The 64,113-nt window shown below is 42.3% G+C and overlaps 2 protein-coding genes across 2 annotated transcripts; both read right to left on the reverse strand.

The window, feature by feature from the left end:
- Positions 1–1,945: 1,945 nt before the first annotated feature.
- On the reverse strand, positions 1,946–12,452 carry HTATSF1 (HIV-1 Tat specific factor 1; the record flags this gene model as incomplete). The annotated part of the gene is made up of 9 exons (XM_079541835.1): positions 1,946–2,230; positions 2,624–2,761; positions 3,301–3,390; positions 3,875–3,970; positions 5,621–5,788; positions 6,870–7,024; positions 7,667–7,714; positions 8,043–8,247; positions 12,285–12,452. 9 exons carry the CDS (start codon positions 12,450–12,452, stop codon positions 1,946–1,948), a joined length of 1,353 nt encoding a protein of 450 aa, XP_079397961.1.
- A 6,217-nt stretch (positions 12,453–18,669) lies between these two features.
- BRS3 (bombesin receptor subtype 3) lies at positions 18,670–22,975 on the reverse strand (the record flags this gene model as incomplete). Its single annotated transcript, XM_079541873.1, has 3 exons — positions 18,670–19,077; positions 19,682–20,033; positions 22,545–22,975. 3 exons carry the CDS (start codon positions 22,973–22,975, stop codon positions 18,670–18,672), a joined length of 1,191 nt encoding a protein of 396 aa, XP_079397999.1.
- Between the last annotated feature and the right edge of the window lie 41,138 nt (positions 22,976–64,113).

Genomic DNA, 64,113 nt, shown 5'->3' on the forward strand with positions numbered 1-64,113 from the left:
TGGAAGATAAAAGGAGCACTGAAAGCAATACTACGTTTAATTACACTCTTCTTGTGTAAAGCTTGTGACAAAGCATTGAGCCCTCAGAGGTCTGCAGTGCTACCAACCAAAATCCCACACAGAACCAACACAACCCAGAGATGCAATGGCAATATGCCACCAGTGGGCAGCTGCACACCAAGCAGTATTTCAGATTCCCTGAACTGTCCAAACTCTTTTTGTTTAAACCCATCATTCACACCTTGGTGAATATGAGAAAGTGGCCTTATTTAGATGGCAAGTTACTGCCATTACAGCTTTACAGTGCAACTCATTAAAATTGGAAATCCGTCATGCCAGCTTGTAATGAGCTTCTGGATTTTTAAACCTGGAACTCAAATCATCAGACTTGTTCAAATAACAGGTATTTTGTCACAAAAGGATGTAACAGAATCAATGACCAGTGTTACACGTCAGATGGCTTGGCTGCTGTAACTACCCACACATACTGGTTACATACAGAATCCTCAGGGTACCATGAACACTTCTGGAAAAGATAGAGATGGCAATCTCAGAGCACAAAGCTTGAAAATACCAACTTTCAGACTATTCTGAATACTTCTGGATGGAAATACACCTAAAATTAACATCTATGGTTTCTCGCAATCCAATATGAATTAAAAAATACACTTTTTAAAGAGCTTCCTTACAAACGTGCACCAGCAGCCACCCCTATGAACAACGTGCTATGAATTTAGCACCAATATTTTAAGCATTTAGTGCCTGGATCTGTATGCTTGTATTCTTAGGAATCAAAATAATGGGATTTCAAATGAAAAATGACTGTGATCAAAATGGCTCCCTCAGGGTTATTTTTCAAGCCTCCTGCTTATTAAGGTATCTAAAGATAAAAGGCCTAAATCTTTGTTTTTGGAAATATTTCTAACAGAGCTAGCACTACGTTTGCTTTTTTTCCCCATGGAAAACAGTATTATTCTTTGAAAGCATGTTCAAGTAGTCTAACACGTACACAACCAATCGTAGTTCAAGTTGCCAAAAGCCTTTAGGTTTTATGAAATAGAGGAGAACTCCCCACCACCCTCTGAAGGGCAACTGAAGGCTAAATGCTGAAGAGAAGTCATTCTAACAGAGTTAAAAGAAAACCTCTTCTCTAACACCAAAACAAAAATTAAAGCCAAATCAACAAACAAAAGCCTATTACTGTATACAGACCATGGGAGTTTAAAGTCAGTTCTACTTCATTACAATCTAGAATGCGTGTGCTCATGCATGCAGTCTCCTTAATTCCAGCCCCTAAAGAAAATCAAAGCATCAAAGATATAAACAAGGGAAAAATAATTTACTGAATACTGTGATTTAACTATCTTCACTAGTTTGCTCATCACTGAAATAGAAATCTTGTTTGTTCTCCACTTCAAGTTCGCAGATCAACAACAGTCCATTATTTACTTCTTAATGTACAGCAACATATCTGATGCATTCACCCTGTAGTTATCACAGCATCCATTCCATAGAATGATGAGAAGTATTCAGGACAAGAATAATTTTAAGGATAAGATACCAAGTTCCAAGGAAAAATAATGACAAAATCCACAAAACTTGCAATAGCTTTGCATTTTTCAAGTTACATATAGTTACATAAACTTAAGGGTTGGAACATATTTCACACATAATGAAACATTGATGAGCATAAATAGAACAAAAGAAGCCTGATGAGTTTGCTGTTATTCTTGGCAACTTGAGTTACTTTACCTGAACAGCCAATTAATACAGACTTTTAGAACCTCATTAAATACTGCTTTTAATGAAAACTTCAAAGCACACAGTTGATGACATTTCTAATAATGCATATATTCACATGAACGTTGTCTGCAGTAACTCTGAAAGAAAGGGATAAACTCAAACATCACCCTAAAAACCATGCTTTCACAAAGCAACGGAAACGTTATGTATCTGCTTCAGCATCACTGCCCGCAAGGCTGCTGTCTGTGGATGGAGCACCATCTTCATTAATGCCCTCACCATTATTCTCCTTCTTATGGCCTTCATCATTTACATCCTCCTTGGCTGTATCATTAACTTTGGAAGGTTGGCTGCTCTCAGGGATTTTAACGCTACTCGTTGTGGAATCCGAATCAGACGTGGTTTGCTGTTCCTTTGCATCAGGATCCTCTAAAAACGATCCCCAGACCTTCAGCCTTTCTTCCCTTTCTCTTGCAGTCTCCTCCACCTATCAAAGACATGTTTAAACCTGTCACTCTGAAGCTGCACATGTAAAGTGAATACGTTAATACAGAGAAAGTTATGTGCACTTTATACCACAGTAACACCACAAGACTTCTGTAGGACCTGTAAACTAATTATCTGTGCATCCAGTGAATAATCCTCTATGTTTGCATCTCTAATCCACATTTTTTTAAGAACAAACAAGTCCTTTACCTTTTTTTTTTTTTTTTTTTTTTTTTCCAAATTGAATATTTAAGGATGTAGCAGTTTTTGTGCAGAAGCAAGATGGTACAAGGGAGGGGCATGAGGAAGGGGACGGGGAGGGGGATAACAAGTATTTGCTCACATTAATAGATACAGAATAAGAATTTCAGGAAGTAGAACTGTGAAAGACTACCTGATAATCTGTTACACCATCCCACGTTTCAGCACTGAGCTGACGGCCACCAAACCACCTCCCATTTAGAGTCAGTTTGCACAGATCAGCTTCTGTTGCTTCCTTAAATGACACAGAAGCGACGCCGTCAGGGTGCCTCTGTAAAGAGAAAAGCTTTGTTTAACAGTACTCTAAATACAGTGTATCTATTCTATCATCTTTTAGCTTGCCTTACAAAAAAAGTCAAGATATTGCTTGAAGAACTTCTGTGCAACTCTTAGCATTTAATCTCAACATATATCATCTTGTTTTTTAAAACAAGTTGCAAGATTTGCACATTTTGTTCTACTGCTTAAGACTCTATTTTTTTTTTTTCTTACACAGAGTAGAATTTTTGAACATAGCAAACAAATGTTTCAGCTAGTTTAGCTATAAAGGAATTTATTTATAAACTTTCAAACTTGTGGCATGCATCCAAGTTATCAGGAAAAGCTAGACTGTCAACTTCAATCAGCGTGGAGAAAAGTGATTACAAATTCATTTCTGAAACAGCTAATACTGAAAGATGAGGTCAACTTTTCACGAAATAAATCCATGAAAACATGACAGTGCTTCACTCACACTGCAATAATCCTATGTACTTCGTACATTTACACATTACATCAATTCTGCCAACGCAGCCATCTAGAAATACCTACATCAAATATGAGAACCTTCTTTACTTGACCAAACTTTTCACATTCTGTCCGTAGATCTTCCCTGATCTCATTTAGCACTAAGGGATCCTCCTGCAAGGATTAATTTAACACGGATTAATTTATGCAACTTTTGCATAACCACCAACAGAATTAATCTATCAATCTATTACATGTTCATAAATCAAACACTACACTTTATTTTCAAAGCCACTATAAGTTCACAGCTCTCATTTGAGTACAATTACTCAAAGTAAGCTTATTGATAAGGTTATTTTGTACTGGCTTCTTCACCCTTCACATAATTACTGTGGACTCTTCTTTTCATCCCAGAAAGAAATATTGGCAGCATACACTCTGTGAAAAAGACTGATTTGCAAAACTTATTCTTATCAATACCTCTGCATTTGGCTTTTTGGAAACAGCTCCCTGAATTTTAAGCAAATGCTTGTAACAAGCAGAATCCCACCCAAGTGGTAAGTTTCATTGGTTTCCCATTTACTTTGAAAAAACATGGCATGAAGTTCAGCATTAGCTATAACAGCATAATCTACAGGAGCAAATTGCTTCTTTGTACCTCAAAGTCCTTTGGGTGAAACATATTCCTGATAATAACGATGCGTTCGTGTCGCATTCGAGCTGCACCATCTTTCTTCTCAGGCCTCCAATCCAGCTGTCTAATGAAATGAAGCAACAGTAAGAAGATATTGTTGCGGCTCTCTTCAGTTTCTACAAGTATTTGTTGAAAAAAAATCATTAATTTGGCATTTCTTACAATACATCCAGAAAAACATTTTGACAAAGTTAAATTTTTCTTAAGGAAACGCAGTTAAGAATCCAATGTTACCATTTCTCCTACAAAGCAGTTAAGGGCTTAAGGTACTTAAACACCCACAGAGATGTAAGTTACTTTAAGAAAAAGATTCAAAGCACTTTTCTAAACAGAAAAAAAAACATAATATTTAATTCCTCCTTCATATCAACTCAGATTCAGAAACCACCCATCACCAATAAAAACATCAGTATCTTTTCTAACAGAAGACTTATTTTGTAAAAAAGGAAATCCACTTTTCCCCTTGGTAAAATTTTGGTGCTCATATTTATACAAACATGCAAGAATTCCTTGGGTCTCACAGAGAGATTGCTATGAGATGTATTTTGTTCCACAGCATATAGAGACTGTGACCCTGAATTGCACTGCTAGGTTTGTGTATCTTTTCTATGACTTTGCTTTCTGATAAAAATAAGCTTTTCTTCAAGAATTTGTATTTCGTATCCTACTACCAAAGGAAAAAAGAAAAATTTATTTGCAATTCTAAATCTCAGAATTTTATATTTAAGGGGAAAAAAAAAATCTTCAAATTGCTCCTTTTATCTGCTACGCGAGCTGAAGAAAACTTGGATTTCCAAAGCAAGTTGCTTTGAAAGTAAATTATGTTCCTCAACCCAAAAGGAGTATCGTCTGAAGTCAGTTCGTGTAAGACAGAATCAAAACAGCTGAATGAGTAAAGAACCCAAATTGTTTTTTCATCCAAATTGCTGTCAAATGCTGTTTTCATAGTTCTCCCCTCTCAACACTGGAGACAACTTAAAACAAGAGCTGCCAATGTAGCTGAGGCACAAACATTTCAAACTGCTTTTATTCTTAACTGGTCAGACGTCAAGGAGACTTTGCTCACTTTAACTGTGATAACATATACTGGCATTACTATTCAAAATGTTTAGTGGAATGCTGCTTACATTAAAATAAGAGTCCTATGCATTCAAAACCTTTTTCTTCTTTTTAATTCTCACCTTCTTTCAAAATGCAAAAAAACAATTATTAAAAGATAAGCCCAATGCATCCGTGTACGATTAAAAAAATGCAAAATGGCACCAACCATAAAGCTGTGGGAATCTACAGAGACATGTTAACACTTGCTGCTAGGAAAGCCAGCATCTCTCACCATCTGCAGTGAGTAAAACACCATACCAACAGTATATGTATGTAGAATTGTTACCTTATGAAGTAAGCTTAGGACCACAGAACTCACCCACTCTCACACTCTGGGAAAAAAAGAAGTCTTAACTCCCCTGAGATGTAATGTTTTCTTGTATAACTGAAAGAAACTTGGTTTCCTATGTATTATTTTAATTCGGTAGTCATGAAGCTTATAAAGTCAACAATTAACACAGAAACTCCTTCCCTTCAAATGTATGTCATTTGCACTGTTTCACTGCCAGGTGAACTTCTGCGCAACTCTTAGCATTTAATCTGAACAAAGCAACACTTTAATAGCGCTATGGATTCAAGCAGTAATTTACAGAAAGAAAAAAATAATACAAACTTCTGCTGTTGAGACAACTTCTTCTTGTAGTCTTTACATTTCTTCTTCTTCTTGCTTGCATCATACTCCCCCTTGAGTTGAAATTTTGCAACTTCAACATGCAATTTATAGCCTCTAATTTCGGCCTCATCCAGAAGCCTCAAAGCAAGTTGAACTGATTCTCTCTATGTGAAAACAGAAACAGAGCACAAGCTTAAAAATCACACTGCAAAGGCAATTAATCCAGTGAGATATAATTAAGAATGCTGTGCTAAGAATCAATTCCCTGATACTGAAAGCCATAATGCCAGACCTCTTCTTTAGTCTTAACTAAAAAAAGCCACCACTGAAACACACAGAACTGTGTATTTTAAATTAAAGTAAATCAAGTACTTCCTCACCAGTCGTAGCAGATGAATGCTCTGAAAAGCAACTGCTTATATTTCAATTAAGTGTCATTAAAACTACTCCCAACACTCGTGCAAACTGATGAAAGAAAGGGAAAAAAAAAAAAACAGGTGCTTGGCTTTCTGTATATATTGTAGCACTTCTCCAAGAACAGCTGACATTTAGGCTGTTCAGCCATTTGAAACGTTTTCCTAGAAGTTAATCACAGCAGACACTGTATTCAAACTTGTGCACTAAGCAGCTCTAACTACTCAATCATAGAGCTAGCCTGCAGATCACAAGGCAGCTGCTCAGTACTGCCTGGTGCTTCTTGCAGAGTTAAAGCAGACTGTAGTGGCATACACTAACTTTCCAAATGATTCACAGCTAAAAAACATGAAGGAAATATGACTGCAACCCAAACTTTTATAGATGAATATAGGGAACAAGAGCAGTTCTGAAATCCAGGTCTGAACTTAAAACAGTTCTCAGTTAAGGGCTGTAAATACACAGCTACACCACAGTCCTTTTCATCTCCTAGTTTTCGTTCCCAGCCACACGGACACAAGTTTTTCTAGTGGAACATGAAGAGGTTCCCTGTTTCACACCATAATCACTGACAACTGAGACAGCAATACTTCCGAGTATGTTCAGGTATTAATGGACATTTTCATTAGGGAGCTGGATAAGAGGAAAACAAATGAGATGCACGGACAGCGATTCCAGAACTACCCACATATCAGCACATACCCACAAACAGACATGTATGTTCTAACTTGTATACTTCAGATATTTCAAGAATCTTTTGAAATCAATTTGAAACTGTGGCCACAAGTACTTTCAGCAGGAAGGAATAGAGCATTTCAGTGCACCACTGACCTTTAGATAGCAGCAGAGGCCGTCTCCTTTGAGATTTCCTTCCTTATCTTTGTAAAGTTTGATTTTGTGCTCCTCTGTCTGAGGATCTCGCATAATGATCCCACCTTTCGACATGACTTGGACAAATTCATCTTTTGTAATGTCTGGTGGTAAACCTGTCAGGTACATTAAAATAGAAGGATTGAGTACATCTCACTCAACTTTCTGTTTTTTATTTTTAAATCTCACGAGTGAAGAAAAAACAGCGTTTCTTTAAAGGAAAGATAGGAAACTTGGCAAAACTTTACATACAAAATAATAAATCAATGCCTTTGGAATCAATATTTTTGCTATTACCTTACAAGCATTATTCCACTGACATTTTTATTTCTAAATAAATTGAGTATATCTGGGGGGTTGGACTCAATGATCTCTGGAGGTCCCTTCCAACCCCAACGATTCTGTGATACAGTGACATCTATGTGCTCCCTAATCTCTAGTATGTTCTTTTTATCCTATTCCTTGTGACTTTGGAGTTGTTTTTCTTACTAAAAACAATTAAAAAAAAAAGAATGAAAGAAAGAATGACAGTTTAGGGACTTGGCTGCTACATCTCACAGAATATCACATTTAAAAGATAAATGCACTTAGATTACTTTCCAAAAAATGCAATTGAAAAGGTCACAAAGGTATTATGAAGTCAGAAACAAGGTTAAGCAATTGCAAATGGCAGACTGAGCATAATATTAGAAGTCAGTGGGACAAACAGTTTTCCTTATAAGATTTATTTGCTTTGATCTAAATGTGGTAATACTTACCAGTCACATAAACATTTGTGTTTCTGTCTTCTTCAACATGAAACCATCCTAAAAAACAAAAAGAGGAAAACAACAGTTTGAATTCAGTCACACCAATATGTTAAACATGGAATCACATAATATATTTCTGATGTTCACGCTCCCTCAGATTTATAAGAGAGAAGGAGAAGCCCCAAACATACTTGAATTTTCTTTTTCACCTTATATACAGCCTTAGAGAGATACCTATCAAGCACCATGCTTGATTGAAATCACTTGCAAGAACTTCAGAATGACAGATACGTTTGCTTTTCGTGGTAATACCGAACAACTGTCAGTTTCCACTTAGTACTATGCAGGATTAAGCCTACAGAGACAGAAACTCTTCATCACTTACCCGGCTCAAGTTTCCGTTTTTCTGTTTTTTGTTTTGGTTCTGTTTGTTTTGGTCCCTTCTCGTTTGCTGATGGTTGTGATTCTGATGTCTTAGAACTCAGTGGTAGCTTGTTTTCAGTTGCTGTGCCAGAAGCAGATGAACTATCCGTTTCGTCTGCATTGAAGCCATAGTTAGCGTGATACGTAGCCAGGAAATCTTCTGTTATCTGAAATTAAATGAGAAAATTAAAACCCCAAATTCTAAGAATTACAAATTAACGTTTGGAAGTATTTTAGTGTTAACATTTTGGAAATTATCTTCTTAGTTGTGGTCATTTTTCAACCCATCACCGCAGAAAATAATGAGTCATCTTTGTAAAAAGCCACATGGACAGCAAGAACTGTGAATTCAGGTATTTCCTCAACCACATTCACCCATTAATGCACAGCACAAAGTTTTCAAACAAACATTTCGCAAGTTCTGCCTTTTTCAAGCAAAGCTTTCTGCTTTCAGCTTAAACTGGAATTGCTTCAAGGACAGAAAGCAAGCACTCCTTACCACACTGAAGAGATAAAGTGACACTGACAGTAAGCCAACAGCTTACCCAAAGATGATGGATGACCAACATTTGTAGGCATCTGTTTTTTCACAGAAACATTTACAGAGATGAAATATATTTGTGGTGACAGGCCATCAATATTGCACTTGAACAGAGCTGTATACTGACACACTGCTTATCAGGCTGTATATTCTACTTCACGTTCTGCTAATAGATGAATAATTAGCTTACTTTTTTCTAGAAAAAGACTCTAATTGTGTAAGATCAGCTAATGTCTATCTTTTAAAGACAGGGAACAAATGAACTACAAACGATACCAGTACTTTCAGCCAAGTAAATTTTAGAACTAGTCACTAGCAAAAACATGCAAAGAGATCAGCACAGAACCACGGAATGGCTTGAGTTAGAAGTGACCTCAAAGATGATCTAGCTCCAACTCTCCTGCCATGCACAGGGTTGCCAACCACTAAATCAGGCACTAGATCGGGTTGCCCTGGGCCCCAACCAACCAGGTTGGGACCAACCCAAGGATGGGGCATCTGCAACTTCTCTAAGCAGCCTGTGCTAGCACCTCACCCTCCTCCCAGATCCCAGTGAAAAATCTCTTTTTCAGTTAAAAACCATTCCCCCTCGTCCTGTCATTATCTACACATGCAGAAAGTTGATTTTTCTCCCGCTGAAAAGTTCCCTTCATGTACTGGCAGGCTGCTAACAGGTCTCCCCAGAGACTCCTGCAGGCTGAACGAGCCCGGCTCCCTCAACCTGTCTTCATAGTAGAGGTCCTCCAGCCCTCCGATCGTCCTCGTGTCTCCACATCTCTCCTGAGCTGGGGGTCCCAAACCTGGACACAGTACTTCTGACGGGGTCTCACGAGCACAGAGCAGAGGAGGACAATCAATCAGCTCCCTCACCCTGCTGCCACCCCTATTCTGATGTAGCCCAGGTTGCTGGTGGCCTTCTGGGCTGCAAGCACACACTGCTGGTTCCCGTTAAGTTTTTCATCTGCAGGGACCCCTCGACAGAGCTGCTCTCAAGGAATTCTCCTCACAGTCCATACATATACCTGGAATAGCCCCAGTACACTCAGAGATAATATATCACAGCTGATTTCATGAGCACCACTGCACAGTAAGGTACTTTCTGAAGGTACACACTGAAATGTTGTTTCCTGAGTCTTTGACCTGTACTGCACTTGCTTCATCTGTATTCAAATGGAACAAAACTCCACTCCAACAAGCTACTGTAACAGAGTGACACAATGGACAGCAGCAAGGGTCAGCAATGATAATGCACTCTCATACCTTCCACAGTGATTTGAAGCTCAATGTTTCAAGCCTTTATTTTTGACAAAAATACACTGAGTTGACAATAACAGGCTTGCCATGAATAATGCAAAATGCCACAGAGCTCCACATTACTTAGAAGTGTAGCATGACAGCTTCTGCACTGGCAGCACACCTCTGCTAGGAGCACCAGCAGCTGCTCTTACAGCATGGCATAACATAGTGTCAGTAACAAGGAGTACAATGATCACTAGAGGACAAAAAAAAAAAGTGTTCAAATAAGGGTTGCTTGTGTCAAATGCAACCTGAGCATTCTTAGTTTCACACTTGGTGAAATCCAGAGAATTAAAAAGCTGTTATGTTATTTGGTGAACAGCATTGCTCATTTTCATCAGAGAAGTTAGTGATAAAACCTCCAGCAACGAGCCACTTCTATCCAGCAATACCATTTCCAACTTTGGGGGACCCACATTCTTATGTAAAGCTAGATTTATTCTTAGTATATGACCTACTATGCACCAGACTGTCATGTTTTAGCAGTCAATATCAAAGATCATTTTTCCATTACATGTGATCACACTACTGCTTACACCATTACAACTATTTCACTTTTAAATATCTTCTTGCAAGCATAAACAAATTAAGTACAACATCTAAACATGCTCAAGAAGTGTTCAGATGTTGTACTAAGGGATGTGATTCAGTGGGGAGATGTTGGTGGTGGGTGGATGGCTGGACTGGATGACCTCGGAGCTCCTTTCCAGTCCTGGTGATTCTATGATTCTATACAGGTTTGGGGCTTCAGCCCAGTTCTGGGGGCAAACAGCAGGAATAAGAGATCAGTTCTACATCTATGCCCACTGTTGTACAGTTTGGGGCACTTAAGCTTATAAGAAAAGAAACACAATACTGCAGGACATGCTACCATATAATTAACTACTAATTACACTGAAGTGGAAAGGAATTAATTATCCAAATGAAGAACAGATACTTTAGGCTTACAGAAAACATCCCACATCTGTTTTTTCATAGGAAGCATGGACAGCTGATGAATTCAATAAAAGGCTTTGTGCTGTGTCCATCCATCAAAGGGTGGTACCTACTGATATAGTGCCACTGAAAGAAAAAAATCATTAAATAATAGAAGCAACTGCATCTTTCCAATTTTTTTCTGAGGAACTCTTTCAGCTAATATCGACTCCAGGCACTGCTTTGAAACACGTAGTAGTGAAGTCCCCAAAGTGGAGAAGCACTCACCATACTAGCCTACAGATCTTTAACCAAACAAAGTAACCTGAGACATGATAACATCTAGCTCACTGACCTACCTATAACACAGAGCTGCACTGGGATTATTTATTAACTTCTGCTGTGAACCATACTTATTAATGAATTTTTCTGTTCTTACATCATTTCTCCTGAAATTTGAGAGAAGGAACTCGTAAGCTAAGATATGCCTCACATCAGAAACCAGTATAGACCTTAATTCAGATTAGCAGAAGCTCAAGTTAAATATTCACAGCCATCAGCTGGATCAAGCTTCTCAAAGCACAATCAACCCCCCAATCTATAACATGAGATAAGAAAGGCATTTTAGGAAAGATTAACGCTCCTGAGAGAAAAAGACAGATAAAATACGTGAGAAAGAAGGAAAGAAACAGGAGCGAGGGGAGAAGAACTCTTTCAGAATGCACTGTGCTGACTGAATGCATCCCTCCCCAGGGAGCCAGGGATACCCACTTGTTTGCTGCTCCACTTTGGCAGCCCAGATTTTTTCACATGGTTTTAGCCCTCCGCAAGTCATGTGCAGCACGGACACACTGCTAGGTTTATACACACACAAGCATCATAATTGATTTCATTCTCACTCAGATTCACAAATTCATGGCCACAAACACAAACTGGCACAGCAGGTTTACAAAATACACATTATAAAGCAGTTCAATACTTGTAAGTGAAGTAGTTACCTCTCGCTGTTACAGAGGAACAACAGCATTCTACCTGCAGATCAGCAGACTGGCTGACCACATTAAACTGATATAATCTCTAAATTCATCAAATATTCTGAATATTTGAAAAAATATTTTTAAAAAAAAAAAAAAAAAAAAGGAAACTGTGATGTTTCTGCTCTGTACAAAATCTCTGTGGTCAAATATGCTTAATTTTCAAGTGCAAGATCTCAGGAAAGGGAAGATATTTTTACATTTGCATAGTTTTCAGATAATAATAAAAGAGAAAACGAATGCATTTCGTTATTTTTCATCTGAGCCTTTATAACGGCCATTCCACTGCTCCACTTCGACCAGCAAGACAAGGATTGCCGCAGATACCACAAGAATTGAAAGTAACACTAAATCAGAAGCATCAAAGGCCGCTCCATTCAGAGCCGCCGCCCCGCACGGCCACGGCAGGGGGACGCACCTTGGGGAACCAGGCCTTCTTCTCCCGGTCCCACTCGTAGGCGGCCCCGTCGGCAGGGTCCACGTAGGTGAAGGGGTCGGCCTCGCCCTCGCCGCCGCGCTCGGCCTCGTACTGCTGCTGGAGCTGCAGCTGCCGGTAGAACTCCTCGTTGCCATCCTCGCCGCTCATCCTGGCCCGGTCGGCGGGCCTCGGCGCTGAGAGAGAAGGCAGAACGGCCGCTCCGGGCCTACGTACCAGGGCCTACTCGCCCGCGCTGCCGACTGAGACGCTGCTCGCCCCGCCCCTCAGAGCGGCGGGGCCGGGAGCGCGCGGGGACCGCGGGCACGCGCGGGCGACAGAGGCGGGCACGCACCGCCCGCTCAGCCCCGCGCCGCCGGTGACCGACCCCGGGCCTTGCAGCGCGCAGGAGCGGAAGTAGCCCCCAGCCCGCGCGAGGAACTCCTTCCTTCATCTCAGCCAATGAGACGCGGGATGGCAGGTCACGAGGAGATCCGCGGAGCTAATGGGGAGGCAGCGTGGTCCTACCCTGGTCGGAGCGGCGGGCGCGCGCAGAAGAGGCGGGGTTTGGTTGTGGGGGCGGGCGGAGTGCAGCAGTAATGGCGTCTCAGGCGGTGCTTGAGCGGGACGGCGGCGTTCCCTAGAGCCGCTGTAGGGAGCAGCGGTGTCTGAGCAGGCCTGGCGTGGGAGCTGCGGCCGTTTTATTCACGGGATGAAATAAAGTCTGCCGTGGGTGAAGCGCCGTGGCACCTCGTGCCCTCGGCACCGCGGCCGACTTGAATCGATTCTCATAACGGGGCTTACCTTGGTGCCATCTACAGGTTTTCACTGCAATCTGGATAGATCTACACCAATAGCAAATTTACTTGCTAAGGGGTATATTTAGAGGTGTATATTTGGAGGGTGAAGAAGCCTGCTGCTTATGTTTCATTAAGCAGAGCTTAACCTGGAGCTGTAAAGTGCAGGCGTTGGGGCAGTGCAGGTGGGTTTGGTGGCAGTGTCACTGCTCTGTGGAAGCTGCAGGGCAGGCTGCCGGGTGACACAGTGGCAAAGCAGTCTTTTCACTCAGAAAAACGACGCTCTGTGCAGAAATGTTCTGGAAATGAGTATTCCATGGATAAATATATCCGTGCTGTCAGACAGACTGGAATGATAATAAAATCAAAGACACAATTCTGAGTGTCTGAAGCTCAGTAGGGATTGACCGACGTAGCTAACTGGCTGGTCAACAGACAGCCAGATAAAATTGCTTTGGATATAAATAGAGACTTTTAGTAACCTTTGGCTGTTACACAAAGAACACCCAGCCTAGTTAATGGCTTCTTTCATGCTTCAAGAATTTTCTCTTGGCAGGGCTATTCCGATAATCATCCAAAAGTTGTTGTATTATCGCTTATGATCTGACAGCTTAAGAGACATTTCTATCGGCTCTGAAATAGCTCATTTTTAGTGGGGTACATGGGAGGCTTGTTGTCAGCTGTGCTTACTTGAAAAATGAAATTGATCTAAATGTAGGTCAGATTACTGTCCTTTGTATGTTCCCGACACCAGTAAGATCAGAGCAGCCTGTATTGATGTTTGGGGGAAAAAATAATCAGTGAGTCAGCTGCTGAGGTTTGATGCCCACTCGCTCCTTTTCCACTCTTAGGCGGTAACATGAAGAGAAAGGTTTTAATAGGCCTAAGTATTTATTTGCAAGGTTTAAATTGGAATATATTTGGTAGCATGATAATCACAGTCTTAAATGCTCTAAGAGCTCTACAATTTAAGTCTTAGACCACTAATCTGATATTTGCAGAGTTTTTCACATTTACAGCCTGGGTAAATGTAGTGAACTCTGTGTCCACATGTTACAGATTTCCCAAGTGTTTTGCATTTCACTTTAACAAATGCTTGATCTGATGTCCTTGGACCAAAAAGCCAGAGTGCTAGTATATAAGCTCCTTTTTTTCCCTGCTTGAGTGCTTAACAGTAAACTCAAAAATTCAGATTCCTTCTTTTGGTGTGCAAGAGGTATCTTACAGATTGGCATGGCTGTGGCAGGAGGATTGGAGAGCACTTTCACTGTAGCTGTGCCTAAAACAAGTCATCCAAGCACTATTTTGGGGAGTGGGACATCCAAATTTAATCCTCACAAACTGCTAGAATTAAGAGCGTGCTTGCTTGCAGCAGGGTTATCCAGCTACCGAACATCAGTTCCTTCATGGTAAGTCTGGCCTGTATACTTCTGCTGCAGATATGAGGACAAACTACCTCAGAATCCTTTGCACTTCCCACAGAGAACACCATGCATGAAGGCAGCTACTGCAGAACAGCTGACATCCAGTAGCTTCTTACCTTGTCACTGCCATCTGTTCTCTTCATTTTAAGTAACAACCATACAGTAAGCCAGCTCAGGGAGCTAATTCAGCTGAAAACCAATAATTTTTCTTACTCTCTTTTTTTTTTTAAATTGAGACAGCCTCAATCACACTCTTGGAATAACTGAATTCATAGCTGCACAAGCACGGCTGCTGCAGCAGGAGAAGGATGAGCTGCAGGTTCTGGGGACAGAATGTCAGGAAATGACATTTTAAATGACAAAATATCTCAAAGCAAACAGTAAAAGGAGGCATTAGCATGTAATCTAGTTATGATCTTGTATCTGTGTTTGACTTTTCTAAGTGATAAAGGAAATCCTGATTCATCAGAACTGGATGTTGTTCCAGAGATACCACCTACTAAAAGTACCAAAACCTTGGCTTAATAAAGCATTCTGATATTTGTTAAAGCAGAACCAGCAGTTCACTAGCTGACAGGTAAACATGTAACACTTCATTTCTTAAGATGCTTTACTATGCCGTGTCAGGGAGGCGTTAAATACTGATTCATTACAGAGAGGTTATTCCTGTGTGCTTTCTATGGGGCTGGGGCCTGCAGCTCTGACACACAGGCTAGCGAGAGTGACTGTGAAAACGCTGCTGGATGTAGGTGTGCTAGAAATTAAATACTGCCTCCTGTGTTGACAGTGGAAATTCCTCAGAATAGTTCACCTTTCACTGAGGGGACCAGCCTTGGCAGAAGCCATAACTAAATACCAATTAGAGCCTGTACTTTTTTTTTTTTTAATTCTAAGTATCCTTGATTGAAATGTGCAAGTCCTGTAGCTGTGAGTAAATTTAGCCTCTTATTTAATTGCAGTATTCTTAGCAGAAACACATGACCATCAGTAGGCAGCCCGTATTTAACTGTAAAACAAAATGATGCTTTCTATGGAAACAAGAGGGCGAGCTATAAAGTGGTTACAGTTGCACAAAGTGACTTTAACAGTCAGTGCGGTTTGCTGGAGATGCACTCTGTTTTACAGCATCCATGCTTTGACATTCTTTTGTTAATTTTTTTTGTGGAAAATATCCTTCTGAAGCCAATCCAATATCTTACATTGAAAGCACAAATTGGAGCACTCATACTTGACCTGTTGCTAACAAAAACATTCTCTGTTACGTCTGAACCTGAAATCTGGCAATGTGTACATATAAAACAAACTGCAAAAAGGCAAACCCTAAAATAGTATTTACTTACCCAGTAAAACTCCGTATGAACAAGTCTTTTCAGTCTTGCCTTTCTGTATTTTGTACCTTTCTGCTACATATTATTTCATTGTGAGTATAAATAGTAAAATTCTAATTCTTCATGCCATTTTTTTGCTAAGTGACATCGAATATTTCTGTAAATAGTCATCCTTCCCCTATTCTTTTGTAGAATTACACCTGTACTACTTAGGGCTGAGAGAGCTGTTTTTCAGCACTGAGAAAATACACTGAAAGAAGCAACCCTTTCCCCTGAGCCCAGTTATGGCAACACAAAGATGTTTTATGGATATTTATATTGAATAAATAGATGCAATGAGAAATATCAGATCGTTCAGATAAAAATATTGTCCAATATATCACTGCAATTCAACATCTCATGAAGATTTGAAAGTATGGAATTAAAGCATAAGGTACATGGAGTACTTAAATTATGGCTTGAAAGATGTGCAGCATATAGTAAAAACATCAATTTGCTAGTACAGTGTGTGAGCAATAGATAGACCATCCAGCTGGAGGAGTCATTACACAAGCAAAAAGTATCTGCATGCAGAGCAAATGAAGTGGTGAATTAGGAAACAGTGATATTTAAGGCCTACTGTAGAGCAAGGATTTTGCAGTGGGAAATATGCTCTCAGACAGAGACAAACTGTGAGGTCCAGAAACATGTGGCAGATTATTTGCTAAAGGCTTTAATAAGCTAGAATCAAGAGTGGTGTAAGGAAGTGCAGTGTTTGTTGATCTTTCTTTTATTTAGAATTCTCTTTAGTAAGATCTAGGAAGAGAAAAGGAGGGTCTTAAATGTGTAGGCTTATTTACCCATCTGCATCTCACTGTGCAGTTCCACTAAATAGAATGAGAATGGGAGAATATCAACGCAATATGTACATACTCGTATGTACCTCAGTACCAAGGAATGTGTTCTGTTCAGACAAAGAGCAAAATTAACATCTCTGGAGTCTGCTTTCCCATAAATTGCATTTCTGTGCTGTTATGTTTCCATTTACTGCAGTGGTCCTATTGTGGCGTACAGTTGATACAATAAAATGGAGACAGCATTTGAATAATTAGTGCTTATCGCCTTGCAGCGAGTGATGTGAAGAGAGAAGTAAAACAAGGCCAGGCTTGATGGCATTAAAATGGGCTATCGTTAAACTGGTTTAAGAGGACTATAGAGGTTGTATTCCAACACCTTGGGATTTCTAGCGTGGTTTTATTATTCTGATGAGGGCAGTCAGAAGAGAGAGACTGCAAAGAGATTTTCTGCTTCATATAAAGAACTCAAATAACAGTGCGTGGATGGATGGATTTCCATCCTGGTGAAGGGCTGTGTGCAGCTGGAGGAGCATTATGTCTTGAGGGGTGAGGTAGCCTGTCAAATGAGACATGCAATTCAAACTTCTGTGACCAGGAGCACCGTTCCGTGTGATTCATACATTGCGGCCTCTCTTCAATAATGTAACGCATGTATTCTTTTTTTGAGATGGAATCCCTTACTTTATGCAGTGGAAAATCCATTGTGGTTTTTTTAACCACCAACTCCCACAGAACAAAATTTTGGTTCAGGGTACACAGCTTAATAAAAACAAGTGTCATTCAACACTTTTGTAAGGTGGGGTCAGTAGATTTGCTTTCCTGTTATTTCCTGACAAGCTGCTGAGCTTTTTGGGGATATAGAGGCTGCCCGTGATAGGCTATCACTGACTTGTGTTATCAGAACGAGTGGATGTGAGATGGGAAAGCTAATCTCATAAAAGCTAGTACAATGGAAAAATCCAGCCCTCCCTGCATGCTTAGAAATGTGCAGGTGGTTTAGAAATGGCCACTTGACCAAGCAATACACAGCAGTAGGGGAGGGTCTGTGGAGAGAAATGGTTATCCTGGCACTCATGCACTACGCTTTTGGGGGCTGTCAGCTCCAGTCTGGTCCCATGTGTGAACAGTTTCCTCCAGAAGAAATACTGCTTGTGCACTCAAGGCTGCTCTGGGAGACAGAGCAAAGTACGGCAGGTGGGGATGTCTGAGCAGTTAGCTTTGGAAGTGCACTGTGAATCCAAACTGCAACTCTTGATGTAAAATCACTGTAGCAGTGAAGAACAAAGCTCTTGTTGATGTGTTGACCCATAGATCGAATGGAATTTTACAAATTTGGTAAAGATGATTATCGCTGACCAGAACAATGACCTGCTGGTTCGTTTGATGTAGAGAGAGCATCCCTGTCACTGCAGTCAGCTCTGTAGTCAGAATTTCAAAGTCACTGGTGGAGCAAAGGGCAATGTGGATCTGGCAATAATGCTTTTTCTTTTTTATCACACCATGCTACAAGCTTTACCTTTCTCTCATCTTAGCTTATTTCCCAATGCATGTATCAATTTCCAGTATTTGGGACAAGAAAGGAAATGAACCAAACACCTGCCAGGCTGATGTTTAGATCAGTATGCATGCTTTAGATGCAGGTACTTGACAGAAGGGAGCTTCCAGTCACAAAAGAAAGAAAAAAATCACTGAGAACAAAGCAATCCCCATGGCCAGTTCTCACAGCAACGTTGCAGTCTCCCGTCCAGCACACGAACCTCAGCCAAGGGTGCGTGTTCATGCTTGGGCACGTGAGCAATTCCTCTGAGCTTACACTGAAAATTTCAGCTGCTTTAGCTTCTTCTCACACGCGCTTTGCTTTCTTTGTTGTGTGTTTTACAAATGTTAGGAACTCCTGATGAAAATCCTTTCAGAGGCAGAGCAAGACATGGCACCTCCTTCATGACACAGGCAGTAGTGACTTGACTGCAAACGCTCGTTTTCTGTCCTTCCCCACAAACAAACTACACACTTTCCTCTTCTTTTGTGATGCTGTAGTCTGTCAGCAGCGTAATGCTGATTTCTGAGCCGTGTGTGCTGCCTGTGACTGACAGAGCTCTGGGGGGTGAATTGCTGTGGGGAGCGCTGGGAGGCTTTGTGCGAAGCTTGGCCTTGCAGCACGAGACTTGCTTCTTAAAATGTTGGCGGAAACTTTTACTCAGCCAATAAAGAGCAAAAGGATTGACACAGGAATTGCTGAAGGCCAAGGCACGGGAAAAAATAGTAACTATCAGATGAAAGGTAGAAGCATCTACAGAAGCATGGTATGTAAAAGAGCGGTATAGGTAGAGGATGTGGTTGGGCAACCAGCAAAAGGCAAACAAAGCAACAAGCACCAGCACTGTTTTTGCAACTCTCTTGCGGGATTCAATCTACAAGAAAATAATGCATATCTGGTATTAATGGCAATTAATTACAGTTACTTAGTTGGTGCTGATTTTCAGAAGAGTTTAAATGCATTAGTGACCAAAAAAGCAAAACAGCAGAGGAAAAAAAGGGGAAAAAAAAAAAAAAAAAGGAAGAAAAAGAAGAAAAAAAGAAAATAAATATATTTTATTATTTTTAAAGGAAGTCTTTCCAGTGTGGAGCACATTCCCTTTCCGTTATAAAGCACATGGGAATCTTATCTAATGTAGGGTTTGAAAGCACAATGCTTGACGTGTCAGGTAACAAGGATGAGGTCTTACAGCTTAGAATTCAACATCATTAACTCCTGAGTTTTATAGGATCATAATAAAGCAAAGCAAACTCTATTTCTCGTTAGGAAGCCATGTACACTCACAATTGAGTTTATGAGTCATAAGCGTGTGCGTAAGCACACAGCTGAATTTGAATTGCTAATATGGGTTTATGGAGAATTTTACTCATCTGTTTGTGCATGCTATCAGGAAAAGGCTTTGCACTTAGGAATGAAGAGTTCAATCAGCGTGTTAGATTCCGGAAAAACGGACACTTTAGTGCTTGATCATAACTTACCTGCTTACGGGCATGACCGTGTTCTTCTGCTGGCATGTTGAATGTACTTTTGTATAAAGTTCTGGCGATAAGAAAATAATAGACAGAAATAACAGCCAGTGGCACAATGTAGAACACAAGGAAGCAAATCAAGGAATGCACTTCCTGCAGTATCTTCTCAGATACAGGATAGGGAGCACATGCCTCAAAAGTTACATTTTTCTCCGGATTGCTGAAAGAGTACAAATCTGAAAAAACAGCCTCGGGGATAGCAAATACCATGGAGACAATCCACACACAGCCAGCTTTACAGCAGGTCTTCAGGAGCGCGTCCGAGGTCTGCAGCTCCAGGGGCTTAACAATGGCTCTGTACCTAGAAGCAACCAACGCCGTTGTCAGAGTACAGTAGTAGTGCCAGCTCCGATCATGCACACTCACTGCAGATAACAGCATCTCTGTTTCGGCTGAAGAATCGTCTTGGAAATGGAACATGATGATTCAGATGGAAATGCAAAGGTTGATTTCGAATGTGTTATTTTAATGAGTTGGCTGGCAGAACTCGTCATCAAAGCCTTCCTTAGTAAAGGTGCCTTCTACTGTTCAGATTAGAATCAGTAAAAGGAATCCTCTGTCCTATTTTCACGATCATCTCTCCTATTTTCGTGGCACTGCACCGAAAGTTAAATGAGGGAACTAGTTTGAGAACCAGTTTATAAATACTTGAAACCAAGCACGTGTGCTGTTGTTCTCCTCGGTGTTCATAAGAAAGACCCCAGTGAGTGTAGTGATCTTACTCAAAGCAATGCTCAGGTGTTCATTCACATTTATAAAGCATGAGCAAATACTGCTGGTGATACACGGCCTGTGATTCAGCCACATGTGGACTGAGTCACACATTTGAGGAACTTTGGGTGAATCTACGGATGTGTGAAAGTCAGTGTGGAAAGGAAGACAGAAGACAGAAAGAGAAGACAGAAGACAGAGGGGGCCTTACAGGGGGCCAGCAGATGGCATGAAAGGAGATATGAAAAAGATCCAGAGAGCAAGACAGCATAGTTGTACCATTTTGCACAAGCTGAAGCTGATTTTCTCTTTCTCCTCTAGGCAAGTTTAAACAGAAAACTGCATGCTGGACTGTCATTTATCATATAAACATAATTTTTATTGAACTTAAGGTCTTTTAGCCTACTGGAACCTGATCATGTACAGGATTCATGTTCTGAACTAAGTAAGTTTTCCGTATAGTTATCCTGTGGAAACATTTGTGGAGTACTTTCACAACAGCTACTATGAAGAATCAAATATGGAAGTGAGGGCCCTGGTAATGGATACCAAGCTGACTTCGTGCGGGATTAAGACCTTGGAACTGTGATAGATAGTTCAGTGAAAACATCAGCTTGATATTCATCTAAATGTTAGGAACTGTTAGGAAAGCAATGGCAAGAAAAAAAGAGATATTGTGCAGTTCCCTGTATCTCTGGTTCAGGCAACTCATGGATACCGTTTGCTGTTCTGCACACCTTATCTCAGAAAAACATACTAAGGATGGAACATAAAATGGATGGCCTGGAGAGGACTGATAATGAGTTGTTGAGTCTTTCAGAACAAGAGTCGGGGCTATCAAGTGAAGCCACATTAAAAACAAAACAAAACAAAAACAAAAAGAGAGAATGAAAGGGTCAGTGCAAAGCATTGCTAAACAAGTTCAGGAAGACACTGAGCAAGGGCAAAGAAGAGACGTCCATTGAGGTTACAAAGCAGACAAACTACATCTGCTCTGGAGGTCATCTGAAGGCCTAGGGAATTGGTGCAGTGCTGTATCATCACCATGTTCTCACTCTCCCTGTCTTTTCTTGTCCTTGTATTCCACTGCTGGACTCTGAGTACTGGCCCACATGACCCTTAGTCTGTCCCAATACAGCCAGTGTTACGTTGGCTGATTTTGTTGTCAGAGCACAATAGCAGTAGCATTGCTTGGGATTTAATGTCTGCACACGTGAGCTACTTGCTGTTACATACAATACTCTACTGCTGGCACACAAAATGAGAATCTTTTCTTTGCTAATACTGAAATACTGAATACTTAATATTAACTGATAAAATAATCAGCTCGTGCTCATTGGACTGAAATCTCGTCATAGTATTGTTCGTTCAGAAAGGAGGTGCACTTTAAACAGATTATTCAGCATGTCCTGACACAAGTCATATGGGAGCACCGGTCCCTACCAACAGTGCTTCATTTGTAACCTGAATTTAACTTCAGAACATCTGTGCTGAAGTATGTAAAGGAAGAAATATAAAAGCTGTGAGCACACAGCAGAGAAAACACTTGAGTTGTGGCGTGTTATCTCACACTAAGCGCTCACCATGCTGAAAATTACTGTAGCATTGCTGTAGCCATGAAGTCAGGAGAGTCAGGAAAGTAGTTTGTCTCACAGTCTGCAGTGAGTTTCCTTCTGGCTTTCTGTGCCACACGTCAGACCTTTCAGCTGTAAGAGTTTAGAGCCTCACTGACTGCAGACAGTAAGACAAAGGATTTCCACTCCATTTTTTCAGATCAGTTTTTCATTTTCATTGACTACTTTAGAGCACCACTAGATAGCACCAATATACAGTCTTTTCCCTGCCTTAAACAATTTACTTCTTCCGTGCAACAGAGAAAAAAAAATCATACTGTACTTCAAGCTAATAAAAGGTCAGAAGACTTATGGACTTTTTCTCACTTCACTCCATTAAAAAGAACTGCTCCAATTTTTCTAACACATTTTTTAAGTTAAATGGGAGAGTCACAATATGCCACTTAATACTGAGCAAAACAATCATTTCTGCTCTTTTATTCATTCCTAACTTCACACCTGAGGCAAATCAGATGCATCAGACCCACCTGTCAGCACTGAGAACAGTCAGTGTGAACACTGACACTCCAACTGATGTTAACTGGATGAAAGACAGCAGCTTGCACCCGATTCTCCCGAAGATCCAGGTATCCACAATGTACCGCGTTGCATCTACAGGCACGCAAGTTAATAAAAGCAGCAGGTCTCCAAATGCCAAGCTGGTGATGAAGATATTTGGAACCGTCTGCATTGATTTAATCTTGAAAAAGACTTTGATGAGTATAGCATTTCCAAGGAGACCCACTGAAATGATCACAGCATATGTAACATAAATTGTGCACAGTATTTCTAATCCTGGAAAGGAATCTTCGGTCCATTTTTCATTTGTTGTTTCATTCTCTATGATTGATTTCAGTTCTGTACCATTTGTAGCTGCACACAATGTCTGATTAGGTGGATGCAAGTATACTTGAGACATTTCTTTAACCATCTCTTCTTCTCAGGCTGGACTTAATTTGAACAAAAAATTGTCTAATATTTAGCTTGCAGCATATCAGCAAAGTCAGCACAAAGGTAGAGGTTAGTGCCTGAAGTGAAGATTCCCATTGCACGTTAACTACCTTCATCCCCTTCTGGGTCTCCAAACGTGCCTAGGATAAATGCACACAGATCTTCTTCTGAACTGTGTAGGAGGTGGAGAATTTTTTTATTGGCTTTTCAGCTAGTGAAGCAGGGAGGGAGGAGGAAAGAAGAGTAAGAGGGTTTCTTTAAAGATCCCAGCAGAAATTGTGTCTTTTTCTGGGAGGTACCTGGCAAATAAGTATTGTATTACAGTTACTGTATCTAACATGCAGAAGGATTCAGAAAGTGCCTGGCAAATCTTTACTCATATTTTTCAAAATGTTCTGGAAAGGAAATAAAATGAAAACTTGACATAGTTTTCTGAATCGTACAGGTAAGCACAGAATATATTGATTTAACATAAAGCTCTACAGTCTCCTGATGGCAGATAAAGAAATATCTCAAATTATAGATAGGATTTGTTTAAAAAAGCCTTAGAGACAGCCCATGCCTGTCTGTGCTCTGATGGTGTTTCCATCACTGAAATGCAGTGACTTTCCAAAAGGCAATATCCGTAACCCTGCTGGCACTTACACGAAAGTTCATGTTTGTCCCTTGAAACTGCCTAGTTGACAACAAAGCCATGATTTACGCTGCTGTTTGAGCAGGCTTACAGACAGCTGCAGTGCAGAAGCCTGCTACTATCTTGCGGTAGTCGTCGTATTTAGAGGCTTTGAATGGTACAACTGATGATTCAAGTCTGTTGAGAGAAAAATCACTTTTCATGCTGCTGTCTCACACTTGTTAGTATGATTTATCTTTAAATAAATCAACAGTCAAATCTGAAACTGCTCTGTGACAAACCTCTGCTTAACTATACTGTAAACTAAGGGAACGGAATGGGACCTCTTGGATTAAATCTCCAGAAATTAAGAAGGCTTATTTCTAAATAATGTAATAGGAAAGGATGTCAACGGGCTGAGTTTTATGTCTTGAAGATGAAGATCAGTAGCTTGTTTTAGGAGTGTTTTTTCCTCCAGACTGTTCTTCAGCTGAGACGTTGGAGTGGAGAACATCATCTGTTCAAATCAGTAAAGCAGTCTTATGGCCCTTTATCTTTAGCTACACACACACGCAAATTAAGCTTGTTTCATTTAGAGAAAAAAAAAATTCCTCTAATTTCCATTCTCCTAATCCCATAGCAATGCTGTGCAGATGCTGTGGAAAGCAGACCCATGCTATGGCCAGGTGGAAGAAGGAGTCACTGATACAGAAGGGATGTGGGGGTTAAAGATCCCAAGTATGTTTTTGCAAGTGCTTTTAGAAGAGGAGTTCTTGTCACGATCAACCATAATACGTCCCTTTATACAGGCACAGTACGTAGGTTGCTCACAGATTTAGGTGCCTTTGAAGATGTCTGATTATGTTGTCCACCTACACCAGCATAGTACTGTGCATTATATTTAATACAGAGTTCAGCATCTAAAGCAGATTGTGACAGCTTAGTGTCAGATACTTATATAAAATGTTTAGGTTTCCTGTGTAGGTGAAGCAGAGTATCAGCAAACATTAGGAACTAATTGCTATCCACCAAGTGTTGAGCTCTCAAGGGCAGCATCTGAGTGAGACATCAGGTTTTTAGCTAAAGCTGGGATTGAGCTGAAAGAAACTCCATACTTGTCTTGCTTTGCACAAGGGGTTGGTTGGTGCAAGAAAGCTCAGTTGGCAGCATAGATCCCAACCTTGGGCAGTCCTAGGGCTCTCAGATCCATCAAATATGGGCTGACAACATGGGATCTGAGATTCAGTTGAATCTGTTCTTTCATTTTGTACAGGAAAGCAATCCCAGAAAGGAGCAAGGGCTTAAAATCCTGCTTACTGCTGGTACTTTGTGCACTGCTTATCCAGAACTGGACCTGAATTAAATATGTGAACCTATATTAATTATATATACTATATGAACTATGTGCTCAGGCTGGTGCTTCACACTGTGTGAGCCTGTCCTACCTGGGAGCACATTTTCCTGCCCTCTCTATCAGGGCACAATACCTATTTCTCACCAACTTCCCAGCAGTGAGAAATTCTGCTTGGCTTTCCTTTCTGTTGAAAGATTGTATTTTCCCCAACTTACTTCCTTCTTGATGGAATATGGCAGACAGAAGCTCTTTTCTTTCTGACAGTTCTTCCTACAGAGCTGATAGTACTGTGGGATTTTGCTGGGGCCAGGTTCTTTTTATAGAGTGTGAGATGTTCCTTAGTTGATTGTTAGGAGGTGCAAAATATTACTTTGAAACACACACAAAATAATGTTCTTTGGACCGAAGGAAATCCAGGAAAGTGGAAGGGTGGGCAATAAGCATTAAATACACAGTCTATGATGGGAGAACTTCAGTGTTTATTTCATGAATTTCTGTGTGCTTTCATTGGTTTCATGGGTGCAAACCAGGCAGGGGGAAACACACTGCATTCTTAGCTCAGATTCCAGTGGCTTTCAGATTTGAATTGAATATCCATCTAGAAAGGAAAAGAATGGCATTGTTATTACAAAGAGTAAACAACTCCAAGGTGTTACGTTGGAGCTCTGTGTAAAGAGAAAAGCAAGTGGGGTAATTCGGAGCACTGTTTGAAGTGCAGTACTTCACAGAGCAGGATTGCTCCTCCTGAACTCTGTGCTGCAAAATTGTGCGAATAAAGCACTCAAGAGTGCATCATTCAGCTATACTTTTTAATGCAAATTTTCTGTTTTAATGCAGTGTGACTGCTGACTTAAAGTCATTACCATGTGCTGTGTAGTGTCACCCACTCAGAAAAACCTCTTTCAGAATCATTTGCTCTGCACCATCCCAAAATACGGAGAACGCAGCCAAAATCTTAACTCCTATTAAATAAATTGACTTGCTAACGTTGTAATTATCCCGTGCAGCACATTTTCATTATTTCAGCATGCACTGGTCGCGCAGAGTTGATTGTTATTTACTCAAATATGTCAAACTGCTTCGTAGCTGGAGCAGTAGGAATTCAGGATTGATACAGAGAAGACTACAGCTCCATCAGCCAACCTCTTCTGTTTTATTTGTATCACTGCTGCATAGAACTATTGTCTGTCCTGGCATGTGGAGCCAGTCTTCAGTTTTGGTAGACTGCTGTGACATCCTTTCTTAAAAAGGTGTATCTCAGATTAAGAGCTCTATTACAGATGAGAGTGATTGCCAGCCACTTGTCCATCCTTAGCAGTGCCCAGCTCCATCTACATCTATTCCCTCCAGTTCTGCATCTCTCAATAACCTTTCTGCATCTCTCAATAACCTTTCTTGCAGTTTGCCTGCTGTTGACATAAATGAGGAGTTTTTCTCCTCCATCAGCAGCTCCAGCAATGAAGCCAGAATCTGCAGCTGTAACCAGAGTTATCTGAAATATAGTTTTCTTCCATCGTGTTTTGCTGTTGCTTTCACAGAGAACAGTGTCAATCTGACTGAAGAGCAATGCAATACTTTCATGACCTTAACTCCTCATCCTCTCGTTTTGAGCATCACCTGTGTGTTGGGAAAGGAGCACCTGCTATAGGAACAGCAGTCTGGCAGGGATGGGAATGTGCTTTGTTTGTGAACTGAACCTTCGGTACCTTCTCTTCAAATATAGAAATTGTCAATAGCATGCCACGTAATGGCAAGTTGAGGAGACAAAGAGTCTCACAGCTGAGGTCAATGAAGTTTGTATCCAATAGTAATTTCACAGGCAGTGTGACTTCTTCAATCCATTTTTCCATTTTCAGGAAGACAAGTATTTAGTGGGAAGGAGTGAAAGCACACCCAGATGAGCTCTGCTGTCAGAGACAGTCATCCACATTTAGAGTAAATTACCAGCAAATCCAGGGCCCTTCCCAGCTCTGTTCTGTCTGGAATGAATCATTTCCATGTGCTACCTCTGAATCCCTCCTTAAACATAGAGAACATTTTCTCCCCTTTTCTTCAGACATTGATTTCTGAGCTACCAAGTATCAGGAAATGGGGAGGGATGATGCAGAAGGCACTGCTTGTGCTGTATTTCTTCAGTCGTGAGCACAGGAGCTTGGTTTCAATATCTGTCAATCTGATATTATTCACCAATATACGGGTCATTGACTTCAGTGGTATCTTGTTGGTGAAAACCTAAGAAAATAGCTTCCAATTTTGTTACAAAGTCTAAATCCAGAGTGTTCAGCACAGTGGGACTCAGCCTGACTATGATGCGATGCCGCTGATCAATGGTTCCAAACAGCTTCCATCCCATTCTCCCCACTCTTGCATCCCATTCCAAGAGTTTCCTCTATCAGCTTCAGCGTGAGAATGATTGGTGAAATACTGCTGTCATTTATCAGGCAAGAGAGAAAAAGAAAAATTAAGATGTATCCTTGAATTTCTTCTGTGATGGAAACATCCAGGAATGAAATAATACAGCAAGTGTAGTTCTGTTGGGCATCCTTGAAACATTCAGTGATACACGTGATCTAAAACCATCAGAGTGCCATTACACGTGGAATACTTTCCGATAGTTAAAAGCACAGAGTATTATGCAGTGGGTAATTATCTTCCTGGTATTTTGACTTCTAATCTCAGTTCCTTTCCTGTAATGACAATTCTTACAGTGTCCTCATAATAATAACCACCTTCTAAATTTAGGAAGAGTTTTACATTTTGAGCATAAATGTACCTGAGATGCCAGTCATTACTGTATGTGATTTATAAACTGCCAGAAGAAAATGTAAACAACTTTACTGACCCTTAACTGTCACCCTGTGTGATATTTATCGATCTGATGGTTATCAGATGCTGTAAATGCACTGAGGCAGAAGGCAGCTTTGGGCAGCTGTCCTTGGCTGAGCTGTATGGTGGGGTTTGCGGTGTTCTAAACAGGAGTAAGGCTTTCTGAAGGTTTTACTATCATTTTTTGTTTGCTTTACCCACAACAGCATTGTCTAACCCACTGTTAGCAGCCCACTGAGATCTGACACCAAATAATTGCTTTTGCGCATAGGTAAACTTTCAGATCTTTCATCAGCTTAAAATAGAGCAGACGTTTTGCATTTTCTGGTGCACCTATGGCTCAAAATAAGCAATTTAGGAATAACTGAGAATGACTTAGACATGAAAGGAGTTTTCAGATTGTTGCTTTCCTGGATAGTGAGCAGAGAGCACCGGCACCGTCGGAATGGCAACGCAGTGCACACCAGCAGCTCCTCTCCCATCCAGAGCTGTGGGAGCATTCCTGTCACCTGAAATCCTCAGGATGTGAATCAGAAGCGCAGGGCAATTTCCCATCAGATTTGCCTTTGTACATGTCCTCTCTCTGCAAAAAACATCAGCGCACAATTCTGTGACAGAATGTCAGCATTGATACTTTGGAGAAGAGCGAATGTAATGGTGACAGTGCAGAAGATATTATTTCAGCCCAGCGAAAATTATACATCTCCATTCTGGCTGACAACCTAAACAATGCCATGCTTGAAACATAAATGATATCCTGTTTAGTTGGAAAAGCTATTAGGCACATGATGGAGAGTGGAAGTGAGCTAACCGCCCTCCTAGAACAAACAGCGCTCTGCATTTCCCATGAGCGAGTTGACAGGTTTTTAAAAATTTACTTCCAGATTTCACTTTTCAAATAGAAAAGAGAAAATCAACAGTGCCAGCTGAGAACTGAGCCAGCTCTGTGCCGCACTGCTTGCTCCTCTTCCCACCAGCACAGCTCCACAGGAAGCCTCACCAATCCACCAGCATTCCCAGCAATGTCCCAAGGACCCCAGCCAATGTTGAGCAAAAGCTTTAGAAAATGAAAGAAAGCAGTGATAGTTATGCAGACAAGGCCAGACTCACATTGTTTTCACATAGATTCTCTTTGGCTGCCATTTTATTTTAAGTCAGAATGACTGAAAGCAGAGTTAGCAGGACCTTCTGCAGCTCTTCCAGTCTGTCTTTTGCTCTAAGGCAAAATCAAGCCTGCTTTCACCAGCTCTGGCAGATACTTGACTTAGGACCGTACTGTATGTGCTTTTAAGACCTGCAATGATGGCAATTTCATGTGCTCTCTAAACTACTTATCCCAGACTTACTGGTCCTTAAAATTAGAAATCATTACCTAATGTCTCATCCAAATTTAAGCCTATTCTGTTCTGTCCTATGAAGTATATACGAGAAGAATTAGCTGCACAGAGGAGAACAGTGAGGGTGGTAGAGAAAGGAACAGGGTCAGGCTGTCCATTCCCATCAGGCTTGGGGATACCACCACAAAGGCAGGTTAACATGTGGGGGCTTGGGAAGGGCTGAAGCTCCCGTTCCCCTGAGATCCACCCACCATAACCCTCACTGGCCAGCCCATGGTGGCACATGTATTGCGATCAGCAGCGGGCTGTGGAGCAGTGAGTTTGCAGAGGATCGCAGTTCAATTGACCAGCATCTTCAACTGTATTTCATTCTAATTTTCTAATTTTTTTTTTTTCCTCATTGGAAACAATTTTAAGTGACAAACAAGTGGGTGCTAGGTGGAACTGATTTGCCTGTTTTTAATGCCAACATTTCTCCGGAAAGCCAAGGATCTGAAAGTGGTCTTTCTGATTTCAAGTGGGTTGGCTGTAGCTGCTGTACATTGAAATATTCATCTTTTCCACTAATTGCTGTGTGGGAGCTATTCACAGAATGAAAGAACCTTTTGTTTTTGCTGTCATACATATCAGCTCTGAGATGTTGTTCCATTATGCTTTTTCTTCTCTGCCACTGGTACCTGTTAGTATTTTACTATATTAACAATTATAAAAAATAAAATCTTCACTTGAATGATAGGGAGAAGGGCATTCAAAACTCAAACTGGGATTTGGTTATGCAGGAAATTAGTGCTTCAGGCACACTCATTGAAATAAAGACCTTCTTCAGCAAGAGGGGAGAGCCCAGGCCTCAGGATGGTGTATTTCTTCTTTCTACTGCTGTGATCATCTTTCATGACCACAGACCTGACCCAGCTCCTACTGCAGGTACTGAAGGGACTCTGCAGAGATGTGTGAGCTGCACTTGGGTCACAAACAAAGGCAGAAGTCGATACCAGGAGTAAATGCCAAGCAGTTTTGTTCCAGTCTGTAGCACTGCACTGTTGTGGTGTTATGAAATAGACTTTACCTCCTGCTGGATTCAGGAGGCTCTTATTGTTTGGATTTTATTTTTTTGCAGGAGAGGTAATTGGATACCTTTATCATGCACATGAATGCCCATTACAAGTAGGAATTTCTGATGTTCTCGATTCCAGATTCCATTTGAAGGTACAAGGCAATGCTGTCAAACCAGTAAGCAGGCATCTAATCATCTTTGAGAGTTCTAAATCCCAGGTGGCAGTGCCAGCACTGCTGAAAACAAAGACATACAGTTGACAGGAACACCTTGGAAAACCAAGTGCAGTTTCTTAATGCAGAAGTTGATTAAAATCCATTTTGAAGAAGTAAGGAAAGATACTGCTTGAGGAGCCTAACCATCTGTTCCAGAGACAGCCAGCTAATGGGCTCATAAATATGACTTGAAACTCAATATGCTGGGTATTAGATTCTGAGGATGAAGGGAGCAGAGGGATGATAGGATCGTGTACAACGTAATAGAAAAGGACAAGCCATGAGGAGTGATAATAACAAATAAAAGAGAATTGTCAGTCTTTGTACCATGATGGCCAATCTCAGAAGCACAGGGGGACCAAACTCTATGCAGTCAGTAGTGCCACCCCAATGAAGCTTACACTGTTAGATCATGAGAAGGTTTAGCTCTGTAATTGTGCTCAGAGTGATTTAAAGTACACACATTAAGTAATTATTTAAATTGGTGTTTATTTCTATGTGCCACAAAGGACAACCACCATCAGATAATCAGAAGAAAACAAACTCAGCATCAATGAAAAAATCTTGCTTTCTGTGGGTAGCGCAGCTCTGCATCCATGGGTGATATTCTTTGGGAATAAGGACGTCTGGCTTCATCATCTTCTGGAGTTACAGCACTTGGGTTGTAATGAACTTCAGCTAGGGAAAATAATGGGGGAAATTTTTCAGTGATGATAATTTGGTTTCACTTATTTAGAAAGAAACCTGACTGTGCACAACGGAATGAACATGCCTATGCTTTGACTTTGGGAAGCTAACAGAAATCAGCAGGTACCTAAAACCAGCTGGGAATGTTTGGCGCTTAGGGCAGAATTCCTATGAAGGAACCTTGCATTCAGAATTTGACCCTGCACCAATTTCTCCATCTCGGAAGGCAAAATCTTCTACTGGGATCTTTCTGGACTTAATAGGCTTGCAGCAGGTCCCGTAATCCCCAGTGTCTTTGCTCTTTTGGGAATGCATGAGACAGAATAGACTATAGTAACTCCCTAACAGGAAACAGGTGTAGTGGGAACAAAAGCCTGCTGGCATAGGGTGGAGCATCTCTTAGGTGCCTCAGTTGGAAGCTAAGCTGAGAGTTCCTCTCCTTTTGGAGAAAAGCCATACCGGGATCTTAAGGGCTTTCTGACTTTCCTTCCATATAGTAAAGGCATCTGTAACACAGCCATTGACCTCAAATTGAAGTCTGGTGTAGAAAAAACAATCAAAGTATTCCCATTTATTTCCATTGGTTGGGAAGTCACCGTATGGAACCTACTGCATCTTAGTCTGTTTTCTTACCAATCCTAAAATTTCTATCCAGCGAAGTCCCAGGGAGGATATCCGAACTGAAAGTTGAGCTTGTTCCATTAGAATTTGGATTCCACAGAACTGGGGATGGGGATCTGTGGTTTAAAGATCTTGGTGTAGATGTGGGAGTCGTACCTGATCCATTCCAGCCTGAAAACAAAGATTCAAATTCTGTATGGGAAATTCTTCCTGGTGTGTTACACCTCAAACTGCCAGAGAGGAGAAAGTTCAGGGCCTGCTTCTTGTACCTTCCTTGTACAGAGTTAGTGACTAAGCAGAAATCTCTTTCAGGAATCTACATTTTTAATTGCATACTGACACATCGTGATCCTATCATATAAGCAGTTCATGGAAGATTATCCATTGCAATGCAGAAATAGTAGGAAACTATAGAAGGGAATCCCATGCTCCTTACTGTAGGACAACTGTAACATGAGTGAAGCTAGTGAAAACCACTTAATGCTTACCAGAATAATTATTCTGTTGAAATCTCCCACAGCAAAAGTGTATTCGGCACTGCTTCACCACATCTTCCTTCATTAGGCAGTGAAACACAAAAATAAAGAACCCTAAAGAAGCAAGTAGATAAATCACAGGTTTGGGGCTTGATTCTCCAGCCTGCTCTCCCTTTTCTGATGTATTTATACGCCACTGAGTTACCAGCAAGTTACGGATGGGCAGAGAGGTGAACCCTGAACCAGCATCACATTGATCCAGAATAGCATTGAAAGTCATTGGTGCCTATGAAAGGGTATCAGGAAGAGCTTCCTGCAGATTTGGTATAAGAGTAATCTGACAATCACTGGAGATTCTCACCAAGCATTTTTGTGTCCAGACAGAAAGGACTGTGCCAGCTCCTGAAAATACGTGCTCATTGGGACCCACATTTCAGATGTGTGCCTTCATGTACCTGATGGCAATACCTGTCATTGCTATGCTGTCTAACAGCACTGTCATTTCACTTCAGTTGTGCTTTCCTAATAAAATAGCAAAACAGTGTAACTCAAGACCTGTATGACCTCTCCACTTCCCCCATGCTTTAATTGTATGATTCTATACATGTATTTCTATTCCACAGTCCTAAACTGTTGCATTTATAGCTGTACTCCATTCAAAAATTACCTTGCAGAGTGTTAAAGATGCTGAAGAGATACAAGAAAAATATCCTCACTGCTCCCCAGGCAAAAAAGGCAAAGCTCCAAGTTAAGCCCAAGAGGAACATCAAGCTGAAAGCACTTCTGAGGTCCTGGAGAAATAAACGTTTCCAGAATCTGGATCTCATTTGTGTCCTTGATTTCACTGAGTGGATTTGGAGCAGAACAGTGATGAACATGGCTGTGTTCGTCAGAAACACCAAGAAGATGTAGGCCACAACAGAGATGTAGAACACCACGTTGTCTTGAATCCAGCAACTACAAGGAAGGGAAATATGAGGAGTTCTGTGGCCAGGGAAGCTAAAGAAGCCTGGTTTCCAAAATAATCCTCCCATGTGGTTCTGTGATACCAAGCAATGGCATTCCTAACACCCATGGCTTTCCCCCAGTTCTGACACTCACAGAATCTCTATTTTTTGCCTTTTTCATGGATGTTATAGAGATGTAATATCTTGGAGTCTTCTGTCAAATTCAGATAAATCTGATAATTGTTTCACAAATTGACAACGTACTCAGACAGTGATACACTACCTTAGGAAAATTAATTTAAATATGACTTAATTAGGAGTCTGATTAACACTTTTTTCTCTGAGATGTCATGAGTGCGTTGGCCCTCCGACATTCAAATATTTGAGGTAATTTTCACCAACATGTGATCAGATTGTGCTAAATAGAAAGCAGGGGGAAAAAAAAATCCACCAACAAAAATGAAGCAATGCATTCCTTGCTATAAAATCCTTTTGAAAAGGAGGAAAGAAAGAAGTATTTTCCCACTGGAGAAGAGAGAATGTGCAGGGAGCATATACTCATGTCATCTCAAACTGAGTTGCTGTTGTGTAAAAGAAGAGATTATCCAAAGAGGAAAATAGAGCTGACACACACAGTGGCAACGAATGTCGGGCATTAAGCTGGAAGAATCCCTGCCCATCCTCACGTCCAGTGCACTGAGTGAGAGTTTCTCCACATAGCTGTCTTATGGCCCAAAAGGATCCACTGAAACAGAGCCACTGAAAGGAGAGAGCTGGGATAGGGAAGGAAAGACAGAATCAAGAGAGCAGTTGTTGCCTTCTGATTGTTTCTTCTATCTTTAAGATACTCTGAAGACCATCAAAAAGCTTGGAATATTGTACTTACAAATTGCTGAATGGACTGTTCTCACTTTGTGATCCATTACCATAGAAGTCTTTATTTATAATGAGCACGATAATGGTTACAATTGCTGGTATTCCTAATGTGGAAAGCAAGAGAAGATGAGATATTCCAACAAAAAAGATAAAATGAAGAATATGGGAAGATGTCAGATAATTTCTGATGACTAATTACTGCAGACATGTACTTCTTGGGATCAAATTGTACTCCCAAAGCTCCTTCTGAAATGAGTGTAATTAAATATGTGGCACTGCAGGATTAATCTTCTTATTTATGTAAATTACAAATGAGTAGGCAGAAAATATCTGTGTTTGCAAAATGTTTGTGAATGTTCAAACATCTCCAGAAGGGATCCAATCTGGTAAAATAAAACCAAATGATTATTATAAAAGGTAGTGTGTTAAAAGAGAAGCAGACTGCAGCATTTTGCATGAAGATCTGACAGAGACAGACATTTTCCAGCCAGTGTTTGATCAGTCTTCCCTTCCATTCATTTCCTGTTTGGCATATTTCTTTCAGTTCTGCCTTTTCTGTTCAGAACAACTGCTGCCAGCAGTGCCATTACTTATGGCTGCCCTTGAGAGCAATTATATGCAACATTAAATCTAAGGATAGAGACGATTACATGCTACCCTCTATTCAAAAACGTTCAAAAAAGGCATTAAAACAGCCTCTAATGGCTACAAAAACAATGCACACCAAACTGTTCTCTAGGTCACTGGCTCTGATAACACCTTCTCTAACAACTGAGCCATCACATGGGCTTCTTTTTTGCCTGCGTGCACCACACTGCTGCAAGCTCCACCTTAGAGAAGGTAGGAAGCACAGAAGTCGAGAGGAATTTTGCTTACTTACCCCACCCAGCAACGCAGCATTTTAGGATGTACTTTGGGATGTAAACGTTGAAAACTTTGACGAGAGCCAAGTAGAGGTGGACAGACTCCATGCACATCCAGGTGAAAGCTGCCAGCAGGAAATAGTGCAGGAGTGCAGCCACGGCAATGCAAAGAGCAGGCAGGTTGTAGGAGGACAGCCAGGGGTTGACCAAGAAGATCACGTTCAACATCAGCAACGCGGCACAGAGGTTCAGCAGGATTTTTGCAGGATTGTCTCTCCGCAGCTTTCTAAATAGGAGTGGAAAGTAACAAGGATGTCATTGCACAGATTGTGCCGGGTCCACTCTACAGTCGCCTAAGTGTGGAGCCCCGCTGTGCCAGGAGCTACTGGTGTATCCAGTGTGAAACGAAACCCATCCAACAGCACAAACACATCAGGGCGACCAACAGCAAAAGAACAGGAACGTAAGCATCTCTATTTTACTGTTCCTAACATCCAACGTGCAGTTTGTGTGGAGGGAATATTGCTGATTCTTGGCATGAAGTCTTACCTATATCCACAAAATATCCATTCGTGAAATGGAAAAAAATCAGGAAATCAGAAGTTGCTGAACAATTTGGTGCATGTCTCAAAGCATAAGGATTTGAATCCCAATTTCACCACAAGTCACAGGTCAAAGTAAAGCAATATTTACTCCTTCAGATCTCACTCCTGCCCCTTGTGAATCACATCAACGAATATTACTGAACATTCTGCTAGATTCTGAAAAGTTATTGCTGAGAAAGCATGAAGAAGTGTTACAAGAAAAAAGATCGGACTTACTCAAGGGCTAGGTATGTCACCAGTGTTATAGCCAAAAAAAGGGAAGAAGCACCACATCCTGTATAGCTTATCAGAGTCAATACACGATCGTTTGTAGCATCTATCTCTGCCCGGGACAAGTCCTAGATACAAGGTAAAGAGTCACAGTTGTTTGCCAGATGAAGAAAATTGCTTTCCACATTTACACATCGGTAAGAAAAAGAATTTCTATTTCTATGTGCTTTTTACTATAGAGCCCTGCAGAATATTCAGGCTAGTGCAGCCGGTTCAGACATTCAGCATTTCAGACATCCAGTACTTCCTTGTGAACCTGGCAGTGCTGTACTATGGAAATTCAGCAAGGATCCCAGTATCACACCAAGATTATTCAACTTGCTTTGTAGGAGAAACTCCAGTTTTAATGTTTCAGCAGCAGTTGCCATGCTGGGAACTACACAAATTTGCTGAATGTCTGGAGCGCACATCCAGAGAGCATCACCTTGAAATGCCATGTGGGAGGCCGGGCCCTGCTTCTCCCAGCTGCTACCAGGAGTGAGGCTGATGGATTTTGGTTGTTTCCTGCCATGTTTTCTCTGTCATTTGGTGAAACACTGAATGTCAAACTAGTCACCTACACCTCTGGCGCACAATGGACTTGGTGATGTCAGCTGCCTGTATCTATTCTTGTATCTAAGTGGAAGCGCAAAAGAGGAGTGATCTGAAAATGAGACAGAATTCCAACTGCTTGAATAGAAACTTCAGCACAAGTTGTCCACAACCTGTAAGACCTTCCTTCCTTCCTGCCGGAGTCCCATTTTTGCTACCGGAGGGCGCTTTGGTGCCTCTCCTTGAGCAGGACAATGCTGACCCCTAGAGGACGTTGGGCGAGACCTGGCCGGGGGGGGACAGCCCTGTCCCTCACTGGTTGAGCTCTACAGGCAACAGACAATTCTGAGTTCAGTTCTTGCCCATCTCTGCGTTTGTTGCCACCTTTTCTCAGGCAATCATCTCTGCATTCTCTTTTTTTTTTTTTTTTTTTTTGACATTTGAATTTTTAGGCAGTTTTCTATTTATTAAAACACCGACTGCCTTCTCTGCCAGGAGGTGATAGTCAATGAAAAAGCCCATATTTATACTCAACTTCCCTTCCTGTTGGAGGGTGGGCAAAGCTATCATATTATTAATTGCCAACTGGCAGGTGATAAATTAAACGGTATTTTGTATTTTGGATAGCACCTGAACATTGATTAAGTCACTTTGCAAAGAGGTTCAAACTACATCCATAAAATGAATCTATCCTGCGGCAAGGAACATTTAGAGGACTTTATGCCATGGTAATTATTATAATTGCTCTGTTTGTTGCTATTGATTTTGGCAAAATGGCAGATATCTAACAGCTGGGATGGATGTGAATCTCCCATCTTTCCCCAAAACCAAAAAGTGATGAAGTTATCTGGTGCCATGGGACTCTTTTGGAGGTGATTCATGGAGTACTTACCAGCAAGACTCCAAAATGGGTAAGATGGTTACAAAAACAGATTGTGTAATTCATATCTGTATATTCCGTTTCACACCCCGTTGTATTCCAACCACCCAGTCCATCTGTGTAATATAGAAAAAGAGATTTTCAAGCAGAGTTAGTCATGCTCAGTCATTTATAGCTCTGCAGCATGCAGGATGTGTGAATATGAGCTCAAGTTAGTACAGATTGCAGGGTCATTTAGCAGCATACAAATGATATTTCACACAGGAACACATCTCACATAGTTGCCTGAGAACCTCAAAACTTGGACGAAAGCCTTTGGTGGAAGGAAGAAATATTTAAAGTCATTTACATCCCTGCACACAGAGAAAGCAAGAAGGTAAGGAAGAGTCAGCTTGACGAGGTTGCACTGCAGGGCGTGGAAATAGAGAAGGAAAGAAATATTTACAGGGCAGAGGAACTGTTCAGGCAGCGTGTAGCACTGAACAAGCCAGATCTTCCCTGGTGAGGTTCTATTTATGACCTTATTTATGTGGCATGTATGGCATACTTGGAAGCTAAACTTCACATTTAAAAATAAATAAATAGACAAACAAGCAAATAAATAAATGAAATCTGAGGTCAATATTAAAGAGGCAATCTCTCCCACGTGGGCTGAATTAAGATTAAGATAACTTGGTTATCTTTCTGTGTCCATTTACTCTCTGAGCCGTATTCAAAGCCTGACCACAGCAAAGTCCCCACTGCCTTCCCTGGGGTGACTTTGAGAAGTCATCTGACGTTCTGTTGTGTTTCTGCTATTTTTCTTTGACTGATTCTTCTTATCCATGTGGATGCACCATTGCACATTGCCAGACATGTATCCCTAGGAATAACGCCAGTCACTGAGATATCAGTGCCAGGGGAAAGCAGCAAAACAGAAGGGGCCAGATGCAAGGAGATGGACTCCAAATTTCAAACAGGAGCCAAAGGCTCTGGTGACAGAGTGAGCACAGCAGCTCTGTAATCACACTTACCGCTCTTCAGAAAGTCCCAAAAGACGCAGTGCACTGCTGCATTACCCTGAAAGCAGAGAAAGAAAAAGAGGCTGTGACATTTATTCAGTACATCTGTGCATTGGCTTGCATATAACTGGGATTCACAGCTATGGCACTTTGATTTAACTCCCCCCGTTCTGGAATGAGGAATGAGGGGAGCCTGGTCTCTGTGCGCGTTGGCATGTTGGTGGTCCCGGGGGTCTGTAGGCTCCTGAAGATGCCTCAGTTCGGCAGCAGCGGCACTGCTGGTCACAGGAAACCATTGGCACAGCGCTGCGCTCATCCGTAGCGCCACAGCCAGCAGAGGGCTCCCACCCTGCCTTCTCCATCGCCAACTGGTAAAGTCAGCGCTTTTCTCCGTTTTCCCGATTTCTGGATCGTTCATTGTCTGTTCGGGCAGAAAAGCTGACAAGTTGTCCAGCTCAGGTTGACCCCTGTGTCTCATCTTGCTGGCTTCGCGTGATATCTGAGGTGTCACAGCGAATTACTGGTGAAATGCCCAAGTTCTGAATAAGACCTACCATAAAAACCTAGATTCCATGTGACATCAACGAAAAAATCAGCAAATCTCACAATAAGAAAACCTTTCAGAATTTCAGTGTTTCTGTTCTCCCTCTGAAACAAGGCAGAGAAGAAAGCTAAGAGAAAATAGAGCTTGTGTGTGTGCTGCAAGCAGCTTAAATGAGTATTTAATGCAATGTTTGCTCTTGGGGACACTCGAGTTTATTACTCATAATGCTGCAGCAAACTTTCCCAAGGCACAGATTCATTTTCTTTTATTATTAATAAAGTTTGATAAGGCACAGAGTTTACAGGAAGCACCCTAACAGATAAGCTGTTAAAGACTTGTGAACTGCAGGCTGTCAAATACAATTAGGCAGAGAGCCAAAGCTGTAGGTTAAGATGACAAATCATTTAATATTTAATTAGGATATTTTCTAAAGGTCGAGGAAAAAATCCAAGAGGTGCCAGATGGCCTCATGGAGTGAAAATGACAGAAGAGAGAGGATATGTGGATGAAATTTCTGGTTATATGTTATTTGCTAGAACTGCATGTAAAGTCCATATTGTCGTCAACTGGAACCTTCATCAAATTCAGCTTATTGAATATTTCAGTTCTGCCCTTATTTTGCAATGCGTCTGCGTGCAGAGGGGATCATAAACTTCTGCAACACAAGGATGTAATGAATTAAACCAGGTCAACAGGTTGGAGCCATGCCCACTCAGCAGATAGTGTAAGATTGATTTCAGCTTTGAAACACTGTTTTGAAAGAGGGCGGTGAGGCACTGGAACAGGTTGCCCAAGGAGGCTGTGGATGCCCCATCCCTGCAGGAATTCAAGGCCAGGCTGGATGTGGCTCTGGGCAGCCTGGGCTGCTGGTTGGTTATGCTGCACATAGCAGGGGGTTGAAACTGGATGATCATTGTGGTCCTTTTCAACCCAGGCCATTCTATGATTCTACGGAAGAACACAAACCAAAGTGATTTTGAAAATATCTATGCAGTGTTTTTGCATTTCTTGAGATTTACCCCTGTCAGTGACCAAAGCAATTTGCAGAATTAGAAGCAACTACAGATCGATGCTGTCAAAGCCAAGCTGCCATTTTTTTTTAGCAAATAAATCATTTCTTGAGAGAAATTGACCAGATCAAAGCAAGGAAATGAGGGAAATGCATGTTGCTTCTAGGCATGGGTTTACAGTGGAGACGTGAGCTTTTCTAACCTGCAGGAGTGGACCCAACCACTGTCAGTCCTTTGGCTGATAGATATTGGAGAGCTCAGTCAGCAAAACATTCCATAATCATCTGTCCCCTTGTCAGCTTATTTGAAATGGAAGTGAAATCGTCTTTATTTCAACACATATCCTACCGTATTTTTGTTGATATGCTGTAGAGTTATATTCACAGGTTCGTTAAGGTTCTGAATCAGTGAATTTTCAATGCTGGCACTTACAACGTAAGTGTTCAGCCTCTCCTTTTGTAAGCTGTCATCCTGCAGTGGGAAAATGCACACACGCAAATAATTCCGAGTCGTTTGAGTTACCAGCAATCCTGCCCCTCGCTGCTTCCTCAAATTGTCTTTCTTGGAAGCTGCAATCAGCTAAACACCACGGGATGCCTGATGTAATTTAACTGCTTGCTACTTAATCAGAACATGCAGTTAGCAGCCAATTCAGGGACACTTTCTACATCAGCAGAAGCAGAACAGTCTCAGCTGCATCAGCTGGATTGAGAAATCTGCATAACCATTTCCGTATATGAAAACATCCAGTTGTGTATCATTTAGCTCATTAGACAGCAGACACACTTGTGGATGTTTGTTCTGCATGGAAAGCATTTGCTCAGTTGGATGTTTGTTCTGCATTTGCTCAGCACACTGCATGCTCCACTGTACCAAAGGAAACGGCTCTTAGCAAACTACACTCGTGTTCCAGAGTGAAGAAAACACAGCAAATACCAGAACAGTTCCAAATGTGGCATATTGGTGCTGCTGTTGTTTTAATGGAGAAAGAAATCTTGAAATTATTCTCATGACATTTGACATGTGCTATGGACACCGTTTAAGCGGGAGCTTACTGTCAGAGGAGGATGGGGCACATCCTTTAACTACAGAGCAAAAGCATTGGATTAACATCAGCTACAGAAAAGGAAGAAAACATCTGCAGTCTCCAGACACCTCGTGGAGCATTATCACTGCTGAGAAGGTTTTGATGCTTGGATGCATTTTCTCTGCACATGTCTTAATGCCCCGTCAGCCCAATGCTAAATGCACCCAGAGCAGATCACGCTGCTGGGATTTTGGTTTCATGCACATTAAGGACAACTGAAGCGACTGCTACCATGTTCACATTTGTTGGGAATGATAGTTACCACAAAGAGAGAAGTCGTGCCAAAAAAATTAAACTGGATTTTTGAATACATCTCTGGGTCATCTTGGTTGTCCCCTAAAAATGTCTTCAGTGATTCTGGCAAACGCACCGAGGCCAAGGCATTTTCAAATGGGTTTTCTTGAACACTGATCTGTAGGAAAGAAACGATGTGCTCAGAGCCGCCTTCCCCAGCACACTCACACACAACAGCAGCAGGAATGGCCTGGATTTCTCACCTTGATATCTCTTCCTTGGTCATACGAGGTGACACCAAAGGCCACTCCTGCAAACACGCTGGGATCCGGACGCATCACCAGCAAGGCGAAGGATGTGGTTATGACTGACGTGTTTCTTTCTGTGTGAGCCAGCTTATAGCCTATCTCCTCTGTTGTCTTCAGGATCCTTTATGGATAGCAACAGCAAGAGAAAAAGACGCACCCCTTGAAATGTCCTCCTGGCTTCATAATATGCAGTCAGGAGCTAATCACTAAATGCCCGTGCTCTGGTTATGATCACAGAGAGCATTCTCTGTAGCACAATGGACTGTATTTAGGATAGACTATTTTGTTGGGTATAGAGTCAGATTGGGTTAGCTTAGAGTCCCAGAAACATAGAATCATTAGGCTCCAACCCCAAGCCACCCCCACCGTGCCCATAACCACGACCCTCAGTGCCACATCTCCACAGCTCTGGAACACCTCCAGGGATGGAGACTACCATCTCACTGGGCAGCTGGATATGCTCCAGCACCTCGATGTCTTTCTCATAGTGAGGGGCTCAGCATTGAGCACAGCGCTGAGGTGCGATCTCACCAGAGCTGAGTAAGGAGGGATGACCATCTCCTGCTCCTCCTGGTCACACTATTGCTTATACCAGCCAGGATGCCACTGGCCTTCTTGGCCACCTAGGCACCCAGCTGGCTCGTGTTCAGCCAAAAATTGACCAGCACCCCCAGATCCTAGGCTAGAAAAGACCTTCAAGTCTGAGCATGTTTTGGTCAGCTGAAATTCTGTCAGGAGGACGATACCCTTCTGTGGCTGAGAGTCAGCCCACTGCCAGACAGAGTTAAATGGATTGGACTAAATCAGCCCTGGAGCATCTGAGGGACAACATGAGGTAGTTCTGGGATGACATCAGGCAAAATTAACTCCCAGACGAATACTACATTTCATCTGAAAGGCAGTAAGTTGAAAAGCAGACTAATCTGATTATTTGCAATTAATTATACTCTCTGGTAACATATCAGAGACAGAATAATTCAGTCTGCAAGGGATTTCTGGAGCTCTGTAGTCCAGCTACTTCAGAAGTAAGGCTTGTGCAGTGAAGCTCTGACTGTCTCTGAGCATGGAGATTTCACAGGCTGGCATCCCAGCCTCTTCTCTCAGTTGAGTTTTGTTTCTAAGCAGAGAGAAGAGGCTGGGATCCTTAAGAAACAGCAAAATTAGGTTTGTTCAATGCATGTGGGTATTAAAAGAGTAAGACTTCTTGTTTGGTAGCCCATAAGGCAGTTCAGCAGTATGCAAGTAAGGATAATAGTCTATTGGAAAAGTGTAAGACAGCTGGCCTTGACAGACTGAAAGAAAACCTTCCTGTGCCTTGGTCTGTTCCCAGACACAGCAGGACCCCAATAAGATCTTTTTGGCCCCAGAGCTGCAAAGTCTGAAGTTAAATCATCAAAGTATCCAAGGTCATGAATTGCTACTGAGACCTTACAGAAGCAAAGTCATAGCTCTTGTTGGGATATCATGTTTAGCGCATGCCAGGTATCATCAGAGTACTCATTCATATGCCTAACATTCTCCTGTAATAATATCTTCATTTTCCTTACAAACTTTACGTACCAACTCCATCTCCATTGTGGATCAGGAATCCAGAGTATATATTAGCACTGGAATGTCATCCTTGTCCCTAAATCTTACATTGTATGGGAAGATAATTGTAAGCAGTGGGTATTGCCCATGGAAAAAAACCGAAGAGTGTATTTGCGAAGGCGAAGGCAGCCAGTGAGCAGCCATCACAGCCCCCACTCCACACACAGCACAATAGGAGCTGAAGAGAGGTAACACAGCCAAAAGGACTGTGATGCTGCCCAGAGCTTTCTCTCCATCAGGTTTCCTAATCTGCTTGTGGCTGCTGATCCTCTCAGACTCATGAGTTTGAAAAGGCAATGAGCGCAGAGTTCTCCAGTACAAACAGCTGGGCTGCTGCACTCTGTGCCCCACCTGGAACCTCAGGGGAAATCCTCTTCTGTGCAGCTATGTCACTTACCTATTGGCCATTTTTCTGACGTTCTGATCCTCCATTTCTTGAAGTAAAATATAGTCCAGTATAGTCAATATAGCCTCTGCAAGTGTCACACTTAAATCTACAAACTTCACAATATCAGAAATTTTATTTCCAATAACTTCTAGTTCTTCCATATCCAGTGTTGCATCCGGCAAGAGATATAAAATATGCTGTACAACATCTTGTGCATTCTCTGGGGAAAATTCAAAAAAAAAAGGAGGGAGTCCAGATGATTTATGTGAAATATAGATGATTTACGTAAAACATGCTTCACATCTAGATATACAGCTACAAGCATGTACATTAAAGCAAGGGATTAGACTGTGCCTCTTCTCTCTTTCTATGTGGGCATAATGCTCCTGATCTATTACGAAGTTATGGCCCCAAAAGAAGTCAATAAGCCCTCCACACACCAAGAAATCTGGCAAAAACTTCAAAGCAAAATCTGGGTATTTCAGGTTGTATTTTAAAGGAGGAAAACAATGTGGTTTTCATAAGAATATAATCACCTGCTTTTGGCTTATAAAGATTATCTGTAAATACTGTTTAACTTTGATCATTTGTGAGTTCAAAATTAAACAAGCCTCTCCCTCTGCCCAAATGCTGCTTAATTGGCATAGCAGAAAAGCAAATTATGAATGATGTAGTTTGAAAATTTGGTATTTGCCATTCATCATCTCATCGTTCTGCTATAATTTTTTAACAGTAACAGAGCTTTACGACTTGCGAGTCAGAGAGACTGTATGTAACTATGAACATTGAACTATGATACAGTTCAATGAGATCTACAGAACATGAACTCCTTTTACTGGGTGACAGAGTACAGGCAGGCAAAATCTGCCACTCTGTTCTCTGGCTACTTCCTTAGTTCTACATCTAAGTGCTGAATTTGAGGCAATTCTTTTGAGCAGTAGCCAGAGAATTTGAAGCAATCACAAAATCCATCTACATTAAAAATATTTTAAGATGACCAAGTGAGCAGGATGCACGTAATACAGGGCTACAGCTTCAGTTTTTCTGCTGTCCAACACAGACATTACTTAAGTATAACCAATTCACTGCCGTTCGCTGTATCATGGAAGTATCCGGTGGCTTACCTTCTGTTACAGTGATGCTATGAAGGTCCAGGATATTACTTGGAAGCTCTTCTAGTAATTTACATTCAGTCATATTTGGTTTGCTCCAGAAAGATTGCTCGAGATCAATATTAATTTCACTGAAAAATGAAACAGTGTATTTTAAGTTACACGAAAAAAAAAATACATTGATAGTTGTTCCCCACATTCCCATTTAAATAACTAAAATCACAGAATCATTAAGGTTGAAACCAATAAGGCCACTTAGTCTAACCATCGGCTTACTAGGATAGCAGGTTATCAGGTTGGCTATTAGGAAGCATTTCTTATGAGAAGGAGTGGTGATGCACTGGCACAGGCTGCCCAGGGAGTGGTGGGTCACTGCTCCTGGAGGTGTTTAAGGACAGGGTGGATGTAGTACTGAGGGACGTGGAATAGTGGGCAGTATTGGTGGTAGGAGGAAGGTGGTAGGTTGGACTGGATGATCTTAGGGGTCTTTTCCAACCTTAATGATTCTATGATTTTATGATTCAATGCCTGTGAGCACTCTACCACCTCACTCAGAGTGCCATCTATCCTTTTCTTGAACACCTCCAGGATAGTGACTCCACCACCTCCCTGGGCAACCTGTGCCAATACTTCACCAATTAGCCCAATTTTGAAAATTGATTGCAAGTCAGACCTGACTTAGCATTCGTTTAGCACAGTGGGAACAGAGTCCAAAAGCCAGAGAGACTTGAAATGCACCTGGAAGGAGTGATATTCTGCCAATGATGGGCACAGTGCCATGAGTGGATGGCACAAATGCTACAGTGCATCTGTTTCCCCTCCCAGCTCAAGCAGACAGTCAGCTTCTTGCTAGGCTGGCTTGCACTTGCTGCAGATGATGGGAATTAAACAGTGCTCTCTTTTCCTGTAGTCTATACTCAGCTAGCCATGTATGCCTCCCATCCTTCCTGGCATGGCACTGCTGCGTGCCACTGCAGAATCCATTTGGACTCCATTACACAAAGCCTTGAGCTCCCTCCTCCTCCTTTGCCATTCAAGAACCAAAATGAGATGTTCTGGTCACTCACCATTTCCTCCAAGCAGACTGCAGAGGGTTTTTCCTGCAGCTGACCTGTGCTATGGCAGCCGGACTTGTTTGAGGCCAGGAATAGCTGCCCTTGTATTTGGTCTGTGAAACATTTTCTGGGCAATCCAGCAATACTGAGGATGAAAGGCATAAAAGATCTTTACAAAGATTTGGTAGTCAGAAAGCAGACCTGCTCAGCACAGCTGTTCAGCCCTCAACTTCCATTTCTGCTGGCACTGAGCTGTTGTTTTTACATCTTTTGTGAGCTGTGTGGGAGTGTTTTACAAGATTACTGGCCACAAGAAAGCATTTTCTCCAAATATTTGACCTATTCTGAAACCTTTTTTCTCCTTTTGTTTGACAAGGTCAGTCCTCAGGTAAAGTGTTAGCTTCACAGCATCACAAATCGTAATTTAACTGCAATACATCCTGCAGGCTTCCCTCATCTATCTGAAGCTGCTTTCACACTGCCCCTCATTATCCCATCCATGTCTTTTCCTCCCAGCTTGAAGTTTTGTACTTGACCTTTTAAGTCGTTGATACAAAACGTGTTTTTGAATTTCAGGTACAGTCTGATATCTCTTATCCCTGGCTTACTTCTGTATTTTAAGGACTGATAAAGGTTGCTACCAAACCAAAAAGATCACTTGCAATTTGAGACTCAATCCAGTCAGCACCAGCGCTAACAGAATGTCTGTGGTAGGTTTGGTTTAATTGCAAGATGTCTTTGCATTGCTCTCTGTAACTTGTGCATCAGAGGGGATCCTGCAGGGATACTTGTAGGGATGCCTTCTAGCCCTAACCTCTCCACAGAGCTTCAGTTTGATTAAAAACCTACAGTTTGGGAGCCCCCAGAATGAGGTTTTAATGAAGTATCACCTATTAGCCTGACGGCCACATCTTCGGGTTCCACATCTAATGACAGCAGTCCGACTTGGTAAGTGTCATTCAGCAGCCGTTTTATCTTGAGACTCAGCACTTCTTGTGTTTCATGTGACGTGACCTTCATAATGGCCTTACAAACATAGCTACAGAGACAACATACACAATCAGTGCTATGATATTAATAACATTCCGTTGTTATACCTTATAATGTTACTGGCTGCAAAAATAGAGAGTGACACATGAAATTACATTGAATTGAATAATGTACGTATGCATTTTATTCACTACAAATGCAATCCTACAGCAAATGTCACCAAATACCACTTTTTATCTACACGAGCACCTTATCACTTGAAATGCACTATAAAGTACAAATTACTGGGAATGCAGGTACAAGAACCTATTTATAGTTTCATGGAATTGCCTCAAAAGGTTTCCTAATCGTGTTATCTTGGCAAAGGAAAATCTCTGTGAAAGTAAGCATTCTTGAACTGTGTTTTAAAGTCCAGAGTGAGCTGGTCATAAAACAATGAGGTCCTTCAGTACTCTGTGCCCAAACAGAGGCGGCAGACACCAAGGCTCCGTATAAAGCACAGATTTAACCAACTGCTCTCCACTGGATTCCAGTGTTTTCTCTTCAAAACAACTATGTTTGCTGACTCAAGGAGGTTTGGAAAGACCATCTCTTTCTTTTGAGTGGCTTCAGACGCAGCAGAAAGAACAAAGGAATGGGATCTTTCAAGTGTTTCCAACCCGCTCCTGTTTCTACACAGTTGTTTCCCACTCAGCATGGCCCTTGGGGTAACCATTTACAACCCTTTGAAGCTGATGGGAACTCAGCTCCCTCTGCTCTCCTAGCCTGAAGTCAGAAGGCAATTAGGATTTCCTGCAGAAGAAGTGCAGGATTCATCCTGGCAGACTTCTTGGGCACGCTCCAGCAATGCCACTCTCTGTTCTGGTTTCGATGAGGGGCATTGCTCAAGCAAACAGCACAGCACAAACCTCCCAGCTTGCCGTGATGGCAAGACCCCCAGGATGTGGGCTATAAGAGGAAAACCTTGGATGCTGATACATTTCTCTGACTTAAGCATTACTGTGATTCTGAATCTACAAGTGTTTTCCTGGTTTATGGAAGTAAAGGTTCCCCACTCGACCCTGAAACTAAAATATCTGATGTGGAGTATTTATGATCAGGCTCATAGCAGGAAGCAGGATTTTCTTATTAAATCAGTAGGAACTAGGAAAATCCAGTTTACAACCACGAGTCTTACCTTTGTGACATCTGCTTTGTCTTCATCTTCGGTTTGGATAGGACACAAAAAGTTAAAAGCTGGTTAGAATCAGCTGGTGCAAGGGTGATTGGAACAGCAGAGACCCCCGGTGTTCATTAAAATAGAGCCTAATGGCTTAAATGACTATCTAGAGTGGCCTTTGTTTCAGAGTGCTTCTGGGATGTGTGGAGACAAAGCAGAAGCTCACAGTGCATGGACACTGACTCATGTGGAGAGCAGAGTAGATCCATATCTAGCATTGCTCGGTCACTGTGCTCACCCAGAGGCTCTTCCAAAGCAGACTGATTGCAAGGAGTGCTGGGCATGTCCTGCCTTCATCTTACAGAGAACATTCCAATGTCTACTCAGACACAGTGACTCTCCAGTCCAGCGATTTACATGGAGTACATTATATTTAATGCTTTCTACAGAACACAGTAGGATTAGCATTTAGACGGTGTAACTACAATATCCTCAGTGCAAAGGTAGGAAAAGTTATGTTTTTAAACCAGAAAATAACAAGTTACATACACGGGTCTTCTTGTACACTCTGCTTTGTGGAGAGTTTACCCTGCAAGGGAATAGAATAATTATTTGATAGTAAGCATATAGATATTACTCATCCCATTCTGCTACTGCCCAAAAAGATCTTGTGACCACAAGCCAGACCTTGCAGGAGAGAAATCGTCTGGAAATCAGCATAGGTATGTCTGCATAAATCTAAGTGCTGTGGCAGGTATGCATTAAGACAGGAAGCTCTGGAGGGATCTGGTTTAAGATCTAGTTTCCTATTCTTGAAGTGTTCTACTTTTCCTCCCATTTTAAAAACATTTTCTCTGTTAATTTCTTGGAGATATTTAAACAACCTCATTTCTATAGGCAGTGAAGATTCACAGGTAGCTCCATCTTTAGTCTTTATTTCATTTTCTATTTCCCATCTCTCACAGTTTTCAGAATCAGATTCACCTCATGTAAATAATGCCATGTGTTACTGAATTGCTGTTGTTTGTCAGAGAAGAAAGTAGGAAAACAAAATATGTGTAAAATGATAAAACGCAAAGTCTGTGCGAGTGGCACTTTTACGAATCCAGCAGTTGCTAAATCTCCCTCTTAGCTGCTCACAGTTTGGATATAAATACAGCTGGATTGGTTTCAAAGGTACAAAATAGGAGTCTTGGCAAAATAACTGGCTCTGCCCAAGGCGGGGGGTGGAACTGGATGGTCTTTAAGGTCTCTTCCCACTCAAGCCATCCTGTGATTCTGTCATTCCATGCTTCTAACACCACTGTTCCTGAGCAGGGTCTTGGAACTGCAAGACCCTTTCATTAGATAGGATATGAACCAGTGTATGCCTGCTTATACGATCTAGACAGCCCACACTGGTCTACAGCACAGGTTTCAATTAATGTGGCCAGAGATGCTTCCTCCATTTGTCAGCAGATACTTTCCTTGCATTAGGCAGGGTGTATACTTACGAGTGAAGTGAGCCCAGTAAACAAAACTTGGGTGCTCCAAATGATCAGTTATATGGATTAGGGGACTGGTATACACTGTTGTCACGGGACTGGTCATCAGTGAGATGGGTGCTTGGAATCTGACTGCAGTTCCTCTCAAAGGACATAATGTCAAGGTGACACCAGTATACAGCTTACCTGATTTTAAAGTTCGTCACAACTAGTTCTTCGCCTGCAAATATGACACTAAACTGGAAAGAAAACAGTAACATTTTTGTTAACTTCATTTATCGATGCTTGTTCTAGAACTGCTTGCAAGTTTAAAATTGTCACTGAAATTCTAAATCCCAATGAAAAGGGCTAAAAATATTTGGAAAGTGTCAACACTTTCTGAATTTAATTTTATCCCTTTAAAAATGCGTTGGATAACATGGTTATGAAACACTGTAATATTGTTACATGGAGACTTATTTCTGTGTTGTCCCCTAAATTTGCATGCTGTACCAGCTGTCTTCATCATCTGATACCTTCTAGAAATAAATGAGAAGGAGAAAAGAGTGGCACTCACCCAGTTTTCTATAAGCTTCTTTGCATCGTAGTAATCAGGAGCTCTCTGAGTTGTGTAGAAGAATGAAAAGTTCATGCCGATGCTATAGAAGCTGACTGCAGTAAGAGAACAAAGGGAGATGCATCCTCTAGTTGGCAGAGATGGGTACCTGCACTCTGTCCTCATCCCTCCCCTTAGCCATGGGTCTGTTTCCCATTCCCAGTCACTTAGGCTCTATGGGAAATCCCACCTTCCAAATGTCTAAGTCCAGATTACTGCACTGCACATCTAAGGGCCCAAAGTCACGGCCAGGTAATCTCAGTTTAACGAGCAAAGCACAGTGGTGCATCAACTTTGCTTTTCCCGTGTGCTGAGAATGCATAAGAAGAGATAGGATGATCTACTGACAGAAACCTCCTTGCCAAGCACAAACACATGACCAGGTCTTAAACTGTCGTGTGTACAGTCGGTGACACTGATAATCAGGTCAGCATTTAAAACAGTCTCCTTGGGAAAGGCACTTACGTGCAGGGGGGACATTGGTACTGCTGCTTGCAGACATCGGCGGCAGCGTGGGCGCCGCTGTTGATGATGCTTCACTTGAACCTGCTGAAAAACAATTGAAAGGTCTGAGAATCAAACTGCACATAGGAGAGAGACAGTCCCTCAGCAGAGGCCACTGCTGCAAAGAGCTGTTGCTGCCCCACTCAGGACAGACCTCTGCAGAGTGAAGGGAAAATACAGCTCTGTGTGTTCGTTTGTTTTGTTTCTCCATTGCTTACGTTGAAGAGCAATTATCTCTCTGCTCCCTTCTTGTTTGCACAGTCTGTGCCACCCTTCAGGAAAAGCCACTTGTCGAGCACAGGATAGCCTACAGTAATGAATGGTAAACAAACAGGGATGTTCATTGACTTCGATTTAAGATAACCTGGCAGAATGATTCCCATTATAAACACCATCCGTCCTGCCTGTCATCTGCAAAGCAAAACATTCTGGGAAATTGTTCTCAGCTAATTTTCCTTGAAGTGAATCACCTTGTCAAATCAGGTAGGGCTTTTGCATTTCACATGCAATCTGCCACCCCCTCAGGCAGACAGGGACAGAACGGCAGTGCTTGCTCACATGCACTACAGGAAATGGCAGTGAACCCAATCACTGTATAACATTACAGCTTTGGTGATGAAAGAAAAGCATGATCACAACATTTTGCTGTAGACATACAGATACCTGGCTATGCTGATGATCTGTGCTTTTTCTTCACTCACGTGACTATCAGACTTGACAATTCTAGCTGTGACAACAAGAAATAAACTTAACACATGAATATAAAGCTCAATATCTATGAATAAGGAGCGTGCTCAGAAACAGGTAGGATAAAGCCACGCTTTGTCAACCACTGGTTTTTCTGCTGTAGTTCAATGTAAGAAGAATCACCCATGATTAAAATAATAACAAGCTCATCTCTGACCCATTTGAATCAATAGCAACACATCCATGGGCAGTAACAGGAACGAGGGCTGTTTAAAACTTGAAGAAAGAGTCTCCTATTTTTTTATCCCAAATGGCTTCAGATTGTTTAGAGAGATTTGGATTGGATGTAAAGAAAAATTATTCTATGATAAGAGCGGTGAAGCACTGGCACAGGTTGCCCAGAGAGGTGGTGGTGTTCCATCCCTGCAAACACCCAAGGTTGGGGTGGACGGGCTCTGAGCACTGATGGAGCTGTGGGTGTTCCTGCTCAGTTCAGGGAGTGGGATCAGCTGGCCTTCCAGGGTCCCTTCCAGCTCCAAAGATTCTGTGATTCTATGATTCTATTTCTTGACGTTGAAAGGACACCTGAAGTCAAAGCAGCCCTTCTGAACAGCCACAAGGCACAAGCCAGCTTTTCCCATGATCCTTGATGAATCTTAGATTATAATTTGGACAGCTCTTCTCTTTACTCAGGCCTCTAAGGCACTGCCTGTTGGAAATAGGAGGATTACTTTACCCTGCTTCATTCTTCCACTACAACTCGAGCCATTCCAGGAGCAAGCTGCCACATTGCCATTCCAAACCAGCAGCTTGCAGTCAGCCAAGCAGCCGATCTGACACCAGAACCATCTGCTGGTTCTTTGTTTGGAAAGATCCATGGGCTCAACTCATCAAGCTGCAGGGCAGCCCGAGGTACTCAGCACACAGCCCTGCCAATGGCCGCTAACGCTGTTTGACACATGAATGTGCAGAAAGCAAGAAACCAGAAATACGTACTAAAGTAACAGCAAAACCCTGGAGATGAAGGAAAACCAAAATGAAGGAAAGCCCAAGGACCTGAAGCTGGAAATATGTGCTTTGCCTTCCAGCCCTCAGAGCACTGCACTCAGCATTCTCCTCCTGGGGCTGCACAGAGCCTGGTCCTGCAGCATCCCTCATGCCTTTAACCCTGCAGCACCCTCCCCTGCTGGTGGGAGCCTGTGTGCCTTCCTGTGATGTGAAGCTGCAGGCACAGGCTCTCTGGGCCCTGCTGTGACACCATACATAATTAGTCCCTGGTTTTGAGCTGTCAGAAACAGTGGAAGAAAGTGTGTGTTTTGCTACAAGCTTCTGTAAGAATTCCCATTAGGAAGTATGATGAGAATACAGAAGGGCCACTGCTGTGCAGACATGCTTTGCCACTGGAACAAATCACTTTTTCCTTTCCTAATAGGAATATAGACATGATATTAGACTGTGATTAGCCAAGCCATAAGTCAAGTAGTTTGTAAGCCTGGGGCTCAGCCTGTCCTCCCGGTGCTGCAGTGCTGCGGGTTCTCTGCAGATGGGAGTCTGCAGGCAGCCGTGATTACAGGCTCCATTCCCTTCTTGTTATTACAGTGCAATGTTTCAAAACCCGTCGCCTCAGGGGTGATGTATGATATCACCCGGTGTCAGCCAGGATGAATCAGAAAAATCTGCTAGGCAAAAACATACAGAAATGGCCGAACAAAACCCAAATCCATTCTAATTGGGAGTGCAGTTTCCATCTCCTGGCAAAAAAAAACCAAACATAATTACAACTTCACAGGTTCCAATTTCTTTCTTTCTCTCTTTCTCATTATCACCTGAAGAAAAAATCTGTTTATTCTCCCATGTCAGGGACCATTGCCAGCAGGCAAGTGTGGGACCATCCACCTGAATCCTGCAACCTCGTTTGTGTTAATTAACGTGTGTGTAATTCCCTTCACAAAATGGGGGTTAAGGAGTGGCAACGGAAAGAGATCTCAAGCCAGAAAAATACTGTACCATAACATTTTTAAAGTCCTGGATCTCAATTTGAGAATTTAATAGATGGTTTATTTGGCATTCTGCAAACATGCTTAATTTCCATTAGAAGAAGCAGCAAAAATTAGATTAACTGCTAAGCAAACTGTAATAAATGTACTGCTATATTACCAGCAGTCATTTTCATACATTGAATATTCATCTCTCTCCCAGATTATTTAAAATCAAGAAGAGAATTAGAAATCAGTGTGTGGGTGAGGCGGGGGGAGGAGGAGGTGAAGGCTGAGTCAGAGGATGAGAACACACAATTTTACTTCACTGCCTTTAGTGAAAGCCCAGCTGAGCTGGGAGAGCAAAGGATCGTCGTCAAGAACTCCAAGAAAAAAAAGCAAAGGCCAAACAATAACCTTACTCCTCTGACAAGCAAAGCAGCACAATTGCTGAGACAATTATAGAACTCGCACCATTCAGCGAACCATCGTAAGGCTGCTTCCTTCTGCATTCGTATGAGCAGTTCCACTGACTTTGCCTAAACAAGCCCAAAATTAATGTGGGATTTCCAAAAGCAAGCTGGCCACACAACTTCATAAACTGTGTACTGCTGAGTTGAACCAAACCCTGCAGACTGAAGCAGTGCCCAGGTGCATAAACACGAGATGCAAACCTTGCAGCTAGCAATTGTCACAGGGCAACAGTAATGATTTGGGTTGTGTCAGTAGCACCAGAACGGCTATTCACCTGGACACCTCATTGCATGGCTACACCTTGGCACAGCTATTTCTTGTACACGTTTCAGATGTTCTGACAAAGATGGAATAGATACGACCCCATATGGACAACAGATAGGAACTGCTGCCCCTGTCTGACAGGACAGGGTCGTGGAATGTGTCTTATCACACTTAGGGACATGGCTCTTAAGGATGTGGTTTAGTGGGCAATGCTGGTATTAGGTGGATGGTATTAGGTGGACTAGATGATCTTAGAAGACTTTCCAACCTTAATGATTTTACGATCACTCACTGCTGTCTGTACCACTCCCTGTTACTGCTATCTAGTTTATCACCAGTTTGTCCCTGTGCAACAGCCAGCTCATGAATTGCAGTTAAGTAAAGTAAGCAATAGATTTATAGTAGAAGCAAAGGTCTTGCTGAGATCTGACACAGACCAGATACTCACTCATACAAGATTGAATTGTAGGTACGCAGGACATCACAGTGGTCATCTCAGCAATTGCTGTTGGGAAAAATTCAGATTCCAACAGCCCTTGTCCAGGTGGGAGATCTCTCTGCAGTAGTTCATGGCACCAAGGCAGGACTACTGCAGTGCCTTGTAGCTTAGCTCATCCCTTGTGAGATATGCTGCTCCTCATCAGTGACATACACGAGGACATAGCTTAGAGAAAAGGCAGTGCAGAAACAAAACTGCTGGGATAAAGGTAATGGGGTGATGAGCCAAGAGACAGATGGGAAGGTTGTGATTTACAGCTGTTATTTGTGCCTGTTTTCTTTGCTTCAGAGCAAAGGGCTGTGTAAGGAGATAGGTGGGAGAAATCCCTCTGAGCAAAGGTCTCAGAAGCAGTGGTTTGTTTCCTCTTAGAATTTCCTTTGCTCTCACTTTGATGAACCTGGAGCAGGAGAAGCAGAAGTGCATGGGGAGCTAAGGGATGGTCCTCAGGTGCTGCACCTGACTGAGAAGCACTGCAGGATGGGAAGCTCCTTGGGTTCTCAAACTGGGCACCAACACTGAGCAATTCCTTCCAACCGTGCCTCTGCCCTCCTGTGAAACCACCATCTCACAGAGGACAAGGAAACATGCATACAGTGCTATTGTGGAGCACCTATGTATCACCGCATGCCATTAAGTCAGTTATTCAATCATGGCATGCCGTTGACTCAATTAGTCAATCTCAGACTTCTGTTTTAATGCTGTGTATTTTAATACTGTGTAGTCCATGCAGACACTAGGACTGATAATACCAAACACTATGAGAGCTTTTCAGTGAAGCAACATCCATGTCGGATGCAGACCGGACGGGCATCTTATGGAGAAGTGATTACATCATCTCACTAATGGCTGATCTCACTCTGAGGACATTAAGCAACCCCACTTGTCCTGAGATGTGGAGGGTTTCCTACTCTGTGTGCATCATGCATCATTGCTTGTGCAGCAATGCACAAGCCCAAAGGAGAGAAAATACCAGAGAGACTCACCGCAGCAGAGGTGATGGCCAGCAACGGGAGCGATGCTGCTGAAGTCCCAGTACTCTTCCCTCCAGCTGACAACATTGCCCATGGAGCAGCCCAGCAGCTCCTCCTGGCGCAGCGCACGGTCCCACATTTGGAAGTAGTACAAGCTGCCAATGAAGCTGTTGCTCACTCGTATAATAAAGCCATCCTTTCTTTTATGCAGGTGACCCAGCACCAGGCTTCCGTTGGGCTTCAGGCACTCCGTGCTGTTTATGTCTTTCCTATACACCAGATTACCATTACAGTAGACTTCCAGCAGTTGTTTCCTGGTGTCCCACAAGCAGCACACACTATACCATGTGAAAAGGGCTAAATCAACTTCAATGTTTTGGCTGGTGCCAAAAAGATACACTCTTAACTGCTTGTTTTCTCCAGAGAGTCCAAGCTCTAAGTCTTTTATTTCAGTGGAGTTGTTGTTAGTGTCATAGGAAAACGCTGCCCAAGAGCTAATATTGGTAGTTCGGTTCAGATCGATGCACACTGTGAACTGACACAGCTGAGGGATGCTGTGGTTGACCAGAGACACGTACTTATCATTACTTCCCAGTAAATCCAGTATTTCTCCCTGCAGAGAACGTGTTTCTATGAAGAAAAAAGTACATATATCAAGTAAAGAGGGAAAGTGAAGTGTTTATTTCAAAGAAAAAAAAAGCAATATGACCTCATCCAGTGACTTTCCTGGAAGACAATAAAAATATTTAAAGTTTATTCTATTTCTGGTTTCTGCTGCCTTTGAAATTAAATTCTGAGGCCACCTACACTACAAGCAAAGAGAAGATGAGTTTAATTCCACAAAGGAAATGCTGAAGTCCTCAAGACATTCCCAGTAGGAACAAATACAGAATTCAGGTTCAGAATTCACCAAGTCCAAGATCTGTGTGGGTGCTCAGGGCAAAGGTTTCAGTTCAGCTCTGCGAAAAGAGCTCTTTGCAGGTTTGGCTCCCAGTTGCAAATCTGACCCCTGATCTTTAGGTTTGGGTTTCTGCTAATAACACAAGTAATAAGGGCTGTCCTTTGCCAGGATTTGGAGAGTTTGGCAGCTTTTTCCTTTCCACCAGCTCATCCCTATCCCAGCCATGTCCTGCTGTAGGGGGTCTGTGTACACTGTCAGGGTGGGGAGAGTTGATCAGACTCCATTTGCAACTCAGACCACTCCTATGCAGGAAATCTGTGTCCTTAACTTGTCTCTGTGCTCTCGTGTGTACAAATGCTTTACTACTGCAGGATGTACTTCCTCTAGGTAAGAACTGCCATTACAGTGAGACTTTTATAACCCTATCTGGGGATTGTTTTTACAACATTTTCCTCAAATGAACTTAAGTCATTCCCAAACCTGCCTGCCATGCAAACCAGGTATTGTAAATCCCTCAAATCTAATCTGGTCAATAAATCCCTGTGACTGTTTGTACTTTTCATAAGGGTTAGGCACGTCCTAGGCTGCCAAAGTAGCTGACTCTTCTCCCCATCTATTTCACATGCTTCAAATGGAAAGCAAGTGGGAAATGACCCACACACGGTCTAATCATCTGTAGGTGGTTAGAAGCTGTGTATTGCTGGTGTACCCTTGTGCCCTCAGAGTATAAGGAGGATATTTCTCCTCACACATAATAACACTACTGTCTTTCACGTTTGTCTTACTTCTAAAATCAGCACTCAGCATTCAGATGGAGCACACACCACATCCTGGTCTCACTTCCACCACTGCAATGCTACTAAGCCCTCTTTGTTTGCAACCACGATAATTGTTTTCACCTGGAGTGGAATTCTGTAGGATTCAGAAGAGCATTATGTGATATCAGTGTACATGAGCTGGGAATGCAGCTGCTCTTTGCCAGCACACCAGCCCCTGCTTCACTGGGAGAAAACCTTGGTACATGAGCTCACAAAGCACATCACCAATGCTGGGACCATAGGAGCACACCCATGGCAATGCTTCTGAAGGTGCAGAGAGGTGAGGGCAGCTCCTCAGTTGTAGTTGAAGCACTGAGTGGGCACAAGAAAACACAGCAACAATCTTCAGCTGTACTTTCCAGCAACTGCAGAGCCCCAGAGGTTGAGAAGCCAGATCCAATGGGTTTGCCAAAAGGAAGGGAATTGCTTTGTGATGTGAGATGGCAGAGCTGGCACCAACAACTGGCCAGAGGACCATTGCACCTCAGCTGACAAGTCAGCCTTTCAGAGATCAGCCCTGCTACTGTCTGATAGCAGACACAATAGGAGCCTCTACCCAAAGCAGAAAGTGGCAACGTTTGGCAAGCCCTACACATCAATCCAGCCTTTGTATTACGCAGGTTTTACTTGGAAAGCAGTCATCTGTTCTTCGACTGCACTGTGTGCTGGGAGTGACCCAGTGCAACATTTCAGGGCCATGAATTATCTCTGTGCCCTGTATTGCTCTTGAGGAAAAGTCAAAGAAAGAAATACAGAATCCAATATGGAGCTGATTACCATTTTTATCTACGGTGAAGTGAAAGGGCTGAGTGTGCTCACGAGGCACAGCTGACTGTGGTTGACTCAGCAGCTGGGGAAATAAAGCAAAAAAAAGAAAGGAAAAAACAACCACGATAAAAAGGTATCTCATGTATGCATACTGTGTGTGCACCAGGGCTGTGGGATGCGTTCTGCTTGTGCAGTGGTGAGTGCTATGGGAATTACCTGTGAGGAGGAACAGTCCCGCAGCAACCACCAAGATGCAGAGAGCCTTGTCTATGGGGGGCTCTGCAGGTGCACACATGGACCTCTTCATTCTTCAGGCATGTTCTGAAAGAGAGATGTGGGCTCTCACTCATGTGCTTGGCTGAGACATTCAGGCTGCTTTCTGCAGGCTGCTGAGATGGCACTTGCAGCACACGAATCCAGAAGGTCACACCTGCTGTGAGCGAGCTGAATCACCAGAGCACTGCTCTATGCAGACCCTTTCTGAAAGAGACGAGCTGGAAAAGACCCACACGGATCATCGAGTCCAACTCCTGGCTCTGCACAACACCAACCAAAATCAGACCATCCGCTGGAGTCACCTGGCTTAGAAGCAAGCACAGCCCTTGCCTGGGGCTTCCTGCTATGGGTTACACTATGTCTGACCACTGGCAAGATGGAGATTGTTCCTTTGTGTCCAGAGTTGTAAAATAACATCAGAAAAACAAAACCAACAAACCCAGACAAACCAAACCTGAGTTAATAACAACTTTCTGATTTTCCTTTTGAAAGTGCACTTCACAACATTAAAGTTAGGAAATTTCACCCAGCTTTCCACTTACTGCTGTCACAGCAACATTTACAGTAATACAAATCACTGAGCTCCCAGCTGGCCGTAACCAAACTGAAGTTCCTACATATATCTGGTGCTTCATACTTTCTCCTAAAAAACATCACATTCTTTAAAGATGCTGCTGCAAAACTCACCTCCCCACGTGGCACTGAAATCCAGGAAGCTTTTGCCAAGGGCTCCAAATGACTTCTTCTGCCAGATGCCAAAACACAGATGAGGAGGAAAATGAAGAGAAAACCAGGTGGGAGGTTGTGATGTTTTCTGCAGGTCAGGCAATGGAAAGTGACAGATTTCTTTTCCAAAACTGCATTTCTCAGGTACTGGAAAACCTGCTGTGACAACAGATCTTCCCTCCCAACATTCTCCTTTATTACTCCAGCAATGATTTGTTGACTTTTGCAATAACATTTAAGAAACAAATCATTATGCTCCAGTCTGCTGTACGTCATGGGATGTATTAAGTTTTGTCCAGAGCAAAGTCCAGAACGTGTAGCACTATAAAACACAAGTCAGAATGAAGTAGCTGCAGGGCTGCCCTTGTTCCTCATTCCAAAGCAGCTGCAGTGAAGAGCATTAGCTTTTATTTTCCCACAGCAGCTTTCTGGTCCCTATTTGTAGAGGATAATGCTGTGATATAAAGTTAATCTGTTCCCATTTTCCCTATTGCAACTGCATTAATCTGGGTTGGCTTAGTTCAACAAATGTGATAAACTACTTGCTGCTGAGGGAGATTGAGTGAGCTGGGACCAAGCAGGGAGAGGCACCAGGACCACTTCGGGTTCAGAAGTGACCCGGGATGCTTTAGAAGTGGACACTTAGGACTCAAAGCAGAAAAACACCCAGATTAAGGAAACAGGGACACAAACAAGCAGAAAGTGGCCACAAACACCAGTTCAGACTCTTTGGGGCTGTTTGGCTAAAAAGGAGTTTTACTTCACTTCGGATGTGTGAAGATTTTGCCAGAAGGTTGCTATGGTGAATTCCAGTTCTTCCAAACCTCTGCTTACTGCAATTACATTGCAAAGCCTGGAAGCTGGGAATCTTTGATTCTCTGGATGAGGAATGTTGGTGGCTGACTCTTCAGGATGTGTTCAACCAGCCATGTTTACTATCAAGAAAACAAAGATATTCATATTTTTGTACCTTCAGCAGCTGCTTACAGTTGCTGTTAAACCTTCAGGCCACTTCAGCTGCTGTTCTCCTGAGACCTTCTTGAATAATCTTTACCTGAAATGCTGCTCTCCAGAACATCCCATTGTGCACCGGCTGAGGTTGCTTAGAGGATCACAGAATCACAGAATCGCAGGTTGGAAAAGACTTCCAAGATCATCAAAGCCAACCCACCCCACCGTGCCCATCAGCACATCCCTCAGTGCCACCTCCCCACAGTTCTGGAGCACCTCCAGGGACAGTGACCCCACCATTCCCTGGGCAGCTGTGCCAACGCAGCACCGTTCTTTCTGAGAAGAAGTCTTTCCTAATGCCCAACCTGAACTTCCCCTGAAGCAACTTAAAGCCATTACCTCTTGTCCTCCCAACTGGACTGAGCTTTCTTTGCAACACTAGACATTTACATTTAGTCTGTAAACTACAATATGCATAATGACAAAGTATTTTTGCATTTCCTCAGCTTTTGTTGTTTACTTCAGCTGTCATTGGCTGAATGCTGAAAGCACAGAGGCTGTGCAGAAATGTTGAATATTTTTACCATCAACAGACCTCCCCAGTTATCATAGAACCACAGAATCATAGAACCATAGAAACATAGAAGTAGAAAATCATAGAACTATAGAACCAAAGAACCATAGAGTCATAGAACCATAGAACCAAAGAACCATAGAGTCATAGAGTCATAGAACCATAGAGTCAAAGAGTCGTAGAACCACAGAACCATAGAACCATAGAACCAAAGAACCATACAGTCCTAGAGCCATAGAACCATAGAACCAAAGAACCACAGAGTCACAGAACCAAAGAACCATAGAGTCGTAGAACCACAGAACCATAGAACCATAGAACCAAAGAACCAAAGAACCATAGAGTCATAGAACCAAAGAACCATAGAGACATAGAACCATAGAACCATAGAACCAAAGAACCAAAGAACCATAGAACCATAGAACCAAAGAACCACAGAGTCACAGAACCAAAGAACCATAGAGTCTTAGAACCATAGAGTCATAGAACCAAAGAACCATAGAGTCGTAGAACCACAGAACCATAGAGTCATAGAACCAAAGAACCAAAGAACCATAGAGTCATAGAACCAAAGAACCATAGAACCAAAGAACCAAAGAAACATAGAACCATAGAACCAAAGAACCAAAGAACCATAGAGTCATAGAATCAAAGAACCAAAGAACCATAGAGTCATAGAATCAAAGAACCATGGAGTCATAGAACCATAGAGTCATAGAGTCATAGAACCATAGAGTCAAAGAGTCGTAGAACCATAGAACCATAGAGTCATAGAACCAAAGAACCATAGAGTCCTAGAGCCATAGAACCATAGAACCAAAGAACCAAAGAACCATAGAGACATAGAGTCATAGAACCAAAGAGCCAAAAAACCATAGAGTCAGACAGTCATGGAGTCATACAGTTGTAGAACCATAGAATGAAAGAACTGAAGGACAACAGCTTCATAGAACCATAGGACCAGAGAGTCTCAGAACCAGTATCTGGCCTTTGGGCATTGCCCTGTGTGGCACCAGCAGGAACATGGGCTGTACATAACACACTCTTCATAAACCGTAATCCTTCACATTTTATTGCAGGAGATTAGATTAGTTCACTAACTGAGGGCAGGAAGGAAAAGATTAGCAACGTGAAAAGATTAGCAATGTGTTTGTCTTCTCTTTCAAAACTGTTGAGGGATGTAAATATTGGTTTTAACACAAAAATGATTTTTTTTCATTTCTTTCTCATTTCAGAGCTCTAAAAAAAAGCTTATTGACTGTGATTAATGAATCCTGTAGGAGGCATGGCAGAAATCAGGGTAAGATCTCCATGAATTTGTAGGCACTTAAGATGTATGATTGTATGAACACAACCAAACTTTGGGAGTTAATTGGGCTGATTTTAGAACTGCATACCATTATGATTCTGTCAAAATACCCCAAGCAGTTATTTTTAAAAAGAAAAATTCAAGTTTTCTAAGTTTGTTCTTAAATTTTTAAAAATCATACTTTCAAAGTTCGAACTGGAACAAATATTTTCTGACACAAATAATGTGTTCTGAAGGATGTTTTCCTTTCTCTGCCTCAATTATGTTTCCATCCAAGAAGGAGGAGGATTTTAGCAAAGTGAAAACCCTGCTCCTTCTGGAGCAGCAGCACTTACAGAACCCAGCTGTCAGCCAGCATTTTGCACCTCGCTTATTGCATGCTGTGCCATCACCTCACATTGCCTTTCTGCACAGCAGAAGCACGGGACGAGCTTGCAGGACATGACATCCAATAGGACCACTGCCACTTCCAGTCATTGCTGCTGTGACAGCACTGCTGCTTGGGCAGAGTTCCCTGGGTCTTGTCAGTGTGCCTCTGTGCATCCTGCAGTGGGCAACATACACCCCAGGTGATTACCTGCTTGCACACTGCTCATGGCATGCAGTCACTATCATGCTACAAGCACTTACTGACCAGGTGTTACAGCTGAGCACTGGGTGCAGCTGCCCGCATGGACTTTCCTGTCACCACACATGAGGATCATTTGTTTGCATGCTTTCAGAGTATTTTGTCTGTCTGACTACAAAAAACACAGCTGTAGGAAGGGTGTCTGGGCATCATTTTGCAGCTCTAAATCCAACACGCTGGGTCTTGCTCCACCTCTGATATGCTCACAGGAGGAGAGGATGGCCACCACTGTCAGACAGTACTCGGGGCTGCCCCTTTCCCTCCTGCAAGCCTGTTTACAGATATTTGTCCCTGGAGGGTTTCAAGAAAAGGACAGATGTGATATTGAGGGACACAATGTAGTGGGCATGGTGGTGATGGGTTGATGGTTGAACTAGACAATCTTGGTGGCCCTTTCCACCCTTGATGATTCTATGAAGCTCTCAGCAGCACCTAACAGATGTTCCTTGATCCACCCCCTACTGTTAGAACCACAACACATAATCTCTTAATGCTGGGATGGAAAATGTCATGCCCACCTCTGCTCCACTCCCCAACTTAATAGCACTGAAGTGACTGCAGTGTGGAGGCCTACATAAATTACAATGCTAATCTCAGAACTGATTTAATTAGTAGTACCATCTCTTAGTTCTCTGCAGTCATGGATTACAAAAATTGCCTTGAAAGTAATTTGACATGATTAGACTTTGGAACAGGACCATTATGGCTTGAGTAGCTCATGCTTTAGATTCACCGTGGGGGACATCTGTGCAATGAAAGGGGAGGAAAGCTGCGGTAGATATGAGAGTCTGTGGTGGGAGTGCAAAAGAGAAGGGACCTGTAGCATGAAACGTCACCTGAAATGAAATAAAGATATTCTAGAAATAACCTGTTTAAACCCATCCTGTCTCCACACTTGGTCTGCCCAGAAAGCAGTAACTCAGATGCCCGGCTCTGCACAAGCTGATTATCCACTTAAAAATCCCCAAACCCAAACTGAATTCAAATCATCCCAAGGCGCTGCAGAACTCTGTGACTTTCTGCTTTGGTTTAAGGAACACAAAGAGTGGGTCCTGAGATGGAGCTCCTGCAGCTCCCAGTGGGGGAGCACAGCAGACAGGCAACAAACAGCACTCCAGTCACACACTGTAATGGTATTCAGGAGAGCTACCAACGCACCTTTCCTTTTCGTGCAGGAAATCTTTGGATGGAATTTCACATCTATTTTATTCTGAACAACTTCTTGTCCTTCCTTTGTCACAGCCGCTCTCATGTCACAGCCACGACAAGGCACAAAGATCCGAGTGGCATTGGGCTGTGCTGGCTCTACAAAACCAGCGTCAAACCCCGCATTGGGTCAAAGAGAATCCAGTTCATCACCGCACGGCTGAACGATGCACGCCGTGAGCCGACACGGGGCCGCTGGATGTCACTGTTGCCCCACACAAGCTCCGCTGCTCCTGGACGCACAGCAGGTGGCTCCTGCGAGAAAAACGCTGTCATCGAGGTAAGGCGAAAAGCAGCAGAACAAGGAGAAGTAAGCTGCTTAGCTTTCCAAAGCAGCATTCAAAGGGAAAAGTGGGATTGCAAGAAACAGGGAGGGCGTTTTGCCCTCGGTTCATTGCTCCCTGAGAGCGGTGTAAGCTCAGTTCTTCACTTCTGCTGTGCTCGCAGATGGGAACACACCATGCTGCATCCAGACCCCAGGCACATGGACAGCAACAAAACCAATCACCACGAGTAACATCCAGAGGTTAATCATTTCTGCTGCCATTCTTCTTAAGCCAGAAAGTAATGACCTGGCATCACTAGGCTTCAGAAATCTCTTGACATTACCTTTAGAATCATTTGTGTCAGTAGTACGAGACCAGCAAAATGACAAACCAGAGATCTGGCCCTGTGCCTTTAATATATCTCAGGTTACTTTGAACCTCCTCTTCCTCAGCTAAGTCTTAGTGCTCTTGATGGACATCTCATGAATCAATGGTTTTCATCTGATCCAAACAGCTCTAGACAGACAGAGCCCAAAAGCAGAGAGACCTCCATGGTTGAGGAGCAAAGGGAACTTCCTTCAAGTTACCAAGACCAT

Source organism: Tetrao urogallus (genome assembly GCF_951394365.1).
Source record: "Tetrao urogallus genome assembly, chromosome: 13".
Lineage (NCBI taxonomy): Eukaryota > Metazoa > Chordata > Aves > Galliformes > Phasianidae > Tetrao > Tetrao urogallus.